We start from the raw sequence: 72,089 nt of genomic DNA on the forward strand, positions 1-72,089 counted from the left end.
ACCACCAACACAACCGTTGGCATTACCACACCAATCCCAAAACCCATATTCGGTCATAACCCTACCACCACCGAACCACAACAACCTTTCGTAACCAACACCACATCCACCACGATACCATTATTCGGTCATACTATTTCCCACCCTTGTCCCGTGACACCACCATCTCACATCACCTTCTCCACCACCACACTACCCTCAACAGGTACAAACCAACAAAATAGCCGACTACCAATACACATTACTTCACCCCCTTATACAACTTCAACTACACCACCAATCATCATTGAAAACCTCACTCACCACCCAACTACAACTCCCTTATTTTTCCATGATTCAGGTAACCCAAACCTAGGCAGCCACATACCACAAATCAACCATCAATTCCACAACCCACATTCAGCCATACCCGAACAATACATACCACAAATCAACCAACTACAACTACAACCACAAATCACAAATCAACCAACTACAACTCCCTTATTTTTCCATGATTCAGGTAACCCAAACCTAGGCTACAACCCGGATTCTATAGGCACCCCTAGTTTCCCTATACATAATATTCAAATCCCATCTATAGCCACCACCCAAATAACCCTACCCCAATATCACCAACATGTTCCTGGTTCCCTCCCAATCTTTTGGTGTCAAACACCATCACCAACACAACAAACCTCTCCTTATTATTCCATATCCCCAACACTTCTACCACAAAATTTTGAATCTTCTCATCAAGTTGAAACTCAGTTATCAACACACCCAAGTAATCGAAACCCAGAATTTAGTGAAGGAAAAGAAGAACAAAAAGAAATTATCAAAACCCATCAAAACCAAGAAGAAGAACAACAAGAGAAACACCCATTAGTCACTACACACACTAAGTTTGATGATGTGAATGATCAGTCTTTAGTATTCGGTGGAGGGATTCATGATGGATTTTCGGATTCATGTGACTGGGATATGTCAAATATTGTTAAATTTGATGATTTGATAGTTCCATCTGGTTCAAATCAGGCTTTGCCACCTTATGATGGTTCTTCTTCATCTTCTTCCTACCATATTCGCATGGAAGTGCCTACTTATGATGGTTCGAATCATAAAATTTTTCTGAATCAATTATGTCGCACATCGCCGCTTTCTCTATCAAATCTCTTCCTACAAAATTTTCTTCAAACAATTAAGAAAAAGAGGATCAATTTCCCAATTCTTACAATGAACCTATACTCAATGGTCAAAGATCACATACCAATTGAACAACTTCCATCTAGGTTTCACATATCAATTGAAGAAAACAAACAGTGGGCTCCAGGTATTGATCACAGTAGAGTTCATAAACTTCATGAAGATGAACGTGGAAAAGTCAATTTTGCGTGGCATATCTACACTACATGGTTCCATATCGATCACTTAGTTAGCGATGGTTATGCTTATACTTTGGCTATTGATGAAGTATTTTGGAAATTTGTTACAATTACTCTTACTTCACACTTGCTCATAGTACTTCACACTTTCTTGAAGATTAAGTGGTTGAGCCTACCGTGGGAAGATGGCGAGATGAACATTATTTATTCACTAAGGTTAATTTTGCGAGAATCATTGGCATATGAGTTTGGGTACGAGGTTGACGATTACTTGCACATTAGTATCCTTCCATTCCAGTGCAAACTTCGTTCGAAGTGGGAATTACGGATCGCCATGACAAGGTTCATCGTCTGCGGGTGCATCAACTTGTTTTCTTCATCGAAATCGGTTCGGGACGAACCTTCTGGGGAACAGGGTGCTGATGCAGGTGCATAAGCGTGTGGGCCCACGTCCACGCGTGCCCACACCCTATTAAGTCATAATAGTAGTTTATTTAGTAGAAGAGAAGTTACTTTAATTTGATATTTCTTTATTTTAAAGTTTCTATGTTTGAGTAGTTTATTATTTTAGGAATCCTAGTTTGAGTCTATCTAGGAAGGTTTATTATCTTATAAAAGGGGATCTAGTCTATGTTATTATTCACCTTGAAGAGAAAATCAATTGAAGTTATTAAGAATTTAAGTTTAGTTTATCGTTTTCTTTAATTGTTCTTAGTTTATTTTATTGTTCTTTAATTATTCCGCTGCATCTACATCAAATGTCCAAGTATCATTTTTAGTCACTCGCCCAAACCATTCAAACGAGTAATATATGAATTCAAAAGCCGCAGTTTTGGGACATAAAGAAAAGTCCTTGGGGAATAAAGACTTAGCCAATTCAGATTGACCTAAGGGACATATTTTTTCTTTTAGTTCTCATTCTCCCACTCTCCCTCGTGTTCTCTCACTCTCCCTCGTGTTCCCTCACTCTCGATGTTTCACTGTTTCTCTTTACCTTTTATCTCTCCCCCTTTCTCGCACACAATTCGGAAAGGAAGTAACAGAGGGGGTTTCTTTTCATGTTCAGTTCTTTTATGTGATCTGTAGCAAGAAAAATTAATACTAGATGAGAGATGTGAGATTACAGTAAGTCATAAATGTCATTTCAGATATTGATTCATGGGTATTTTTACTTGTAGATAAGCTTTGTTCTTATTCCAAAAAAACTCCTAGTTATAAAATCCAATCGTCAATTTCCCCAATTTAATCATGTCTCTTCTCCTTAATTCACCAAATCAAAGACTTGATCATAAAACCCATGTTTGTATTGTTCAGATCTTGATCATTCTGAATGGAAAAGATAAGAAAGATTTTTGGGTTGACAATTTTTTTTTATCATGTCATCTTCCTTCTTGGTTTTCTCTTTTATGGCAAATACCCTTACCAATTTGAAGGTACTTTGTTTTATCTTTTTCTATCAAAAATCCCATGATTGAAGAACTGAGATACAATGGTAGGGAGAGAGAACAACATGAGAGAAGGAGATGAAGATAGGGGTACAGTTCAATAACGCAACTTTTTGTTATCTAAAAAAGAAATATGGCCCCTTAGTCCTTCTTAATTGACTAGGTCCTTATGCCCTGAAGAATTTCCCTTATGCCCCAAAACGGCGGCCATTAAAAAATGCCACTTTTAGTATCTCCAATATTTAAATGTGTCATGAGTCCCAAAATTAGACTATGAATATGTGAAAACTCCTCACCAAATTCAAATGGAGGACATATCCAAAATTAGGTTTATGGCGATGAACGTCAAATTTAGATAACAAAAAGACAGGTCTCGGGGACCAAAAGTAGGAAAAAACGTCTGGTTTATAATATGTTTGTGTTAAGTACCAAATCTTTACAATGTGGGATGTACAAAATACATCGTACCTCTGTATTTTGTGAAATATAGTATACCAATTTGTCTTTTTGGAATCAGTCAAGGGGTTGAGAGTTGAGATCACTATGTTGAATGTCGCAAACATTAGACAGGCTTCTACTCCTCCATATTTCAGGATTGATGTGTCGGCTCCACTTACGCGGATTCCCTAGTCTTTTACTAAATCTTAGGAGACCTGGTTGTATTTGAGCCAAGGCAGGGTTTAGGTGCCTAAAACGATCATACCACCCACTGTTCTGAGATTGAGTGCAAGACTTCTTTTGTATTCAACCTCACTGTTAACTTGACTTGTCAGGATTTCGGTCTTTTTGAGTTATTGACCTCAGTCAACTGATTACCAGTTTTTGTATCATCAACTAGAGCCTCGTCAATTTGGTTTGACCTTGGCTTGAGCATTTTGAGACTGCTCAAATCTAACAAACTGGTTTTATATGATAAATTAGTATAAAATGATATTTTTTTTATTAGTTGAAACTATTTTACTTCATTTTAAAAATTTACCATCCTTGGCACATTTTAATATTATATCATTTTTGTAACGATAATATCTTTTGGGACAAGAGTATTAAATAAACAATTTGTGAAATTTATTTATGCATCTATGAATTTTAAGAAAAATATTAATATTTTTAGATACAAAATATCGTCAATTGGTTCGACCAACCAAACTGGGCTGGACCGATCTAAACCAAGCTAGACTGAATTTAATTACAACTAGGGTATATCCCGTGCCCTAGGGCACGAACACTTGTATCAATCAAATGTTACGAAATTTATTGTTATATTTTATTGAGAGAGAGAGATTTTTATTAGTTATTATTTTTTTGTTTCTTTTCTCTTAAATTAGTTATTATTTTATTGAGAGAGAGAGATTTCAGTTTCTTTTTTATTAGTTATTTTTTTTGTATTATTAGTTTCTTTTCTCTTAAGTTAGTTATTATTTTATTGAGAGAGAGAGATTTTAATTTCTTTTTTTAACCATTGAAATTTATTTTGTTTTTTTTCTTAAATTAGTTATTTTATTTCTAAGAAGGAAATGAGTTTTGTTTTTTAAATAGGTAATTTTATTTCTACGAAGGACTATCTATTATATAAAACAGAAGGGAAAACGATGACTGGGACAAACATCCTTATTTAATTATGCATATTGTCTGGAAGCCCTTTTCAAAATTTAAGATATAGTCCTTCGTAGAAATAAAGTTACCTATTTAAAAAACAATAATCCTTTCTTTCTGAAGGGAAAACGATGACTGGGACAAACATCTTTTTTTAATAAAGCATATTGTTTAGAAGCCCTTCTCAAAATTTAAGATATAGTCCTTCGTAGAAATAAAGTTACCTATTTAAAAAACAACAATAATTTCTTTCTTAGAAATAAAACAACTAATCTAAGAAAAAAAGAAACAAAATAAATTTCAAGGGTTAAAAAAAGAAATTAAAATCTCTCTCTCTCTCTCTCAATAAAATAATAACTAATTTAAGAGAAAAGAAACAAAAAAAATACAAAAAAAAGAATAACTAATAAAAATCTCTCTCCCTCTCAATAAAATATAACAATAAATATACCCTAGTATTTTAAATTTTGAGAAGGGCTTCTAAACAATATCCTTTATTAAAAAAAGATGTTTGTCCCCGTCATCGTTTTCCCTTCTGTTTTATTATATAGATGGTTGATTGTTTCCTATGTTAATTCTTTGGCTTTGGTTGAGCCGAAAATGATCGATTAGTTGGGTCTCACCTTTATTCAACTCTCTCAAATGATGATACCACTTCTAGTAATCTAATTAATATTTCGTAGTTATTAATTAATATAATTAGTTTCTCAACAAATGTTCTTAGGGCAACAATCAGAAAAATCCTGTAACTAATTTGAAAAATCCTATTGATAATAAATAAGATTTACATCTAAATATACATTGATTAGTAAATAAGATTTACATCTTTGTATATGGATAGTAAGAAAATCAAATAAAAATCAAATAGATTTAGCAAAAAGTTGGTAATTTTTTGACATATTAACCAAATAGAAGTTCCCTTTTTGTATCTTTTAGTTGGCAAGAATGTATTTAAATATCCATCTCATGACCTCTATCTCTACTCACATCTAAAGGAGAATCACTTTGATTCTTGAAACAATATATATTTCCTCTTTTCCAAAATATTCTTCAAAGGTGAGCAAAAATATCAGGTTTGAGATATCAAAGGATTGAAATAAAGAAAATACAAATGATGGTGCTCGTCAGTTTACTTTCTCGCAACGCCGAACGTGATTTCTCGACGGAACTTTGTACTTTAACCAGTGATGGTATTGCAATCAGTATTATCTCTTGCCCAAAACTTTTTCTTTGAGCCTTTTTTATGTAAAATTCATCATTAGCTGTTACCTTTAGAGAAATTCCAGTCCTTAAAATTTGAGTATTGTCTATTCAGATGACGAACACAATAACTTCAAAGAAAATTTAGGACGACCGTATTGGAATACAGTGAACCAGAGTTACAAGAAAGGTAAAACTTGATGAAGAATTTTACCAAAGGATGCCCAAAATGGTTTTCTATCAAGAGATAATACAATGATTGCATTAATGTCCGTTAAAGTTCAAAGTTCACTCGCTTGCTTGAATAATCTAGCTCGTATGTTTCGAGAAAGTCACCTGACGGGCATCTTCTTTTGTTGTTGTTTTTATTTCAATATTTTGAATTCCTATACTTGGTTTCTTTGTTCTCACCGTGAAGAAAAAAGTTCTAAGGGATGACGTAACAACGGAAAAATCTATTGTTTCGAGAATGGAAGTGACTTTTGCAACCTAGTAGATTCAGAGATGATAAAATATTTAGGGTTAATTATATTTTGACCCCCAATTTGTTACCAACTAGTCATTTGACTCCAATTGTATTTGATATTTCGTTTTGCCTTTCGTGATTTGACATCTATTTTTTGTCAAATTTACCAGTTTTGCGCTTATAAAATTTATGTAAGTACTTCTTTTTTCCATTTTTCTTTTCTTCCTCCTTTTTATTTACTTTTTATATTCTCTTATAAATCATTTCTCTCTATTACTCATTTCTCCTATAATATTTCTCTCTCAAATTCATCTCCACAAAGAAGTCCACGAGAAGATGTCATCAACCATGGGTCGGTTTATTTTCTCTTCTTCTCTTCCCTCCTCATCGATCTTCTCTCCTTCTCTGTTACAGTTAAAGGGAAGGCCTCCTTTCCAGAACCCTTAGTCTAAAACGGGAGTTCCATAATCAGACGAAAGTTGTTTCATCTAGTTTGTACTAGACGACACTTTGTCAACATCAAGGGCAGGAAGGCTTTACCTTTCGGACCCGGACGTTCTAGGGCGGGCTTCGGGCTAAATTCCACCCTTGTCTACTCTCATTCACTAAACAATTAACACATTAGTGATAAATTTGCGCATTTGGACAAAACACACATATTAAAAAGAAATAGAGTTTTTACCTATTTTATATTAATTTTGGGACTTAAATCCAATATATATATTTTTTTATTTTGGATTAATGGGCCAAAAGATCCTTAAGGGCCTGTTATTCGTTTAAACCTTTTTACTAGATTTTTTTTGTTATGGATTTCCAAAGATCTCATAACTTCTAAGTGTTCTGGTACATAAATGTTCAAAACTTTAAAGGTTCAGAAACTTTAAAGTTTGAAACTTTTAAAGGTCGAGACATTAAAGTTTTTAATCATTAAGTTCGGAAATCTTTTTATTAAAAACTTTGGAAATCAGGATTTTTTTTGTTAAAATCAAATTACATTATTTCAAATCTTAGCCGTCCAAACTAATGTTTGATATTACAATGAACATTATATTATTTTAAGAGCTAAACTTTGAAATATTATTTTAGAATGAAAGCTCAGGGCGTTCCTATATTACTGGCCATAATAATAAATAAAATTTAATTTCTATGTATAAAGTATTATTTTAGAATTTAAGAAGAAAATAAAAAAGTAGGCTCCCAAAATAAATACTAAACACATAGACTTCTTCGACTCGCGTAAAAAGAATTAAAAGTAAAAAAAAAATCAATTGTTTATATGAAAATAAGTTTTTTATTTTTTTATAAGAGGTGGATGCTATGGAGACGGACAAATTATATTAGGAGTTCGAGGAAAAAAAAGAGAGATTTCAGATAAGGAGAAATCAACAACATTGAAGAGATAAGAAAAAAAAAAAAAAAAAATTTTAGATACACCCAAAGTAGGAATTCAAAGATCCACCTGTTTAGGTGGATCTTTGAATTTGACTAATTTATGAGTAAATTTGTCTTGAAAAGTCCTTGGGCCAGATCTTTAATTAAAAGTTCTTAATTTTTCATAAAAAATGAATAACGGGTTCTTTTAAAATTCTTAAAAAAAGATCTGAACCAATAACACGAAACTTTAAAGTTCTTAAATAAAGGTCTGAACCAATAACACAAAACTTCGAAGCTCTTAAAAAAAGGTCGAAACCAATAACGCTAAACTTTGAAGGTCTTAAGAACTTTGAAGATCTGATTAAAGGTCTGAATGTAAATTTTTTTTTTTTTTTTTTTTTTTTTTTTTTTTTTTTTTTTTCATATTTTGCACTGTCAAAACAGAGAAGGGGGCATCTAGTTAAAACGACTAGGGGGCGTTTCTACAAAATTCCCCAAATTTCCCTCTCATCATAGCGCAGTGACCCAACTCAGAAGTAGGACGATTCGACTGTGGCCGATCACGAGAGGACAAGGTAATAAAGACCAAATCTAGAGAGAGAAATGGAAGAAGGAGATGACTACTCGCTCACAGCTCACTAAGCAATCATCTTCAATGATTTATGTTTAGATTTATTGAACAAATTTTCTGATTTCTCGAGGGTTTTGATGCATTGAGGAGGCAATTTAGGGTTTTTGCTTTTGTAGCCATGGCAGCTGCTTCACCATCTGTTCGTTACGGTCCTCTTCCTGCTACTTCAACCGTTAGTGGTTGTAGTGGCGATGGTCTCAGTCGTATCCTCACTGACCTCTGCACCAGAGGCAACCCTAAGGTTTTCTTCTCTTCTTCTTCTTCTTCTTCTTCTTATTTGCTTCAGATCTTTAGGGGTCACAAATGCTGTATATATTTTGAGTAATTAGCTGTTTGGACTTGCTAGGTTAAGTTAGATGCATGCTTAGTACTCGGTTAATTGATGGTTTTATAAGTTGCAAACATATTTCTTAGGTCCTCTGATTCTTCTTCCTGTGATTTTCTTTTTGATATAAATGTTGACAAGTAATGGCGCATAAAACCAGTAGGTTAGGGCTGACATTTTTTTGGCGTTCAAATTAAGTTGTCAAATTCACTTAAGAATTACTACTTAATGATAATATTAGTTACTAGTTCGCAATCTGGAGGCAGATATTATGATTAAACCGAAATAAACTGGTAACATTTCGTTGTGGTTGGTATTCTGATATTCATTCTTTGTGTTTATATCATCAGAAGTCCTGTACTACTATGAACTAGTGAAGAGTGAGATGTTCTTTTTTTTTGAAAGTAGTGAAGAGTGAAATGTTCTAAGTCAATCTTCTGGCATCAATATTTACTTTGATCCTTCCCATTGTCTTCTGTACACTAAAAATTACACAATTATCGCTTCTGGGGACTGGGGAGTATATGCCATTGATTCCCTGGATGCTGACCATGATATAAAGAAGAAATGAAGCAAGGAATTACTTTGGGGGTAACATTTTCCTATAACTCGGATATGGCATCTCCGGGTCATCAGCTACTATGGCACTTTTATGACCGAATACACTGATACAAATATACAAGCTTATTGGAAAACATTACCTAAAGACCAAAGAAAATTAAATAGTAATGGTTGTTCTAGGGTCAGCATCCTGAATAAGAGACGTAAATTGGTATTTTGAAGCTTTAATCGATTCACTCATTTGGCACAAACTAATCTACAATGGATTGAGTGATCTCCTTAAACTGGGCAACTCTTATCCCGTCTTACATTCTTGTCCGTGTAAAGCGAACTCTGTTTTACTCGTGATTTCCCAGGTGTAGACTCCAAATACTTACTAATGACTACAGTCGAATAAATGTATGTATATTAGATAGCTTAGTCAATTAGCACTATTATCCAGGATAATGAAGATGAAACTGCCAGGAAAATAGAATTCCCTCTCTCTTGCTCTAAATGAAGTGGGAGCTAAAGTTTATCTCAAATAATATTATATAGCTAAGGGGCTTGTTTTTCAAGCACCCCACAGATGTCTTACAATTAAATTCTGGCTTACCCCTTACTGCGCACATGGTTTTCTTTAATGATGGTGTCACTCAAATTTTGTTAATCATCATTACAGGAAGGTGCTGTGTTAGCTTTACGAAAACATGTTGAAGAAGAAGCTCGTAATCTCAGCGGAGAAGCGTTTTCTCGTTTCATGGATCAGTTGTATGATCGTTTTTCGAGCCTCTTAGAAAGTAATGATGTGACTGAAAATTTGGGTGCACTAAGAGCCATTGATGAGTTGATAGACGTGGCTCTGGGGGAGAGTGCTTCCAAGGTTTCAAAGTTCTCTAATTATATGCGCACAATATTTGAGGTAAAGCGTGATCCAGAAGTTCTAATACTTGCGAGTCGGGTGCTAGGCCATCTAGCTAGAGCTGGTGGAGCAATGACTGCAGATGAAGTGGAGCGCCAGGTTTGTATCTATGGTTATTAGCTGGTTGTGGACTTGTTCTATCGTGGTTTCTCGTGCTTTGACATGACACAAGCCATATTTTTTCTCAGGTTAAAACTGCATTGGATTGGCTCCATGGTGACAGAGTAGAATATCGTCGTTTTGCAGCTGTCTTGATTCTAAAAGTAAGAGTTGTCTTTATGTTCATCACTGTAGTTTGCTTGTTTCTCGTTTCCACGTTTCACCCCATGCTATAGGCTGCACAATTGTCTACTTGAAGTTTTCAACCTCATTGACTTAGAATATTTGCTCAAAAAAAGAGCAAATATTCTAATGGCCCTGTCTTAGAATATTTGCTAAAAAACAATCACCTGTCTCGACTTCAAACTAAACTGGTTTCTGAGCTATCTGTGCTGCCGCCTAAGGTCAGAGCAAGTTACTTGCTTAGGGTGGTCTTAAGGCTTCTTAGGATTCCATCTTCATTTTTATCAATTAAAACTTAACCTTGGATAAGTCATCAGTCTAGACATGCTTGTGGTTTTTCTAATTACTATTCTGTTGTGAGCTACAAAATGGCCAATAAATCATCAGTGTCTTGCTATTAATTTTAATTTCCACATAATGATAGCTCTCTTGATTATACGTAGTTAATTGTTCGAGTCAACGTTTGTAAAGTGCCACAAAAAGTTTTTATTCGCCCGTATATCTGAGATATTCTTCCCATGGCAGGAAATGGCAGAAAATGCATCAACAGTTTTCAATGTCCATGTATCAGAGTTTGTGGATGCAATATGGGTTGCACTTAGGGATCCTACGCTGGCTGTTCGTGAGCGGGCTGTTGACGCATTGCGTGCTTGCCTTCGAGTAATTGAGAAACGTGAGACACGTTGGCGTGTTCAATGGTACATGAGAACCTTCTAAGAAATAGTGAAATCATTATAAGATTTGGACCATTTATCTCCTGTTGACCAGCTCTAGAGAAAGGATTGAACAAGTTCAATGATTTCACAAGTCTTCACTGCTTTCTCTTGAAGATGGCGTTATTTTCTCCTTCCGAATTCCCCACACAAGCGCATGTGGGATTAAGCTCCATATTTGCTTGCTCTTCGTATTTGTCAATGATGAAACATTTTCACTGTTTTTTTCTCTCCTAGGTATTATCGCATGTTTGAGGCTACACAAGATGGGTTGGGGAGAAATGCTCCTGTTCATAGCATACATGGATCGTTGCTTGCAGTAGGGGAGCTTTTAAGGTAAGTGGCACTGTTAAATTTTGCTTGCATGGCATGCTGTTAACCGACATTTATAACGGTGCATCGAGCATAGGTTCATTCCTAATCCATGAATTTATGTGAAACTGGATGAGCAAGCAACCAACCTAATCTCTTCGACATTTTTTAGTAACACAGACTTCAGAGGTTTAGAGAACAAGTCTACTGTACTACTGTTTCGCTTGCTTACTGTACTCAATACTAAATACTAAATTACTAAAAGCTATATCAAATATGGTGTGCTAATGTTACTAACCAACTTACTTTCTAATGTAGAAGTGGAAGGGCTTTTCTTTCGCCCGTTGAGCATCTGTTCTTGCATATGAGCGCTCCTACTTACTTTGACCTGACACCTTCCTGTGACTCTCTCTCTCTCCCCCCCCCCCCCCCTCTCTCTTTTATTTCTCTCTCATCTCTCTCGAGAGTGTACAACACAACTTATCACTTATTACTCATGTGAAATGTCAGTCAGAGAAGTGCTTTTTAATACAAGAATTTATTAGTCATAAGTGATATACAGCTAGCTAGCAATATCTCCTTCACCTGAAGTTTGAAAACCAACTTTCGAAAGGGAAAGTGAAGCGTTGCCGAGTCGACGTTCAACTGACCAAGTCGCGGGCAAGGCCTTCGCCGACTCGCCTCGACTCTCTACTAATACAACACTGCTTCTAACACTAAGAATAAGAGATGCAACATAAACTCGTTTTCAATTATAAAATAGTATTGTTCCCCCTCTTCCGAACTCATTGCGAGCACATAGATCTATTTTCACAAGATGTTCTTCAAGCTCATCTCGTCTTAGGTTGATTAACCATTTCTTTTTCTTTTTAGTGAAAATTTGAATTAATATGTTAAACAGCAGAACTGTACAATAAAACAACTACAAGTTATGTTTTTATGTTACGACATTACACCCTCCAAATTGAAAACAAATCATTGAAAGATACTGTCTTCACCCATTTTATATTCCTGCTCCAAGTGAATAGAAGTCCTTTAGCATCCTCAGCAACTAGATTTCTCTCATGTTGATTCTATTTGAAAATCTTGTTATTCTTATCTTTCCATATACACCATGTGATGGCTTCTGGAACCAAATTTCCAAATATCTTTTCCTCTTTTCGGGTTATTTGCCGTCTCCTGTTGCTCTATGGCTTGATAAATGAATTTTGGAAGGCACCAACTAATCTTACCAGAGTTTATAAAGTAATTCCATAAATCTGATGCAATTCTGCAGTGTGTTTCCTCTGCCTCTTTGCACATGATACATCTGTTAATGAGCTGAAGGCAAGCTGCCCAAATTAAGCTGACTCTTGGAGGGATTTGTTTTTTTTTTCCAGACTGTATTGTTCTCGGAAAACTCAGTGTGTTAGACACCTTGAATTGTTTTTTTGTTAAAGTTTGTTACTGAGAATTGATCGCCCCCCTTCTTCCAATGACTTCGTCTTATTGGCCGTGTGTCCTTCTACTCTGTAAGATCCGCCAAGATAGGAACCTCCCTATCATTAAGTTCCTTCTAAGCGTGAATCCGAACTATTCTGGATAAGGATTGAAAATTTGGCTGACTTGTGGATCTTTAGAGTTGGAGAGGATAGAAATTTTAGGGCTCACAAACATGTTGATAGTAGTTTAACTAAAAACTTTTAGCAGAAAGAGTCCGAGAGAGAAAGGAGCAGTTCAAAGAGAGAGATGAAGCAGTTTCGGGGCAGAAAGAGTTATAAGTGGAAGAGTGAGAGAGCAAGTTGGGGGGTGAGAATCGAGAGTTTGCAATTGGTTTTCACATGTATGGGGTGGTGAAAATTTCACACTTTTTACCACGAGACATCGATTGCCACACCTTTTCGTCCAACTAAACAGTACCAAACGAGGCCTGAAAAAGGCTGAAGGAATGGGAGTTTTTGTGTGTAAAATATGGATTAGGTATTGAACGTCAAATGAGGGTTATGCGTTTGTAAGGGTCAAGCCGTTTTTTAAGAACATTGAAAGAATGCTACCTCGTAATATTATGTGTCCAGCTCCAGCATGTGATCCATAAATACGAGTTCTTTAAATAGATGTTTAGGCAAGTTTTCATTTCAGATCCAGTCTTAAACACACATACCCAACTTGCATTACTGTAACTGTTGAACTATCTCTACTCTTTTACGACCAGCAAGCACATTGTAAAAGTCTGACGTTAGACCACCATGAGGTGAGACTAATAGAATATAAGTGTTAAAATTACATTTTTCAGGAATACTGGTGAGTTTATGATGTCGAGGTATAGAGAAGTGGCAGAAATTGTTCTTCGATATCTGGAGCACCGGGATAGACTAGTTCGTCTGAGCATAACATCCCTGCTACCTCGCATAGCTCACTTCTTGCGTGATCGCTTTGTGACCAACTACTTGAGGGTTGGTGTGCTATCTTTTACCCTGTTTATATCAGGATGTAGTTATTGATTTGATGGAAGACACGCATGATGTTATAACATGCTATAGTTGATTATTATGTTATTATGTTCTCAGTAATTGCAATTTCTTGCGCAGATTTGCATGGATCATATTCTTGCTGTTTTAAAACTACCAGCTGAACGTGCCAGTGGGTTCATCGCTCTTGGGGAGATGGCTGGTGCTTTGGATGGAGAACTTGTACACTATTTGCCGACAATAATTTTCCACTTGCGAGATGCAGTATGCAATCAGTTTCTTGTCTAGTTTAGTCTTCCATAATCTCATTTTGTCTGAGTCCGTTGTTTCATAGTTGACAAGTATTTTTGCATTTTGTATAATTTTCAGATCGCCCCTCGTAGAGGTAGACCGTCACTTGAAGCTTTGGCTTGTGTTGGGAGCTTTGCACAAGCAATGGGGCCTATTATGGAGTCTCATGTCCTAGGTCTTTTAGATGCTATGTTCTCTGCTGGTCTTTCTTCCACTCTAGTTGAAGCTCTTGAGCAAATAACTATTAGGTACACAAAAGAATCAAAATTTTTTGCTGCATTTGATTTTTGGTTATATTCCTCGGATTAAGGAATCTTATGTTTATTTCATCTTTCAAAATTTCAGTATTCCATCTTTATTGCCTACCATTCAAGAGCGATTGCTTGACTGCATTTCAATAGCTCTTTCAAAGAAACTTTACTCTCATTCGAGGACAGGTGCTCCAGTTGCTCGTGGAATTATGGCGAATAATCCTCAACAAGTGTCAGAGCTTAGTGGTCCTACCCTTGTGCAACTGGCATTGCGAACTCTTGCTCGTTTCAATTTCAAGGTTGCTTCAGCTATTTATTTGTTTGTGACTTTGTGTTCTATACTGTAGTCTTCACTGTGTGTGACGGTGAATTTATTTGCATAGGGCGTTGTTTTTTTTTTTTTTTTTTTCATTTCTTCTTCAAGATGATGGTGGAAAACTACCTACGGAATGCTACCCTATGTTAAGTTATATGTTCTGTTTCTTTTTCTGTTTATATGACATTGGTTGGTTTTTAGCTGCATTTCATTGTGAAAGTATCTTTTTTGTAGGGCTATGAACTTCTCGAGTTTGCAAGAGAATCTGTTGTTGTTTATCTCGAAGATGAGGATCGTGCTACTCGCAGAGATGCTGCCCTATGTTGTTGCAGATTAGTTGCGAACTACTTTACTGCATGTACACAGTTTAGTTCAAGTAGATCCAACCGAACAGGAGGAAAGCGACGTCGTCTTGTTGAGGAGGTCCTCTACATATATGTTCATTGCTTTAACCTTGCTTTGCGCATTTCTTTCGGTTACTATTTGTGTGAGTATATGTGGTACGGCGGGATGTCAACCACCAATCTTGATCTTGTTGTAGATTATGGAGAAACTTCTCATAACAGCAGTTGCAGATGGTGATGTTAATGTTAGGCTCTCAGTCTTCTCCTCTCTGCATGGAAATGGAGGATTTGATGAATTTTTGGCACAGGCTGATAGTCTGAGTGCTGTATTCGTTGCTTTGAATGATGAGGTTAGTTCCAAGATCAGTTTTAGTTATGTTCAAAAAGAAAAGTTAGTTTTCATTTGGGTTGTGAAAATCAGTATCAGTTGTTGTTCTATGTAATGCAGGAGAAGGACTTCACATATTGTTTCCATTTTTCTGTTTAACAAATGGAAACCTATAGTCCTGCAAAGCTCATGTCTGAATCATCTCCTGACAAATATTTTCTTGATTAGGAGTCTGTTAACTTTTCTACTCGGCAATTTCGTAGTTGTTTGGTCTGATTGAGTTATATCGGATATTCCAATGTACAAAATCCCATGACTTGAATTTAAGAGAACTATTACTATTATGCAAGGAATGAAATTTCGCGACATTTGACCTAAATTTCGCGAAATATTTCCTAAATTTAGATTACTGCACGAACTCACACTTACAACTATTCCTGCATAGTTTCTACCGACATGAGGGAAATTTCGACCGAAATTGTTAGAGATTTCGAAATTTCCACCGACGTGAAGAAATTTCGACCTACATAATGGAAATGCAGAAAAAAAAATTAGAGAAACTAAAACTAAAAGCGTATCTCTTCCTTCATCTTTTTCATCTTCTTTTCTCGTAGATATCTCTTGATTTTTATGTTATGTTTTTAATGTTTTTTAAATCTATTTTTATGTTACCCTCTGACTTAACTGCCTAAATTGATTTTATCTTAGTAAAACCCCTAATATAACTATGTAATTGGCGCCTTCTCAAACTAACGAAGTCTGTTAACTATTAACTACTATCAGTAAGAATGTTATCTCTCGGGTGTTGTTGTCAAGAAGTTATTCAATTTACCCCCGGGCGTAAGTGTGTAATTGTTAATACCCCCTCGAACTAAGAGATTTTGTTAATTTGTTAAATACATAATCTTGTAAATTTCCACACTAACCGAAATATTTCTACGAAATATATCCATTTCGGGACAATATACTGCCATTCATCAGCAAACATCAAGGATTTGGATATTAGAGTTACAGTAAGGTAATGTACTTCATTTGCATCACGAGTCACCTATTATTTTCTGAAAATATACATAGAAGAAAATGGGACAAAAGAAAACTTGATTCGAGGAAACGAAAACCGAAGTAATGGGTTGGTTGGTGTACAATATATAAATAGCGAGTCACCTATCGAGATCTTAATTTTTCTTTGTTTGCTTCGTTGTTGGGTGTTCTTGATTGGTCCTAGCATGTTAGGTTACTGTCAGGATGTTCTTTCTTTAACTCTAGTTGATCTAGCACATTTTTCTTATTTTACTGACATTGTCATTTCCCAATATGTTATGGCGAAGCAATATTTGTTTCTTATTGGGCTTCTCTTTCATCTTTTACTTGTATAGGATTTTGTTGTTCGAGAGTATGCAATCTCACTGGCTGGGAGGTTATCTGAAAAGAATCCAGCCTATGTTCTTCCAGCGCTTCGTCGCCATCTCATACAACTATTAACATATCTCGAGCAAAGGTTATATGGCTAATTCTAGTTTCTAAGTAATCCCGAGTAGAGAAAAAGGACTATCACTGTTTCCAGTTATTATGGTTGTATTTATACAAGCTTATCTTTCTTAATTCATATTTTAACCATCAAATCTTCATTCATTGACATATCTTATTTCTTGGCAGTGCGGATAGCAAATGTAGAGAAGAAAGTGCCAAATTGTTGGGTTGCCTAATTCGAAGTTGCGAACGACTTATACTTCCATATATTGCGCCAGTGCACAAGGTATTATTGGTGCTGGTTACCTTGTTCCAGACTAAGTGGACTGTCTAATACTGCTTTTTGTTGACCTCAGGCCCTTGTTTCAAAGTTATGCGAAGGCACTGGTGTGAATGCTAATAATGGTGTTGTAAATGGAGTTCTTGTTACTGTTGGGGAGCTTGCTAGAGTGGTGTGTAAACATTTATCTCGTACATCACATTTTTATATGCTTGCTTGTAAGGTTTCTCTGTTGTGGGTAGTTCGAACTAATGTTCTGAAACATGGATTGGCTAAACAGCTGAGAGTCTAGATTCTAGAACCATCAGTTAGTCCCACAATCAGGCGAAATCAACCGCTTATAGTACTCATAAAAACACACTTTCGTTTTTCTCTTCTCCTGACTTGTCAGTTCATTCCCATCTGCTTAAATTGGATTACTTGATTTCAAGTTAACCTGCTTTTGTTGTATCAGTCAGTGACATGCTATTTTTATACCTGACGCCCTAAGAGTAGCCACCTTAAAATGTTAATGTGCTGAACTAAATTTATTTGCATTTCTTATGAGTCTTGAAACGAGAATAGTATGTACCGGAAGGCAAAGATAAAAGTGTTAAATAGCACAAATTATTGATCCTCTTCTGAAATGCTTCAACTCTCTTAAAGGAAACACCTTTTATAGATTGTCAAGAAGAGATGTGACAGTGCTCTTGTTTTTGAGGTGTTGCGAACTACATTCATCATGCTGACACGTGTTAAGCCAGAAATATCTTAAAGTGCCATAATGTTGTATGGAGCCATGGGGGTGTTCTCCTGTTCATTTATCAAAGAAAAAGATGCAGGATAATCTTATCAGTGAATTCAGGAGAGGTGGGATCTCTGCTTGAAGATTTACCAATGATATCAGCAGATACTAAACATACACTAGAATGTTGAACATCAAAATTTTTTACATTTCGGTAAATGAATTACTGCATCTTTTGGACATTTTAGGTTTTCAGGGACATTATAGCAAAAGAGTTTGAGGTATATACAGTGATTTGCCTGGTGTCTGAATAAAGTGACCCCACACTTACCTAGAGAGTCAAGGCTCTAGAATTCTGTCCTGGTCCAGTGCTGCTATAAATTGATCCTTTTAGCGATATTGGGCCATCTTATCTATATCTTAGATCGAGCTTGTTCACGTCTCATTATTTATGTCTTAGGAATAATGTTGATCATACGATTGTGTTGTTATATTTTAAATCAGGTGTTTAGAAAGGTTTTGCTAGCTAAATTGGATAAAGATAGCAAGTCTGCTTACTCTTAAGAATTGACTTACATTATTATTGGGCTTTCTGATGCAGGGTGGGTTCGCAATGAGGCAGTATCTTCCTGAACTAATGCCATTAATTGTTGAAGCCCTCATTGATGGATCATCTGTTACTAAGCGTGAAGTTGCTGTAGCGACCCTTGGTCAAGTTGTACAGAGCACAGGGTACCTTATTTCTTGTGCTATTTTTTGTTGAACATTGAGGTTCTCTTTTCTGTTGCTTAAATTGCCAGTGTCATATTCGATGCATCTTTTTGTGAAAGAACAGACTTCACAAAAGAGAGTAGATTTCCACTGCTGATAAGACTCTTAGGGAAGAAATCATGCGGTCATTTTTATGATTTTATTTCCCCCCAATCATTCAGACGCATATTATCCTGCTTTTCCCGATTTTTAATTTAATCATTTTGACCTACTAAGCTCATTATGGCTACACCTGGTGTTAAGTCTTATAGTTTAGAAGCAGTGATCCTCAACCTAGATTGTCTATTCATGTTCACAGAAGAAAGGAAAAAAAACCTCAATCATCTGTCTTGTACTTCTTTTGATGGACTCACTTTTAGTACAAAGCCTTCAGTTTTAGTTGATAGCGAGTTATTATAGACTTTTTGCCTTTTGTGGGTATGGAGTCCCCAGCTGATATTTTCTTTGTCTTAGCTATTCTTTGATTCTGTTTTTGGTTTTCTTGGAGTGCTGCTTGTGACTTTCCCTTAGTCTCCTCATCCCTGGGGGATTTTATAGCATCTGTTAATTTCTTTTATAATCATTTGCCTGTTTGATTTATAGATCTCTCTCTCTCTCGCTCTCTCTCTCTCTCTCTCTCTCTCTCTCTCTCTCTCTCTATATATATATATATATATATATATATATATATATATATATATATATTATCGTTGAATCCTGTGTTGAATACTTCACTGTATTATAGTGATGCTTTCCGTTTGCATAAATAGAGGTAGAATCTAATATCATGAATATTTTTGAAAAGAAAAAGAAAATACATCCAGCTAGTGAGCAAATAAATCTGATTGCTTAGGTGAGGTATCACTGTTTTGCCTCGCATAGCGAACAACATACATTTCGACTTAGGTTTAGGTCATCCACTGATGCGGTTCTTTTACATTACATATTACATATTATGGTCTTATTTTTTCCCATTTTCAAATCAGTTTCTTCTTCTACTCAAAATTTATCATTTAGCCATTCACTGACGTGTGACGGTTTCTGACTCCACACATTATGTTATTTTTCTTAGTTGAGAGCTAATGTTTGTCTTCCTTGACAGCTATGTCATTGCTCCTTATAATGAGTATCCCCTATTACTTGGTTTACTATTGAAGCTATTGAATGGTGAACTGGCTTGGTCGACCAGAAGAGAAGTATTAAAGGTATGTATCTTTCAGTTGATATACTGTTTGTATATCACACTACTTGTTTTAATTATTATCATTTTTCACCAGGTGTTAGGGATTATGGGTGCTTTGGATCCCCATGTGCATAAGCACAATCAGCAGAGTTTGCCAGGGTCACATGGAGAAGTTATCCGTGCAGCTAGTGATTCAGGCCAGCACATTCGGTCAATGGATGAGTTACCTACAGACCTTTGGCCATCTTTTGCTACATCAGAGGATTATTATCCTACGGTAAATAATGCATAGAAAATTGCTGGCCTCTTTCCTATTTTCGTTCTGTTTTAATTTTGGGTCATGGTGACTAGGTTGCAATAAATTCCCTCATGCGAATTCTACGGGATCCCTCTCTTTCAAGCTATCATCAAAAGGTGGTTGGCTCTCTTATGTTTATCTTCAAGGTATGGTACACCGTCTCTGTTGTTAAATATGTATAATTTCTCTTTTGCTGTTTAGGATATTTGCTAGCTTTCTAAGCTCTTACTAATTTTACTTCTATTTTTTTCTTGTGAGGTTAGTCTATGGGCCTTGGCTGCGTACCATATTTACCAAAGGTGAGTTCAGATATATTCTCATCTTAGTTTGAGGTGGTATCTGTCATATCTTAGTTATTTCAGTTTCACTTTACGTCAAGTTTTTTTTTGAACAATTTAATTGAATTAAGGAGGAAAGAGAAAGAACATACAAGGTGATCAGGGTCCTACAAAGGGCATACCCTGATTATGCAGACCAACTGACCAAGTCTGTCCAAAAAGCCCTACAAATTACAATGTTTGGATTATAGCCTCCCAACAAATGGTAAAGTTTAAGAACAAAAGGTTTTTGGCCCAAGTGAGTTGCCTGCTCCAATGGAAGACAGTAACCTGTATGTTTAGGATGGTATCTTTGGTATCACATCCTGTCTCTGAATGTAATTCCATTTTGATCCATCCATATCCCTGATATAATGGCATGTGGAAGAATATTCCACAACGCTCTCCCTTTCTTTGGGAGTTTCAGCCCTCTCCACCATGTTATGCATCGATCTAGGTCCCCTGGCATAACTCATCTAATATTCATCGAGTCGGCAAAAAATCCCGGATTTCTTTAGCCGTGTAATAATGCAGAAGGTGTGGAATTTTTTCTCCCTCTTGCTTGCATTTAGCACACCAGTGGGGACCTACTGCGCTTTTTCTCGTGAGGATGTCTGCTTACCGCTATGTTTTTGATACCCAGGCCCCCTTCCTCCAGCTCCTTACAAATTATACCCCAGGCAACCCAATGGAGCCTCTTCGAGTCTTCTTTATCATTCCAAAGGAAATCACACATCTTTTTGTCAATAACTTTAAGAACTAAGCATGGGATGCTAAGAGGGACAAGAAATATAAAGGAAGGGCTGAAAGTACCGAATGAATGAGAGTTAACTTGCCTCCCCTCGAAAGAGTCTTGGCTTTCCAAGCAGAAAGCTTTCTGTTGACTTTCTTCACCACTGGATCCTATAAAGATTTGCATTTATAAGATTGGCCTAAAGGAAGACCCAGGTAACTGGTTGGGAGCTTACCTATCGAGCACCCTATAACTTCAGTGCTAGCATGAATGCCCTCATCATTAAGAACTGGAAGTATCACTGATTTAGAGTAATTCACCTTCAATCCAGAAGCTAACTCAAACCAAATAAGAATGTCTTTAAGCTTACCCATTTGCTGAGAGGAGTCATCAAGGAAACATAAGGTATCATCAGCAAATTGAAGGTGATTCACTGCCATACCATTGTCCGGAACCTTAAAACCTTGAACCCACCTCTTTTCTTCTGCTACCGCAAGGCAGTGACTAAGAGATTCAGCACTAAGAGAAAGAGCAGAGGGGATAGGGGATCCCCTTGCCTTATACCTCTTGAGCTCTGAAAAGGCCTAGTGGGATTCCCATTAACCATAATAGAAAAAGAGGCCGAGCTCACACATCCATAGATCCAGGAGCTCCATTTATAACCAAAGCCCATTCTCTCCAAGCCTTTGCTTTCGAAATGGCTTTGGAGGTTAGCCAAGGAAAAGACTGCTCTTTGGAGGAATATTATAGTAGAAAAATTTGACATAGTTCAAGGAGGTTGGGCTCTAAAACCAATCAGGTCTTCTTTTGGGTGTGGGATCTGGAAAGGCATAGCTGCGGTTGCAAAGGAGTTCGAGAAAATAACAAAATGGAAGCTAGGGAACGGAAAGAACATCAGATTCTGGTATGATGTTTGGTGCCATCAACTTCCCCTGAAAGATAGATTCTCAGCCATTTACTTTATTGCCGTGTCTAGAGAGGCTTCAGTTCAAAGTACCTTTGATTGGGATCAAGCAACTAGAGTGATCAGGACCAGAAGAAACCTCAATGATTGGGAAATCCAGGTCTTTTCCAATCTGTTGAGTTTACTAGATCAGTTCAAACCTCATGATGAATCAGAAGACACAAGAATTTGGATTTCAGGGGGGAAGGATTGTCTCTCACTGAAGAATTGCTACTCCAGAATTAAAGTTCAAGACTCGGAAGCCAATAGATTTTTCGACTTTAAAAGTCTGTGGTCCTAGAATCCCTCCAAGAGTGAGTTTTGTGCTTTGGGCGCAATTCTGGGTAAACTCCAGTGGATAATCTTCCAAGACGCGGAATGCAGTTGACTAACTGGTGTGCCAGATGTAAGCTTCATGGGGAATCAATCGATCACCTTTCATTCACTGTAGGGAGGCTTAGAAATGTTGGAATTTCTTCATTCATTCTGCTGGGTATCAACGGTGCTCACCCAGATCGGTGCCCCATCTGTTGGACCGATGGAAGAGAGTGTCTGACAAAAGAATCAAGAGGAGTTGTTGGTGTTAATCCCTTTTGCCATCTGCTGGTCCATTTGGAAAGCCAGAAATGATGGAATCTTCAATGATTCAGTACATAGTTTTATAATAGAAGTGGAAGATGTTCTAGGTCTCCTTTTCCACTGGAGTAGGAATGTTGGCTGGGCTCATAACTTCATATTTTGATTTCATTTCTAGTTGGGGTTGGGGAGGATATCATGAAGTAACATCTTCATTCTGTGATTCCACCAATTCTTTCGTACATTCTTTCTCTTTCTAATTAATTCAAACTTAAAAAAAAAAAATGTCTGCTTACCGCTGCTAGAAGTGAAGGATGTTTAGTGGGGATAAGTTTATCCAGGCATCTTTTACTCTATAGTCAGGGTTGACCTGATATCCAATAATATACTTGTAAGTCGTATCATTGGTTCACATTGATAGAGGTCATTATCCATCCAAACTGTGATCCTGTGAATTTGTAATTGTTTTTGTCTCTAAGATGTTTATAAGGTTCGTGCATTCTTCGAGTTTCCAATTTTTCAATCCTGTTCTCAAGTGTGGGTTCCGGTTGATGGTTCCATTTTCAGTCATGCACACTTGACCTACTTATACCTCTTTGGCTGCGGAGATTCTATAGAGGGTGGGATGGGTATCGTGAGAGATTCCATAGCCAATCCCCCTTCCTTGTAAATATATAGTTTTTCTTCTAATATATTCATTCCAAGTTTCAAAAAAAGAAGTTCTATACAGGGTGGGTAAGAGATTCTTCAGTGGTTAATTCAAGCACCATCTATCTCCCAAAAGATTGTGCGCTCTCCATTACCGACTCTTCTTTTGGCGATTGGTGGTCCAAATATCACACTGATTCATAATACGCCTCCGCGCTGAGTAGTTGCAGGGATTCTTGCAGGTTTTGGTTATTCTCCCATTCTCTTGGGGCCCGGACTTCTTTGCTACAATTTTCCTCCACAGATGGTCCGTTTCAGATTCAAAATTTCAAATCCCCACATCCATTTTGTAAGGAGAGCTTGATTAATGGCTTTCAAATTTCTAATGCCCAACCCTTCATCTTTGTCTGGTTTGTAAACCTGATCCTAGGCTACCCAGTTGATCCTCTTCTTATTTTCATCGTCATCATCTCAGAAGAAGTTCATCAAATTTCTCTCTATAAAGTTAAGGATGCACACGTGTATTGAGAAGAGAGAAAGATAATAGAACGGCATAGTTGGGAGGGGTGCTTTGATGAGCACTAGGTTTCCTCCTCCCGTAAGGCAGTTAGACTTCCAGGAACAAAGTTTCTTGTCATTTCTTTCCAGGATGGGATCCTCGAGAGACTTATTCCGGTATCCTTGACCCAACGAAAGGTCAAGATATATTTTCGGGAGTTGGCCCATTCCTCACCCAAATATATCAGGGCGGGAGTCGAAGTTATTTCATTATTTGTTTCCCCTATCCCATAGACATAACTTTTTTGGTAGTTAACTTTCAATCTGAACCAATTCAAACCACATTATATGGCTTCGATTTTCCTTACTATATTCTGGAAATGGGAGGTGTGTGATTGAAGTAGCTTCTTCTTTAACTCTGAAACCTGAAATCTAGCCTAATTTCCGGTCTTGATATGGCTTAGCTAAGAACCTTACCAGTCATCAAGAAAAGCAAAGGAGGAACTGGGTCACCTTAACGAAGACCTCTTGAGCTACAAAAAACCTCAGTTGTTGACTAGGGCCGAGAAGGAAACTGAAGATATGCATCCATGGATCCAAGGTCTCCAAATATATCTAAAACCCATTTTCTCCATGACCTAATTTCTATTTTAGGTTGTCCCATTTTAGTGTCCTATTTCTAAAAATAAAGAAAAGAACTTTTCACTCTTTCCAATAGTACCCATTAATATATATTTAATGACAACTTTATTTATAAGTAAGTTCAACTTTTTCATTGTAAATTAAAAAAGTTAATGAGGATACAATTGGAAAAACTATGTTAGTTTTGAAAGTCAAACACTAATTAATGATGTTCCCTTAAAAAGTTGGGTTTTCAAAATAGGTCTTTCATTTTGGGACTGAGGGAGTAATAGTTATATCCTGCACAAGGTGCTCAAACTAACTTTCAAATTGAAAACAAAGTCTGTATCGTAGCCCAGTTACAAACTCTACTCCAGTATGATGAAGTCCTTTTGATCATGACTATGACGTTCTTTATCGACGTCTTCTTCTCTTCGAAAATTCTATTATTACAATCCTCCCAGGTCCGCACGTGATAGCTGCTGGCAGTAGCTTCCAAGTTTTGAATCCTGACTTTTGGCAGTCTCATCTCATTGCTCAATACAATCTCGAGCTGCACTTGTTAAAATTAGAAAAATTTCAGAAAAATGGATCTAAAATATTTTTGTTGCCAGTTTTGTGAACCATCATGTTCTCATCCATATGTGGGCAAAATATTGTATTGAGTACTAACATTTTATGAGAGGAGAGTATGGTTCTATCTACTGAACCCCAGTCACTTATTTCTTTTACGAGGTATCATTCTCGTGCTCTTCTTGTACTCTTCCATCTACTCATACCAACTATCAAGGGTGAACTGCATTAGAACGCTTTCTCCCGAAATGGCTTATAACATGTTCATGTCAAGTTGCTCGATTAAGCTAGAAATGTCAAAAGCTTAATAATATTCTGTAACTTTCCGTTTATGGGCTCCAGATTCATCTATGGTTGGTTGGCAGTTGGCTGGCTAAACTTCTACTGAACAGCAAGACCTATCCCTCTATTTAATGTAGGCATGAGCATCAAAGTTCTTAACAACAATTAACTCTTTTGGCGTAGGTTTTGCCCGATCTATTCCACATTGTCCGTACATGTGAAGATGGACTGAAGGAGTTCATAACTTGGAAGCTTGGAACATTGGTCTCTATTGTGCGCCAGGTAAATTGCTTTGTCAGTTTTCGTGTATAGTATCACCATGAGGCATTTTAAGAGAACACTAATTTGGCAACGAATTTTGTTCAGCACGTACGTAAATATTTACCTGAGTTGCTGTCTCTTATATCGGAGTTATGGTGTTCCTTCAGTTTGCCAGCATCTAACCGTCCTGTGCATGGTTCACCAGTAAGTGTGGTACCTTTATTGTATTTGATACCTCTATGCCATATTGCATTTCATATGAATTTGCTTGCTTACCATTTTTATCGCACTGGGCACATTGTTTATGTTAGGTTCTCCATCTAGTAGAACAGCTTTGCTTGGCCCTGAACGACGAATTTCGGACGTATCTTGCTGTTATTCTTCCTTGTTGTATTCAAGTACTAACTGATGCTGAACGTTGTAATGACTACACATATGTTCTTGATATACTGCACACTCTTGAAGTATTTGGTGGTACGTTCGGGTTCAACTTTCTTGTTCTCGAATCTCTATTATGTTCCTACTTCCTGTGCATATTTGTTGTTTCATTCTTCGACAATCCCCACCAATTTGGACGTGTGATACGTATTTGTGTTGCAGGGACTCTGGACGAGCATATGCATCTTCTTCTTCCTGCACTCATTAGACTATTTAAAGTGGATGCTTCAGTGGATATAAGACGTGCTGCTATTAAGACTCTTACAAGATTGATCCCTTGTGTGCAGGTAGTATGCTACTTCGATTTTTTAGGCCTGGCTTTCAGTTCTCATTATTATTATTATTACCCCCCGCCCCCTTCACAATTTTAAATCTATAATTGTTTTGTCCAAGGTTACGGGTCATGTGTCAGGTTTGGTGCATCATTTGAAGCTAGTTTTGGATGGGTCAGTATTCTCCTTTGTATAATCTCTCTGTTTTTAGATGTTTTATCTATTTAAAATAAACTTTAGTTTGGGTGAATATGATGAATCAGACACAAGCTATGTCTCTTTAGGATTTACTGCGAATTGGATTCTATTGTTTGCAATCGTACTTGGCAAAGTACTTAGTTTGTGACTCAGTCTGTGACTCAAAGTTGATGTGGTACAATCCTGACGACAAACTTGCATCAACTACTTTTTGAAAATCTCAATGATTTAAAGTAGTTTTGCCACATCAACTTCGAGTCACAAATTGAGCCATAAATCAGGTACATGTAGAATCCTCCTTTTGTAATAGCACAATCTGTTGAGCGTTTGTTTGACTTTTTGGGCCCTTTCTTCTGGGTACTCGTACAATTTTGTTAATTAATGGATATTCTTTTTCTTGGTCCATGAAATTAATTTAATTAGAGGCGCTGGTGTTAGTCCTCGTATGTGTTACAACTTACAAGCTATTTATTACTTCAGTTGTTTATGTTTTTCTTTTTGATCGAGAAAAAAGTTCACAATTTTCGTTTTATGATTTGATCTATTTTCATGCTTCCATTCACAGAAAGAATGACGAGCTTAGGAAGGACTCTGTTGATGCCCTTTGCTGTTTGGCTCATGCTCTTGGGGAGGACTTCAACATTTTTGTACCATCAATTCATAAGCTTTTGCTGAAACACCGCCTGAGGGTCTTCTTTTAGCTTATCCTTGATAACTTACTTCAGTTTTAATTTTATATGGTGAATTTCCGTTTCATCGTTGAGATTTGACACATGAAAATCTCCTTTATTTTCAGCATAAGGAATTTGATGAAATTGAAGGTCGTTTTCAGAGACATGAGCCATTGATACTAGGATCTTCTGCCCAAAGATTGGCTCGACGACATCCTGTTGATGTTATTAGTGACCCTTTGAATGATGTGGAGAACGAACCTTTTGAGGAAGGCTCTGAAATGCAGAAGCAACCAAGAAGCCATCAAGTAAATTCTTTCTAGAATAATGCTTTGCTTGCTAGTTAATTTTTCACATTTTATTTATTTGTATGCTTGGGTCTGTTACATAACTTTCAGATTGTATCCAAACTTGGTGAAAAAACACTTATCCCTGGTTGATTATGTGTCATAAGACAAGTGATAATTGTGTTGCTTTGCTCGTTCTTCTCAACATTCAAGCTTCATTTTACATGAACAAGTATACTTGAATCGTTTTTCTTGCCACAAGTTGGTTCACATTACTAGCTGATGCTTTAATGTTGGAAGAATCAGTCACTTAATCACATTTAAAGTTTTTTTTTGTTCGTGGTGCAAAGAAAGTGCTAAACGAAAAAAGAGAACACCGAAATTGACCTGACATAGTCTCCTCTTTGTATTACTTCATAAACGATAGCAAGATCTTGTTCACTTCTCCTTCTGGATTCAACTTGAGTGGAGTTTGACGGTTTCTTCAAGTTACTTTTTTTCATCCTCTTGGAATTCCTTGCAAATTATGATATTTTTATTAGAGTAGCATATAAAGGCTGAATTTGATCGACCCGAAAAGGTAGAATAGTTAAACCTGTCTTACAATGAGTTGGAATCATGTTCTTTTTTATGATATTATTTTAGTTCGGAAATGGGAATGTAAAATATTATCTGTACTCTTTGAGCACTAAGATGGTATTTAAGTTGACATGCACTTCAAGCTTCTGTAAGGACTTTGGAGCTAGTCCAGAGCTGTTGTCACAATCATTTCTTGTCTTGATCTTGTGATTCCTCCGCAGCTTTTATGTAGTTAGCCACCGTTTATGAATTGTATATTAGTATCTAAAGTAAGCATCGCCCAGAGTGATTTCTTACCCTTTTTATGTTTTGTGTTATACCTTAAGACCGTGCTGTACATCTCCTCCCCACATATTTCTCTAAATTAAAAATTACTTTCTTACAGGTTAATGATGGTCGACTAAGAATGGCTGGTGAGGCTTCTCAGAGGAGTACGAAGGAAGATTGGGCAGAGTGGATGAGACATTTTAGTATTGAACTTCTCAAAGAATCTCCTTCCCCCGCTTTGCGGACCTGTGCAAGGCTTGCACAATTGCAGGTGAAGGACAAATTGTCGTACTCTTATTCTCCATTAAATTAAGGTTTAGTTTCTGACTTCAGAAATTGCAGCCTTTTGTTGGAAGGGAGTTGTTTGCAGCTGGTTTTGTGAGTTGCTGGTCGCAACTGAATGATAACTCTCAGCAACAGTTAGTTCGGAGTTTAGAAATGGCATTTTCGTCTCCAAATATTCCTCCCGAAATTCTGGCAACTCTCCTGAACTTGGTAAGCAACTTTTGGAATGACTTGCTGTCATTCACAATGATGCAATATTTAGATGTAACTATTATGCGTCATTCACTTGTAAGAATAATAAATCATTTCAGTTATGTATAAGGTTTGGTACTGGTACGACTATACTCAAAGATGAGCATTATCATTGCATGATCTACTGTTAACCGTGGCGTTATAGGTTGACTTTAGCAACAAAATAGATATCATGACAAGTATGCATTCGTCGAAGAAATTGTCTGGCCTTATTCTCCAAACGGACCAATAGTAATAAAGGATAGGCCAGAAATTATATCAATGTATACAGACTGAATTTTGTGATGTTTAGCACTAAACTGGCTTGCAACTTGGAAACTATTTATTTGGATTGATTGGTGGCATGTTTTGTGAATTGGATTAAGGCAGGGTTGTAGTAACCCGATAGTGTTTTGGACATTTGGTTACAAAAATTTGGTCCGAAATTCTAAACCGTGATTGTTGCAGGCGGAGTTTATGGAACATGACGAGAAACCACTCCCTATAGATATCCGACTCCTTGGTGCTCTTGCCGAGAAGGTAAATTTACATTTTCCATAGAAATGTTATGGGTTTGGTGACGCTACATTTCTCCTACTCTTCAGATTTATTGCTTGATATTACCTGTCTTTTACTGAGGAGTACTTTTCATCAGTGTCGCGCATTTGCAAAGGCTCTCCATTATAAGGAGATGGAGTTTGAAGGTGCAAGATCGAAAAAGATGGATGCCAGTCAAGTTGCCGTCGTTGAGGCTCTCATACATATAAATAATCAGTTGCACCAGCATGAGGTATCTATTGTGTCTTTATCAAGAGATTGTGCCTCAATGTGAGCTTATAATCTAGCATGGTGTTTGCCGAATCCTCCTACCGCCTTATGTCAGTTTACTAATCAAGGTTTGCTTCACTTCTCCAGGCTGCAGTCGGGATCTTGACCTACGCTCAACAAAATTTGGATGTCCAATTAAAAGAATCCTGGTATATTTGTGTACTCCTTGTATATTTGGAGATGCAATTGTTGGCTGTTTAGCTTGATAAACTTAATTTTACTCACTTAATGCTTTTCATGGTCCTTCACTCCATTGTCAAAATGCATTTCCTATATTTATCAAGATCTTTTTCGTTTTTTTTTTTGGTGAGCTTTTAGGTATGAAAAACTGCAGCGGTGGGATGACGCTCTGAAGGCATACACTGCCAAAGCATCTCAAGCATCGAATCCCAATATGGAAGCTACATTAGGTTGGTCATCTATTCATCTAACTTTTGAAGCTTGCTTTTTCTGTTAAACTAGAGAAAGAATTCATATTAAAAATTGTAGAGAAGGTATAAGTGCCACGTTTGGCCCAGAAGACCAGATGTAGATCCATTATTACAACATTCTAAAAATCAAAACTAGCCTCCGAGTTAGTTGTTAGATAATGCAATTGTCTATTTTTCTCTTAGGCCAACGGAAGACTACGGTGTGTCATAAATTTTTATTATAAGATTGAACAAGTACATTGCAGGCCGGAAACAGCCATTTGGGTTATTTACTGCTAATTTTCTTGATATGTGGTTGGGGGTGGGGGCGGGGATGGAGGTTTTTGTCAGTAGCAACTAGCAATACTACTTTACTTATTTTTAAATTGCATGGAGGTTCTAAATTTGGAGGGAGGCGAGGGAGTCTGAGGTCTCATGCCAACATGTTAATTCAGTAACATTTATAGCAAAACTAGGACATGCTACACCTGATACAATTTTCAATAATAAGGTGGAACATATGAACAATGATTTTTTGGATCTTTTAATCCATACTCTAGTGTGCTATTTGCTAGCTTCAACTTTCAAGTACACTCAACTCGTAGGATTTTTTTTTTGAATCATTTGAATTAATATTGAAAAACACCCTTAGGGGATACAATTGGTGGTAGATTGTGTTACATAATGCTATTCTCCCAATTGAAAACAAAATCATAAAATGAGATTATCATTACAGATTTTGTTCTCCTACTGCAGAGCTAAAGCATGCATTTAACCTCATCCTCGATGGAGCATTCTAACGGCCTGTCTTTGAACATTTTGTTGTTCCTCTCTTTCCATTTGTGATGTAATAGTCTTGAAACATAACCTATCGAGATTGTCAAAATGCAGGTAGGAGTAGGTCAGGCACACTGATATGCTTGATCTTCTACCTGAGGTCTCAAATCATACCAACTAAACATTTGATGAACAATATTATGTTCCAGCTGAAATTTGTAGATAGAGTAAGAAAAGTTAAATTTGTTTCGTGCAACCTGAAAATTACAGGGAAAACAATAAAATATAATGGGAACTGCCCATAAACTATTGAACCATAAATTAGATATATGGGCAATGAAAATCCGTAGAAAGAAAAAGACACTCATTGTGAATTTTTTTTTCTTTGGAACAAAATGTATGTGATGTGTTCTTTCTTTTTCAATGTCTCTTTTAGGCGAGTAAGTAGCATATTAATGATTGATTTACATCTAGTATAGATTGTCCGTGGTTCTTGGCATAGTTTATTTATTTTTATAGATGGTAAGATGAAAACCTTGGTATCTCTAGTGGAAGACATACATGTTACCAGCCAACCAAGCAGACTGATTTCACCCTCAGACTAAAAAGAGTAAAGAACAGCATCCTTTGTTTTGTTTAACACAAAAGCACAACATATGCTTAATATTGCACATTGTTGATGCTTGCATGTGGTGCCCTCATAAAATGATATCAAAAATGATTTTTTTAGGAGGATGATTTGTCTTCCTAAGTAGTCTATGCTAGCATTTCAGCTAAAATTAGAGTTAATGTCAGCCTTAAAAGATCATAGTCACAGTTTATACTGTATAGTATATACTGAAATCACTCTCTAATGAGTAATGCCTAGAATCAACTATTATATAACTTTGACTATATAGAGGAGAAACCAACACAAACTGAATTATAACCATAGTACTTCCTGGTTTCTCTATTATATTTTATGTATAATTTCCCCTATCTGGTGGAGAGAGTTGTTAGATAAGATTTTTTAGTTAAAAGAAAAACTAATTTTGAAGTTTATAGAAGGTTTCAGTGCTTATCCATAAAAAGCATTGAGAAAAACCTTGCACTTGCTTTTATTTACAAGTATGCCACTGCGATGGTGTTCACATGGTATGTAATACTTGATGTACCGTACACCATTTAAACTTTTAGCACATGTTCTTAAGCCTTAATGACACACTAATTGGGATTAACATAATCTGGACTTAGAAAATTAAATGTGATTTGTTGTTAAGAACATTTTAAAGCTAATAGTTCATCGTAACTAGTAAATGAGAAATATTTCCATCTTTTACATCTATAATTTTTCCCAAGGAAGATTAACCAAATGTTTTGACATATTTTTCTTTTTCCAACAAAATCGATATCAAAATCTAATGCCTTGTTTTTGGATATTAGATATTCTAATATTGTGCCAATGTGTCATTCACTATATATATTCGTCTAGATAGTTTCAATTTTTAAACTAAAAGCGATTGTCCGATGTTATCTAGTCTGTAGATCATATATTTTGGTATATGGCTTTTTGTTTCTATGTCTATAACAAGTTGGGGCTAAGTCTTCTGTTTCTCTACTTATTGTAGGGAGAATGCGATGCCTTGCTGCATTGGCTCGCTGGGAAGAGCTTAATAACCTCTGCAAGGAGTATTGGACCCCTGCAGAGCATTCAGCTCGACTTGAAATGGCGCCAATGGTTAGATCTCTTTCTAAATTCTTATTACCATGCCTGCTCTTTATGTTTACATATATGATATAGTATATGTCACAGGCTGCTAGTGCTGCTTGGAACATGGGAGAGTGGGATCAAATGGCAGAATATGTATCTCGCTTGGATGATGGAGATGAAACCAAGCTCAGGATTATGGGCAACACTGCTGCGACGGGTGACGGTAGTAGTAACGGTACTTTCTTTAGGGCTGTGTTATTGGTTCGTCGTGGAAAGGTATATATCTTCCTCATTATTATCTACATCTATTCCTGCTTTTATGTGTTTCTGTCTTGTAGCAATTTTTTTCTGAAGTGCTCTTCTCACCTTCCAGTATGATGAAGCACGCGAGTTTGTAGAGAGAGCACGGAGATGTTTAGCAACAGAACTTGCAGCATTGGTAATTGTGTTTGTTACCCTGTTTTACAGGCTGGTTATGAATCTTATGATGCATTTATCTTTAGCGCTAGGGTCTAGACATCTTGTGGATATTTCCCAAAGACTAAGGAGGTTCTTGTTTCCAAGTTGGGTCTTAGAATCTTAGTTGGTAATTCATTCTTGGTAAAAATCTTTTTGTCCAGTACAGGTTTTGTAGAAATAGGTTCCGAGTAAATCATTTTGCTAATTACTGCAATTGAAACTGTAGAAAGCTTAATGTGATTCTGTCTCAATATAGTAGGCACGTATCATAGAGTGATCCTTGTATCTTGAAGGAGATGCTTCGAAATAACTGGTGCTTCCATTTTAATGGTTTGAAATTCCCAAAGAACGACTTAGATTTATCTGAGCTATTTCTGCGGTATCTATTGTAGTTTCGCTTTAAGCGTGGTCTTGCAGTTGAACTTGCTTGGAGTCTCGTTACAACTTACAAGTCTTAAATTATAAATTTATTTTAACAAGAGGCATTATTGTATATTGATGAAATATATTACAAGGAGTGAAAAACGATCTGAAGAATGATCTAGGGCTTTGCTGAATCCTTTCTCCTTTTCAATATATGTTAATTCATAGTTCCAGAAAAAGAAAACGACCTGAAGAACATCCAAATAACCAACAACTAAAAACGAATTAAAGTGCTGCAGAAATAGCCTTCAATTTATTGTGAAGTCCTTGGTCCCTACATGAAACAAAATGTTTTCAGTTTTTCCTTTGTTGCGATAAAAAAGTAGCATAGGAGTTATCAATTTCAGCCCTTTCTCTTTTAAATATAGCTCTATTTCTTAATTTTCAAATACCCAAACTGCAGTATGTGAAATTAGGTTTCAGAGGTAAAGGCTTTTCTGATTGAAGTTCTACCTCATGAATAAATGAGGTCATAGCTCTTCTGTAGGGTGAGGACCACGTTACTTGCTCTGGTAAAAAAAAATTGTCGTACACTTGATTTATCAAGTAGTAGTATACTAGTATATACTTAGATTTTTGCTTGGACATAACTATTTTTCTTGCTTAATTGGGTCAAGTTAGTGCTTTATGAACTGTGCTAGAATCATTTTTTTCTTCATCATGTTACCTTTCTTGGACCTTGGAAGTGTTAACTATTATATCATGTTCCTCGGCTTAAGATGCTTATATGGATAATGGATTGCTGTGTTTATTTATTTTTGGACATTCAGTGGTGTGTCATGTCCTGTTTGTTTTCATGGATCTTCCTGTTAGAGTGTAATACTTCAGAAATTTCTATTTGGCCTTCATAGAAGAGTCAGCTTTCTGTTCCAGTTTCCTGGAAATTATGACACCGAGCGGTACCTCTTATTGCATAGGTTCTCGAGAGTTATGATCGTGCTTACAGCAATATGGTTCGGGTTCAACAGCTTTCAGAATTAGAGGAGGTACACTTCATTTGATTTCTATTTTCATTAATTTATTCGGCTTGATCTATGTTATTACGATGGACTTTTTTTTTTTGAAAAATTTGAATTAATTAAAAGGGAAAAACCTATGTGCAGAAGAGTGGGGGGAAGCTTTGGATTTACAATCTCACATTATCCAACCCTCCCAATTGAACTCTACATCCATGCTTAACCTTTGAGCATATGTATTGCAGGTGATTGATTACTATACTCTTCCAATGGTAAATCCTGTTGCTGAAGGGCGGCGAGCCCTGATCCGTAATATGTGGACCGAACGCATACAAGGAACAAAGCGGAATGTTGAGGTCGATATGCCTTTACATTTGATCTGTTTTATATCTACTAGTTATAACTTATAATTGCTATAGGTGTGAGATAGTGGTTTTCTCTGTGAGATGGATTTCAAGCTTCACTTATCTATTTTTATTGTGTGATCCCTAATGTATAATAAAAATATTGTGTTTTTATTATTTTAGATAACTTAGATGTCAGTAGCTGCTTTGCGAACCTTGTTGTTTGGCATGCATAAAGTTTTTCACTACTTGTTATGTGTGAAATTTACAGGTTTGGCAAGCACTTCTTGCTGTTCGTGCACTTGTGCTGCCCCCAACAGAAGACATAGACACTTGGCTCAAGTTCGCTTCTCTCTGCCGTAAGAGTGGTAGGATAAGTCAGGCTCGGTCCACTTTAGTCAAACTCTTATCGGTTAGTGTTACATCTCTTGAGGTGAATAGATTTTGCTTGTCATTGTTGTTGTTCCTACTTGATGCCAAACTATCCCTTTTCCTTTGTTAAATCCAGTATGATCCAGAAACTTCACTGGGAAATTTGCTTGATCATGGGCCTCCACAAGTGATTCTGGCATATTTGAAATATCAATGGTCCCTTGGGGAGGATGGTAAACGAAGGGAAGCATTTGCAAGGTTGCAGGTAGCAGGATCTCTTTTAATTCTTCTTCTACACCTATCATGTCTAGTTCAAGATGGAATTAATTAGTTGTATTATTGCTTGATCAACTGTTTGTCTTTTCCAGGATCTAGCTGTGGAGCTTTCCACTGCACTGCGTAGTTCACCTGGAACACCAACTGGTTTGGTTAGTTCTTCAAGTGCACATGTTCCTCTTATTGCCCGGGTCTATCTGAGACTTGGAGCTTGGAAGTGGGCACTGTCGCCTGTGTTGGATGATGATTCTATTCAAGGTTCTTAGTATTTTGTTATTTAATAGTTCAGGTTTCTCATGGTGATGCCTCCTATGCTGATTGACTACCTTGGTATGCAGAAATCCTTATCGCATTTAGGAATGCCACCCAATGTGCAACTGATAGGGCGAAAGCATGGCACAAATGGGCGCTGTTCAATACTGCAGTGATGTCACATTACACCTTGAGAGGTTTTCCTGATTATGCGGGACAATATGTTGTTGCAGCAGTTACTGGGTATTTTCATTCAATTGCATGTGCAGCAACTGCTAAAGGAGTGGATGATAGTCTACAAGTATGTATCTTCTCTGTTGCTCATCCTAGCGTTCTCATCCTCGGGTAGTTGAATTTGCATTTGGATACCGTAATAACTATAGTAGGTATAATGTGAGGTTTTGTATACGTCTTGTGGGACCTTCCTTACAAAATTGTGTTAGGACCATAAAATCCTATTCTAGATTGGCGTCTTTTTCTGTATAGTACTATAATTAACGGTGGTTGGTCCAAAACTTAAAATAGATGTGTACCGTCCTCTCCTGTCTCTGTAGTTGCCTTTGTCTTCACGTATCTGTATTAGATAACAATACCTCTTACTAGTGTCCACTATATATAGGACCACGACTAAGAAAAATGGAGTATCCTGATTGTGTATTTCTTATCCGAGACTGATTTTGGTGAGGTAATATTTAAGACTGTTTTAACTTGGATTTGATCAAGTTTTGGGTGTGCATGATTACAATTTTGTAGAAATGGTGAAATGATTACCCGAAGCCTTTGGGGATTATCTACCCAAGAAGAAGTCCATCTTGAATTATACTCCGTACCATGTTATATGTGGGCCCAAATGTAATTGTAAACAAAGTGTAAACATAAATAGCGAGGTTTTTTCTTTTTCGTATTATACAAGAACATAGGTATTATTTTTTTTTTGTTTGGATGGTAATCATGGGAGTTGTATATAATATGCGAAAAGATAAACTAGGACCAGACGTTGTGATTTAATTAAAGTGTGCAACTGTTTTTCTGGTCATATGCCAAAAATACTTGAGGATAATCTGTAGGTACATCAATTATTTATGTGCTCGCAGTACTAAAGAAGTTAAATTGTCTACTTGTTTTTTCTCCTATCTGTCTCTATGTTTATTTTAGAGTTCAATCTCGGTTTGACGTTGAAAATTATAGTTGTCTAATATTTTTCTAAAAAAAGATATTCGTATGCTGTTTTTTTCAGGATATTCTTCGTCTTCTCACCTTGTGGTTTAACCACGGAGCTACAGCAGAGGTTCAAATGGCACTCCAGAAGGGATTTGCATATGTTAATATAGACACTTGGCTGGTGGTTTTACCTCAAATAATAGCTAGAATACATTCAAATAATCATGCTGTGAGAGAACTCATACAGTCACTACTCGTGCGAATAGGACGAGGGCATCCACAGGTTTGTTTTAACTGAATTTCTGGTGCTTGTCTTTCTTACTATGTTTATGCTTTCAGGAATAATATATAAAAATCACTAGAACAGGACATACTATGTGAAGAGCAGAAAACCAGTTTCATCAGCTCTGTTCCTTGAGTAAAAAGATCTCGGGCAAAGAGGGAAGGAAAAATAATCAAGTAAAAGAGCTGTTTTTTTAAAAGTTTCAGAATTATATTAGGAATCTTCAAGCATAAAAAAGTACATAATATCTACCCAATTACTTCGCAAAGTTTGTAATCCCATTTTGCCCACAATAATCGAATGTATGTATGACCTTTTGGGCAATCATCAACTCATATTCACTATTGCATCCTTGAAAACCTGTAACCTCAGCCCTACCAGGCCTTTGATTGGGGAGGCTAAAAATACATTTCACATTTATGAGACGGAGAGGCCGAAAAGCTATCAATAACATCAACACCAATTTCACATGGGTCAGTGCTCAAACACTCAAGTTCCAAAAACTCCACGACTCACCTACCATTAAATAGTTTCAGCTCTGGCGAAGTAGATGAACAGGTGTTATACTGTTGTGTAATGAATTTTACTCAAATTTTGCTCGCGCTGTTTATTTCATACTGCTTTTTCTTCTTTTGAGGATTCCTTACAGTATTTGTGCTATTATTTTATGTTTACTACTCGTTTTTAATAATTGACAAAAGTGATTCCCTTTGTGACTGTGTCTATTTTCTTGTCCATTAATAAAATGTAATTATGTCACTCTGAGTCTCTGGCAGGCCCTTATGTACCCTCTTCTGGTCGCCTGTAAATCAATAAGCAATTTGCGCAAAGCCGCTGCCCAAGAAGTGGTTGAACGAGTCAGGCAGCATAGCGGTGTACTTGTGGATCAGGTCAACGATTATTTATCTGATTTATTATATTCTTCAATTTACATGCTGGTATTTATCATCTTATATGAGGTAGTCTTCTGTAGGCACAACTTGTGTCGAAGGAATTGATCAGAGTTGCGATACTTTGGCATGAAATGTGGCATGAAGCACTTGAAGAAGCTAGCAGGTTGTACTTTGGGGAGCATAACATTGAAGGCATGTTAAAGGTTCTGGAACCACTACATGAAATGCTTGAGGAAGGAGCTCACACCCTGAAGGAACAGACTTTCATTCAGGTTGTTTTCTTAGTCCTTGTAGTGTCACAGTTATTGTCTTCCTTAACTAATGCTAAGGTAAAGTTTGTTTTTCTGAAGTCTGAGATGATGTATCTTTCTTGTATGCATCTGATTGAGCGAGATTGTAATAGAGGTCTCATCTGAAAAGCACAAGTTTTCAGCTGTAAAATATGTTAAAATTGGAAACAGAGATTGTTTTAAGACCGATTTCAGAATGTGCATCAACTGTTATATGATAAGTTTTTATCGTTTTCGGAGTCAGTTTTTGTTTTTTGAAAGACAAACACCACCTAAGTGTTTCTGACATGCAGTCGCCGACATCACTAGCCATTTGGTTTAAATTGAGGCTGGGGTCATCTAGGTGCCCGTCAACTCATAAAGTGTAGAGCACAATCTTCAGCATCTAAACCTTTCCATGAATCCAGGGGTCACACTTAGTATGGATCTTTTAATCTTCAGATCGTAGTTTTAGACTAACCTTTTCTGTTCATTGGTTAACCTTAATCTCTTAATTTGTTGTGGATTAGGCATATGGCCGCGAGCTATTGGAGGCATACGAATGCTGCATGAAGTATAAGAAAACTGGGAAAGATGCTGAACTCACTCAGGTATTAAAAAGTTTTAGTTGAAGAATTTCCAATGCTGGTTTTCTATCTTTCAAACTGGCCTAAACTTATTACCTAGTTCATGAAAGAATAGGATGCCGCCTATTTAGTTTCTATTGACGGATCATTGTTTATACAACTATGAAGGTGCCTTGAGACACTATATGGTGTTTTTTTCCTCTGTGATGTGGTTTCCATCGTTCATAAGAAACCACTACTGTGTTAATGTCCATCCTTGTTGTCATTGATTGGGAGACATGCTCCATTCTCCGCTACCCTGTCAAATTTATCTTGCTTTAACTGTTAATCAGTATGTTCCATTAACACTATAATTGATATAATTGATTGATGGACTATTTTTTACCAGGCTTGGGATCTCTATTATCATGTATTCAGACGAATCGACAAGCAGCTTCCCAGTCTTACAACACTAGACTTGCAGGCAAGGAGCAAACACACACACACACACACACACACGAACACACACACACAGACACGAACACACTTAGTGATCTCAATATTAACTTCCCGTGGACTTTTTAAACTGCAGTCTGTTTCCCCAGAGTTACTGAACTGCCGGAACTTGGAGCTTGCTGTGCCTGGAACATATCGTGCAGGTCCACAGACATAGATTACTGCTGCAGATCTAGTGGTATTGGACCTTACTAACTCTATGCCGATCTGAATTTTGCATCTACTTCTGTTTCAGGTTCACCTGTGGTTACTATCGCCTCGTTTGCACCACAGCTTGTTGTGATAACATCCAAACAGCGTCCCCGGAAATTGACAATTCATGGGAGTGATGGAGAAGATTATGCATTTTTGCTCAAGGGGCATGAAGATTTGCGTCAAGATGAGCGTGTAATGCAGGTAATGCTGCTATTTAATCAGAAACACCTCACTTCTACTGTTCTACATCAATGCCTACGCATATGCTCCCTCCCCCACGATGAAAGGACAGATAAATTTTGGTTCCCTCATTTCTTATTTAGTGCCTTCTCAGGTGGCAGATAGAAAACTTAGGTGTTTGGTCGTGCAAATAAGTATATATATAATTATATATATAATATTTATATTTACATACTACTATATTATTTATCTGTCAATTTAATTAATTAATTAATGATTTAATTTATACTATCTATCAAAGTGTCAGATAGCCATATTATACAATATGAGGTGTAATAACTATACTACACAATATGAGAGCCAATCCCTGTAATGCTACTCCTCTCCCCGCCATTCCCAGGCCCTCTAGTTTCATACTCCATCCACACCTATCATCCCTAACATAAGTACCTAACGGAGTATAAATTCAAAGCTGTGCCATGTGGGCGTGTTATCTGGTTGTACTATAAATGCATATTACTTTTCTCAAGAGAATACGGAACTACTATATGTTCGAATACTATTCGTAATTTCTTTCTGTAAAACACAAGCAGTACTGACATTCTTCTGTTTAGCTCTTTGGTCTGGTGAACACTCTACTGGAGAACTCAATAGAGACTGCAGAGAAGGATCTGTCTATTCAACGTTATGCTGTAATCCCATTGTCTCCTAACAGTGGGCTCATTGGATGGGTTCCGTACTGTGATACTTTGCACCATTTGATTAGGGAGTACAGGGATGCCAGAAAGGTTAATCTGAGTATTAAGTATTAGTTTTTCTATTATGATCGTAGAAACACTACTCTTATCATTGACCTTTCCGTACAGATTACCTTGAATCAAGAGCACAAACTTATGCTAGCTTTTGCTCCTGATTATGATCACTTGCCACTCATAGCTAAAGTTGAAGTGTTTGAGCATGCTTTGCAGAACACTGAAGGCAATGATTTATCAAGGGTATATACTACCTCCCATACTTGATATATAATGCTTTTGGAATCGAGAATCCATTATCTCAGTTCTTTACACTTCCTATTTTGTTTGTTCCACATATTTGCTCTCTCATTTAATCTTATGCATCAACAATTGTAGGTTCTGTGGTTAAAAAGTCGTACTTCTGAGGTATGGCTAGACCGTAGGACAAATTACACGAGGAGCTTGGCTGTTATGAGCATGGTATGGATTCGTTGTGCATACCATAGGACCCCGTAACTTATCCTGATGTGAAGCTTAAAGTAAATTACAATTTTCTGGTGCAGGTTGGGTATTTGCTTGGGTTGGGAGATAGGCATCCGAGTAATCTTATGCTACATCGCTATAGGTGCCCTAAGACATGCCGTTATCTCCTTTTTTATTTTTTGAAAGATTTAATTATTATAATAGAAGCGAGTACAAAAGACCATAGGTGGTTACCCATATGGACATGGGAAATTAAACAAAGACAAAATTGGTGAAGCTAATAAAGAAACTTCCCCAGGGGCCCTTCCTCAGCGGCCCTCTAAAACTATCCCGGCTATCTCTCCCATCCGAGGTAGACTAGCCCTTGACTAACTACCGGCCAACAAGTTATGCGGCCTTACAAAACTATGGCTCAGGAGAACTACTCTGATAACCAAAGATGCCACCCCCTAGGGGACCCTATCCATCCTGCCTCCCTCTGACTAAAGACCTCAAAATTACAAACTATTACCCTCGACAATATCAACCCCTTAGAACGTAAGTGGTTGAAATTGCATATTTAAATATTAATTATATATTTTTGCAGTGGGAAGATCTTACATATTGATTTTGGTGATTGCTTTGAAGCTTCCATGAATAGGGAGAAGTTCCCTGAAAAGGTAGTATATCCAAATATAGTTATAATATAATAAATGCTTTTTCATGGTTTTTAGGGTTTTTTCAATATGTTAATGTGTAAAGTAATTAGTCTTAATATAATGAGACAGGTTCCGTTCCGTTTGACTAGAATGCTTGTGAAAGCTATGGAAGTTAGCGGCATTGAGGGAAACTTCAGATCGACGTGTCAAAATGTTATGCAAGTCCTGCGCACAAATAGGGATAGTGTCATGGCTATGATGGAGGTATAGAGATGTCTTGTTCTTTCCTTTTTTCCAGCTTCCTACTAGGAGGTAATATGAACAAGGTTTAAATCTCACGTTGAAAGATGTTTCTATCAGGCAGTTTCTGCGACAGACAATTTGGAATATTCAATTTTTTAAGAGAAATCAGTAGATAGATTTATTACAAGGAAGAGTTTTTCATGGTTGTTATGTATCACTGCAACTAAATTAACATTCAAGATATAAGACACATAATATATAATCTACGGAAATTCCTTTTTTTGCTTTTCTTATATACAAGTAAGCATCTGAATTTCGTTTAGTTACATATTAGATCTCATAGTTTAATCTTTGATGTTACTGGTACTATCTTGGTTAACTTATTTGCTACCTTCTCAGGCTTTTGTACATGACCCTCTTATAAACTGGCGGCTTTTCAATTTCAATGAAGTTCCTCAAACTTCAAACTTTGCAAGCACTCATGTTCAACCAGTTGTGAGTAGTGATGAATCTGCTCCAAATAGGGAGCTTGCCCAACCTCAACGGGGTGCTAGAGAGAGAGAACTTCTTCAGGTATTCTTATTCTTACTGCTCAAATATTTCGTTTGTAAAGATTTCAATGTTCAAATCCAATTGATTCATGCTTAATTGATTCCTTGTAGGCTGTAAATCAACTAGGCGATGCTAATGAGGTATTGAACGAGCGTGCTGTAGTTGTTATGGCACGAATGAGTAATAAACTTACAGGACGTGATTTTTCAACCGGAGCGTCATCTTCTAGCGTAACCAGCTCCATACAGTATGCAGTAGATCATAGTGCATTGATTTCTGGAGATTCTCGCGAAGTCGAGCACGGGTTATCGGTAAAACTTCAAGTTCAGAAGTTGATTATACAAGCTACTTCACCTGAGAATTTATGTCAAAACTACGTCGGGTATGTTTTCATCTGTTTTGGTTATTTAGATCCAGATATTGCTGAGTTGGATGAGTTTGTAAACTCTGCTGGCCCTTGCCCCCTTAATTTGTTCCCTTATTTCTTACCTATGGTTAAGCCTTTCAAAGAAAGAAGGATGTAACCAAAATATGCCTACGAAAGGGAACTAGGCCCAAATAGGACACCTGAGGGCTGGTACATAAATAAAAGTATATATTATATAAACTCTCTCCTCTAGTTATTCCAGCTTGACTCCCTTGGGCTCTGTCTAAAATACTTCCAGTTGCCAAGAACGAGCGGACTTCCTTGCGGACAATGCAATTGTCTAGAATGCCTTTTGAATCTTCAACCAAAATAGGACTTCGATTCGATTTGATACCTTTTTCCCATGTTAGTAAAACAAAAGTTCGTGTTAATAATAGTGTTGGAAATTTTGTAACATAACTTGGTTCTATTTAGCTACAGAATGGTGGAGATTTTTAAATCTTATTCTACTTCACTTACTCTTTAGAACTCTTTCCTTTAACCTACTTCTAGTTTTTCATCTTACTTAACTATGCATTGTTTCAGGTGGTGTCCATTCTGGTAGATCAGGGAGACAATCCATCTGCTTCATATGTAAAAGGTAGTGTACATAGAAATAGTAGTTGTTTTAGAATCTGTTGTGAAAGTATTGTTTGTTGTAGTAACAATGTAAAATGTAAATATTTATATAAAATTAATGGAAGATTGGACTGAGTTACTTTTCTAAGTTCTTTTTTAGGAGAGACAATCAATATAATATTCTAGCATTAAAGTACATTTGTGACGAGGGGATTTAGCTATTTGGGAAAGATGTGATCCGAAATGAGAAATTTGGTCGAAACTCCATATAAAGTTTTTGTTTCGGTGAAAAAGGATCATCTATTTTTTGTTTTTGTCTCCAACTCCTTAGGTATTTCCGTAGTTCGCAATAACTTGCAAAATGTTTCCAACAATTTGGAAATGGTTTGAAACAATTTTGCAGCAGCTTGCAGCAAGTTTGTAGTAGTTTGCAACAACTTGCTGTAGTCTTGCAATAGCTAAGCATCAGTTTGCATTAGCTAAGCAACAAGTTTGCAGCCGTTTTGCAACAACTTGGGAAATGCAAGAGACATTGGACGCTTAACTAACCCTAATATAAATTTTGCATTTTTAACCAAACAAAGTGCAAAATTTAATAAAAGTAATATAACTTGTCTTTTTAACTTAAAAAATGGGTTTTCCTGGCGTGGAAAACTTAAAAATTAATGAAAACCATTTTATAATTATTGTTACGGTCAATATTTTTAAGGCTAAATACTTTTTAATGTAATTTATCTCTTTGAACTTTTTACTAAATTTGGTTTGGGCATGCAAATTGAGTTCGTAAATCTTACAAATTAACTCTGCAATTACGAATTGTTCCTTCCCACAAATACTGTTTCTAGATACAAATTGTATTTGTTGCAAACACATTTAGTTGCAAGTAGACTTAAGACCAGATCCATAAACACGCAATGAAGTCTTTAAACTCTTTGTAATCCCAAAGAAAACATGACCATTATATCTACACTCTCTAAATCCCCAGAGGAAACATCGAAGTCCTAGGATTTTTTTTTTGCTAATACTCTCTAAAAGAAACGAATCCTAAAATGTGTAGGAATTATTAAAAGAAAGGGAACTTGAAATCTCTCGTTATTTTCTAGAGAGAAAATGACTTCGATTGGTCGGGAATATTTTTGGAATGTAGAAAATAGAAAATGACTTGATTGACATTACATATATTATTTCATACATTAGTAAGAACTGCACATAAAGAAAAAAGACACTTATTATTTTGACATGGACTACAAGAATCATTATAAAAAAAATAAATATATCATCAAGGGACAATATGAATATCCATGAAGATTAATGAATTGTGTCTTTAAGACATCGTGAGCCTTTAAAGGTTATCCTAAGGGGCCAAAAGTCTTTAAAGGTTACATATATTATTTCATACATTTTCTTTTCTGCTTATTATGTCTAGACCCAAAGAATTATTATTTAAGATAAACTAATTAATTTATGATAAAATTTGTATAGACCACATTTTGTTATAGGATTTTTCAAGTCAGACTCGAAGGAAGAGCAGTGCTTAGTATAGGACTCGAGGGATACATCTCATTTGTTTCCAGAATATTCCAAAATCAATTGGGATAAAATAATCGACTCCTCCCCCAAAACTTTACATAGTTAAAAAGAGATGAAATCCTGTAGACCTTGGCCTAGAAGGACAAAATAAATCAACTAATTAAGCATGATGTAACTCCGAAAATATATAAACGACGTTTGTACAAACAAGTTTCGGTTTAACTTAAATTTACATGAATGAAAATAGTGAAAATTTTCAACCAGAACAACTAAAAATGTAAATAAATTTCGTCCACATCAAATAACATATGGTGTATTTTTCGTAATGAATGGTTGACAAAATAAAACAATTTCATCTGCTTTGTTCAAAATTTGCGATCTTTTTCATTCTAGCCAATTGAAAATCCTTTACGGGCTTGAAACATTCTAAACCCTAATTTTTTTCAACTATAGAGAAAGACAAATAAGATTGTTTATTTACCTGAGCCATATTATCTTCATTATGTATGCAATTTCGTGAACACTGGAAGACTTCAAATATAACCCAATTTCGATCGATCTCTTACTTCGTACCTATGTCTCTCGAATATCGGAAATGCATAAGAATCAACCAACCACCTTCCCATAAACTCTATTTTACATTTTAGCATGTCTTCGTTTTAGGCGATGCCTTCGTTTAAGTCGATGTCTTCATTTAAGTCGAAGGACTCTTCTTTCTTGATGTTGGTTGCCTCATTCATTAATGGTGGTTCCTCATTCATGAAATCTTGAAGCATCATTAAGAGCTTGTAATCCAAGACAATAATAATAGCAAACTTCTGTAGTTTGTAGTTTTTGTTATGTTAAAGGTGATGCTGATAGTAGTGACAGATATTAAGGTTGAGTTGTTTATGTTAGAAAAAACTACAAAAAAGAATAAAGAATTAAATTTGTTCTTACTTCTTACTCAAGTGCTTATATTTTAGAGTTATTTATTAAATGATCATTATAACGCTATTGTGGATGGGTAGAAAGTCACACGGTTTGAGAGTTCCTTGGGTGGGCACCAACAACTAGGCTTTAGGCCTTCAAGTAGACGGGTAAACTGGCAGAAGGTCGGTCCTGGTAGTCGGGTAGCTGGGTAGGCAAACGTCTGGGTAGGAAACTGGTACGGGTAGACCAACGTCTGGGTAGGAAACGGGTACCGGTAGACCTGCACAAGAGAAATAGGACCGTGAAGTCTAGAGACAACGGGATGGTGCCAGCCAAGGAACCTAACTGGAGGTATCAAGTAGTAACTCGGTAAAACTGAAATCGATCCACAGGGATAGCTCAAACGTAACTTAGAGATCAAATGTTAATTTTGTCACTAAAATAATAAAGAAACTATACCTAAACACCTAAGTAATTTAACAATCAAAGAGAAAGGGGTTTGTAGATTAGGCACGGACCAAAAGAAACTAAAGTGAAATTACTAAACTTAAATTAACTAAGGGCTCAATCGGAGGCTTAGGATATTATTCTAAGTATGAGAAATATCGGGGATTCGAGAATCCATCGAGATATACTTATATAAATGTTTGTTTAGGTCAACTCTTGAGTTTGAGTCTTCTCGACTCTAAATTAGATGCTTTAAGTGCTAGATATACCTAGTGGTCATAACTAGTCAAAAGGTCATCAAATTCCATTAACGTCGAGTCTAAAATTGTAAAGATCGATTAACAAGTAACTACGACATATGCTTGACATAAGACATGAAACAAGATTAAACGATTAACCGAATATGGGAGAGCCATCAAACATACTCATCGAACCAATACAAACACATATATAAGAATATCAAGATTTCATCTTAATCCTCAACAAAAGGCCTAGGTAGACATAGAGAGGTTATTGCATTTAAGCCCAAATGAGAGTGTAATTAAGATCATAAATGTCATGGAACAGTTAATCATACTCTCTTGATTTCTAATTTCTCTTTACATAGGATTTATTTAGCAAAACAAGTAGTAATTAACTCTAGATTGATTTTTGTTAACTTTGAATAAAGTATGAGAGTAGTTATTCACAAACATAATAAAATCTAAGCATGATAACCTAAATCACTCGTAAAAAAATACTTTCTCTCTCTAGAATTTATCACAAACAAGTCTAAGTAGCCAAATACAAACCTAAGAATAGCTTGAAAACCTTAGAAACCTAAAGGGAAAGAAGATACAAACAAAAAAACACCAAGAGGACCAATTTTCTGGCCTAGCCAAGCCTTGTAAAGGGGTGGCTCGGCCTTGCAAGCTGTTGTCCGGTCAGATCTGGCCATGAGGGAGCCAACCCATGCTACATATATATTTTTTTTTCGTAAATTATGGTAGTATTAAGGATGATTTCAGGCTTATATGCAATTTGAGTTATGTAATCTTTAATGGTTATAACATCAGTGTTGATATTTGTTTTATCTATTAGAAGAAACATGATCAAGTGATTATATGTCATAAAATCAATTTCGGGTATTTGTTTATTTTTTTGGTTGTATTATGATTATGGGATCTTATGCTTTTTATGCCACAACTTAGATGTTCATTGTATTTACTGTGAAACTGAGTCAATAAGTCCCCAAAGTGACGAATTGACAAAGTTTTATGGTTGATGCAGATAAACATGTCTAGCCTATGTGGAGTGATCGACCCAAACGTAGGTCACTTTGAGCGGGAAAAGGGATAACCTTTAAATGACTATCTTGGCGATGCATATATGATATTTTAGGTGTCATGCGAGTGTTATGTCTGTTGAAAGAAAGGCATGAAACTTAACAGGTCTTGTATTAATGTCGGTGTGCTAGTAAAGAGGATCATTAGAAGGTTGTTATCTCTGTCCAAAGACTTGATAGTAATGCTACACTTGATCTCTTAAAATGGGCCCACAAATTGCAATATTTGTTTAATTGGTACTTTTTTATGCACAATTATATCCAGCTCTAATTTGAGCATGGATATTTTATTGTCTTCTATCTTTAAAACAAGTGTTTCTGCCAATATTAACAACATTCCAATGCTTAACGACGCTAATTTTAAGAAATTGAAGTAACACGTGATGATTGTGCTTGGCTGCATGAATCTTGACGTTGTTCTTAGAGTTGATCGCTCAATGCCTCTCTCTAGCTCAAGTACTCTTTAACAGAAGACTGTTGAGGAAAATGGGAGAGATATGATCGAGTGAGTATGGGATTATGCAGAACAACCTTGCAGTGGAATCAACATGTGTTTTTTTTTTATTTAAAGTTCAACTATGTACTGGTTATTATTTAAAGGGTTATTTCCCAAATGGACCCCTAGTTTTATGAGTAACTTCCCAGCCCCATAGTTTATCAAAAATACCCTGATGACCCCCTTTTTGTCGTTACCGTCAATTGACCTTTAAAGCAAGATTTTTTCTTCCAAAGTTAATTCTTCCACATTAGTTCTCTTTTTTTTTTTTTTTTTTTTTGCATTGATGAGCTGGGAAGAAAGGGCCCGGACCCGAGACAAAAAACAAGCTAAAAAGCAAAAAACATCGAAACAAACACTACACAAGCACTACCACCCTTTCCTAAGAAGAATTCTACCATTCCTATCATCCTTAATGGTAATAGCCAGCTCTTCAGGTAACTGAGTAGCATCGAGCTCTATAACCCCATTCGGCCTGAGCTGAGCAAGGAAATCCGCAGCCTGGTTACGCTCACGAACCACATGGTGGATGCTACAATGTTGGAAACCAGCCCAAAGTCTCTCAAGTATCCTACACACTCCAAGGAGGAAGCCTGTTGAAGTCAGCTAGAAGAGAGAGGACAGTCATCGAATATGTTGCTATGGTAACCTTATTACACTGATGCTTTATAGCAAGCTGCAACCCAAGTTCAACTCCTTGAAGCTCATGAAGGAGGACAAAACCCATGTTGCTAGACCCTGCACCTAAGGCAATGACAACCCCATTGGCACTCCTGAGGATAGCACCAAACCCAGGAGAAGAACTATCTAAGGACCCATCAGTGCTGATCAAAACATGACCTGGAGCTGGAGGGGCCCATCTGTAACCTTTAATAATTGGCCTAGTGAGATGCACATTCAAGTTCCAATTCTCCACAAAAACAGAGTTTAGAATACTATGTTCAACCCTGCCTTTCCAAGCTGCTGATTTGATCTTAATCTCATCAACAATGATATGGACAAGGCCAGTAGTAGTGCAAGAGACATTTATGAAGACTCTAGCATTTCTTTCAAGACAAATGTGATACACAAAAGCATTTAACACCAAGCAACCAACTCTAGCCAAAACAGAAAAGTGAGTGCTACACCATCTAAACTCCTCCTCTATAGAAGAGAAACAATCTCTATAGAACCCTAGGAGCTCCAGCAGATTCCTCCACACTTCTTTAGAAAACTCACACTTAAAACGAAGATGGCATATTGTCTCCACCCTATGAGAACAGACGCCACAACATCTAGGCACAGGCAGACCCCAATGATGCAATCTTTCTCTGGTTTTAAGGCCATCATGAAGAGCCACCCAAGTAATGAAGCAATGCTTGGGAATACAATTAGGAAACCAAACTAAATATAATGATGCCAGAAAATCACAGGAGCCCTGGGCCTAAGAGCCTCATAAGTGTCTTTGAGGTTGAACTCCCCTCTAGAGTTGACCTTCCAAACCTTCCTATCCTCAACACCAGCAGAAATAGGGACCTCAGGCAAACAATTAAAGACATCAGGGAGCTGAGAATGAAGAAACCCATGAACCTGCCACTGACCATCTCTGATGAAGGTATCAACCTTGATATTCAAGTGCAAGAAAGAGCTATATCTAAAAGAGGTAGAAAATCTACGGTAAAGACTACCCAAAGGGTGTCAGGGATCAACCCAAAAGAGAGTACCAGAACCATCCCCAATGATGTGCAGGATAAGATTGTAAGCTTTGTCACACCCAAGGATTTGCCTCCAACACCAAGAGCAATCATTAGGGGTCTTCATGAGCCAGAACAGCTGATCCTTGATCAGATTGTGTTGAACCCATCTAACCCAAAGGTGTCTTTGCCTGAAACCACATCCCATATATGTCTCGTATTAAAGGCCATATTGAGAGTGTCTAGGCTTCTAATGCCTAGACTACCTTCATTCTTAGGCAAACAAACAGTAGCCCATTTTACAGCTGCTTTCCTAGGACCAAGAACAACACAAGACCACAAGAACCTATTGAATAGGTTGTTGATATCTTTATAAGCTCTCTTAGGCAAAACAAAGACAGGCATCCAATAAATCAGCATACTATTAAGAACAACATTGATCAAAAGCATTCTCCCAGCAAATGTTAGACACCTAACCTTCCAAGATTGAACTCTCTTCTGAACCCTCTGAATCAAAGGAAGACAGTCAAAATAAGTCAACCTGGTTGATAAAAGAGGCAAGCCAAGGTATCTCATAGGAACCCAAGATATGCATGATGCTATCCTTCATAACCACACTTAGGCCAGCAAAGAAGATAGAACTTTTGGAGTTGTTAGCCTCAAGACCTGTGCAAATAAATAACATATCAAGGATCCTCCTCAGAGCAATAGTAGAGTCCATATCCCCTTTCATAAAAACCATGAGATCATCAGTAAAACATAAGTGAGTGACAATGGGGTTATGACACCTAAAGTGAAGGTGAAAATCTCCAGCAACATGCTCTTCCTTGAGAGCAGCAAAAACCTCCATAACCATAACAAATAAGTATGGGGAGATGGGGCACCCCTGTCTCAAACCTCTCTTACTCTCAAAGTAACCATTGCCTGCTCCATTGACCACCACAAAGAACTTAGGAGTAGTAACACAAGCTTGAATACAATGGATAAATCTATCAGGGAGGTGGAACTTCTTGAGAATTTTAAGAAGAGAGGACCACCTGACAGTATCATAAGCCTTCTTTAAATCAATCTTCACTGTGCATCTAGCAGGACCATCCTTTCTAGCATAGCCTCTAACAAGCTCATGGGCAAGCATTATGTTGTCTTGGATAGATCTCCCTGAGATGAAAGCAGACTGGTTCTCTCCAACCATGGCCTTCACAACCCTTTTAAGCCTAATGGTCAGGATCTTAGTTATGGTTTTGTACACCACATTACAGCAGGCAATGGGTCTAAAATCCCCCATAGAATTCACATTAGACACCTTAGGAATCAAGGTAAGCAATGTTGCATTAACCTCCCCAAACAACTTTCCTGACTTGAAGAAGCTAAGGACAACTCTAGTAAAGTCATCCCCCATAATGGACCAACACCTTTTGAAAAAATAAGAGGAGAACCCATCAAGCCCTGGGGCTTTATCAGACCCAATTGTGGAGAGAGCAAAGACCACCTCCCCCTAGTCACTGGGTCCAGTAACACCTCCACATCATCATTAGGAAGAGTATTAACAAAATTAGAGGAATCAATACCAGCATCTTCACCTGCCACAGCCTCATCAAGGCCAAAAAAAGCTTTATAATGACCAACACACTCATCAACAATATCTTGCTGCTCATTGAGAATTTCACCATTGGGCCTAGTAAGGCAATTAATATTGTTCCTGGCCATCCTTTCCTTAATGGTATTGTGGAAGAACTTGGTGTTGCTGTCCATTTCATTGAGCCACTGCACTCTAGCTTTCTCTCTGAGCATGAAACTCTCAGCCTGAGCAAGATGAGTATAGGAACTCAAAACTTGCCTTTCATGTCTTCTCAGATCAGCATTCTGAGGGTGATCATGTAAGGCAGCCTGAACCACCTCAACCTCTCTTTTAGCTTCACTAACTTGATTAGAGAAGTCAGAAAACTTGACCACTTTCCATTGAGTAAGAATAGACTTCACATTTTCAGCTTTGTCACAAGTTGGAACATGGGTGTACCCTGCACCTCACAATCCCAAACCCCTTGGACCATCTCCATGAACTCAGGTTCATCACACCAACAGTTAAAGAACTTGAAAGGTTTCCTGCCAATGCACTTGACCTCACAAAGAGAGAAAATGACAGGAGAGTGGTCCATTACACCAGGGAAAAGGAACTGAGCTCTGGAATCAGGTAAGAGATGCAACCAATCAATGGTAATGAGGACCCTATCAAGCTTAGAAAAAATACTATCAGCCCCCTCCTGTTTATTATTCCAAGTGTAGAAACAGCAACTGTGAGGACAATCCATAAGGCCAGCCTCTTGCACACAATCAGAGAAGTCCTTGTAGTGACAAGGCCTCACTATATCACCACCTAACTTCTCATCAGGATTAAGAATTGAATTGAAGTCACCTAAAAAAGCCCATGGAGCTTCAAAGCTCCTGACTAAAGTGATTATATCATGCCATAACTCCTTTCTGAGTTGAATGGTATTATAACCATAAACAATAGCCAGCATGAAGGATTTAGCATCACAGGACTTGCACAACAACCAACTGATCAGAAGAGAAAACATGCCTTACTGAAAGTTGATTAGGATCCCAAGTAAGCCATATTCTACCGCCACTACTAGCATCATAGTTATCAAGATAAAACCAAAAAGGATTGAGGGTCCTTTGCACCCCACACTTATTCTCAAGAGAAACTCTGGTTTCAACAAGACCACACATACTCAACTTATTAAGTCTAATTAGGTCCCTGACCTCTTTTATTGTGGAGAGACTGCTCAAGCCTCTCACATTCCAAGCACCCAAGCTAATCATCTAAGGGATGTGAGAGTCCTTAATAGACATGCTCAAGGAGGAGCTCACAGGGGCTATTGACTTGCTCTTTTCTTGCTCAGCAAATAGAGCAATGACTCTGGCCACATTCTCCCTTAGATCAGAACTATTAGTCATGGTTAGGTCTCCCTGAGGTAACTCAGAACCCACCCCATTATCAAACAAGTTTGACTCCTCTATGCCTTCCATAGCATGATGCCCATCTCCAGAGAGACACACCCTTTTGGAAGTAAATTTGCCTTGCTCCTCAGCAGTAGCAACTGACTTAGAACCTTTCATAATATGTTTAGTTTTCCTTTTAACCACAGGGGTCCAATCTCCATCATCCAAAGGATTAAAACCACTCATGTGAAGCACTGGTTTACTACTGGTAGCAACAGGCAATTGGGGAGACATAGTAACCTGCTCAGAGGGACCAGCATCAAGAATAGAGAACCTACACCCCTGACCAGTGGCCTTATTCAACTCATGTTGAAAATCATCTGGCTGAATCTTCTTCTTAGTTATAGTACCCTTATCACCAGTGGGAGGCTTCCCCCTAAGAACCTTAGTCCCACCATCCTTTGTGCTCCCTTGATCCCCCTTAGTAACAACTGGAGGGTTAGAAGCTGAAGGCATTGTCCCTTTAGCAGTCTCTTTAGCAATTTGTCGAGCAGGTAGACCACCACTCTTACCCTGTTGTGAGTTAGGCCTCCTAGGAACTGCCTTGTCTTTCTCGTAGCCTGGTCCAAAAGGACAGCGACCAGAGAAGTGCCCAAATTCACCACAACTAGGCACAAAGCAGGCTTCCAAGCATAATCAACTCTAACCTTATTAACTCGCACTTCATCAGTGACAAGGGACAATGAATGAGGATACTTACAACTTTTATCCACTTCCACACAAACTCTAGCAAAAGCCATACGAGACCTTGATTCAGTGGGACTATCCAACATAATTGCCTTGCCAATGAGACTAGCAATTCGAGCTATACCCTTAGGATTCCAGTAAAGAGATGGAACATCCCAGAGGGTAATCCATACTGGAACAGTGGCTAGGAGGTGCAAATCTTCCTTAATAAAGGGAGACCATGGTCGAACAACAAATAAATGATTCAAAATGAACAGAGGCTCATGCTCCAGAGCAAGCTGACGATCCATTTCAAGTGAGAGCTTAATCATATAAGCAGAGGTACCATGGAGAGTTAAGGTAAACTCACCTTTTGGTTGCCAGGTCTTCTCCAGAGCTGAATACACATTAGGGAAAGGCATACGTCTCCCAACAAAGGAACCCACTAACCAGTCTTCACACTCTCTCTGTTCTTCAACAAATTCAGCGACTGAGAACAGAGCAACTGGTTCTTCATTAATAACCATTGGTTTAGTGTACTCCAATGGAGTCTTGCTCACTTCCTTCGTGTTATTGAGGAAGAGAGAAGCCCAGTCCGTCACTCGAGAGGTTCTCTCATTCGACTTCCAAGGACACCCCTGATCAGAAGAATGCAATTCATCACCCGATTTCCCCTTCCCAGTGGTACTCTGTTTTGAAGCTTCTTCATTCCCCAAAGGTTCAGAGGAAGCTTCGCCAGAGGATGGGAGGAGAAGCTGTGTCTCCCCTGCCACCGGCATACCCTTCCACAGAAGTGTAACCAGTACTAGAGAGACTATCGGGAACAACAAAAGGAATCAGACAAACCACCGTGAATCCCACAAAAGCGGAGGAGCCGTCGCAAAAAATGAGGAGCAGCACAAAACCCTAGAAATTGCCCACCCTAGAGCCTCTCTCTCCTACTTTTTAGGCTTTCTCTTTCTTTCTCTAAACCTTTTTTTCTATCTCATCATCTCTTTCTTGCTTTATCCTCCCCCATTTGTTTCTCCATCTAAAATTTTCTCTTTGATTTTTTTGTCATATTAATCTAAATTTCAGTTCTTGGTGATGATGATAGTATATTTCTCTTCTTTCATTTTTTATCTTCATCATCTCCTTCTTCTTCTCTTTGTCTCTCTAACATGACCTCCATTGATGGACGTATTTACTTTTTTTTTTTTTATCAAAGTTTGGAAAGACAAAAATTTCAAAAATTTTGCTGCAACTTGTGTAACCCAACCGGGCCACCACTACGATATGTATACTTCACCACTTCTGATCTTGGGATTGGTTCTGATCTGAGTGAACCATAGATTTTTTTGTGTTAAACTAGGTTCATTGGCATCACTAATTTCACCATAGCTACTGATGCACCCGAAAAGGTTACACACCCAAGCGGAGGTATCAAGTAGTAATCCGGCAAAGCCGGGATCGATCCAAGGATAGGAAGGTAGTTTGGATATCGAAGGGTCTTGTCCCTCGGTTTAGATATTTCAAGCTAACTTAGACTAAAAAGGAAAGGAAACAAAGATAAATGGGGGTTTGATCGAATAAGGTGATAAGAGAATAAAGCAAACAAGTAAAATGAACTAAACTAAACAATAAAAGTGAACGGGCGAGAGAGATTCGAGAGAAGAGTCGAAGGAACAAGAGTCGGGAGACGGTAAGACTCGATTCGGGCAACAAATAAGTGAGAGAGGTGTCGAAGTTCGGGAATCCATAATGACAAATCTATGACTATGTGTAGTTCGATCTAATGTTTCAAAGTATAATCGATGTTCGACTCCTAAAGTAGATGTCTCTAAGTACTATGTATATCCGGAGATCATACTTAGTCAAACAAATGTCTAAATCGGTTAATCCCGAGTCATCGAAAGTGTCGTCTAGTCGCCTAACTATGTGAAGTGCATGACAAGACACATGAAATCATTACTTAGACTACGATCGATATCGAATACTTCGTTTCGTCTATTAACTATGCGAAGTGCTTGAAAAGACACATGAAAATACGATCAAAACGATAATCGAAATAAATGAACATCAATTTATAATCAAAACATCAAATCACATTAAACATAATCACGACTTCATCACATTTCATCTCATATAATCGACACACTAAAGTTAGATAAACATGGTGATTAAATAAGAAATGGAAAGAAGATGATGAGAGAATCCCCCTTTTTCGATGTAGTTCGAGGCTAAGATCGTCGGAAAATATGAGTCTTTAAGGTGCAGCCGATCTCCCCTTAGCAAATTTTGGGTTCCCCATAGCGACCACCATCATCTTCTCCATTTATCACAAACCTCCATTAAAGCTAAACCCTAGTTTTCTCTCTCTAGCAATTTCCAACCCAAAATCAAATCAAACCACATGGGTAGCTAGCCAAGGACATGAGAAGTTAAAGCCCCATGATTTCGGATCAAGAAGGTTGCCGGAACACCATAAAAATTCCGGCCAAAGAGTTGATGAAATCCGGCCAAATCCATGATTTCCGGCCAAATACCTTAGATCCGGGCCAAAGGAGGTGCTGCCGAGCTGCAGGCGCGTCCATGGAAGCTTCCCGTGCCGCGGATGTGTCCCGTGAAAGCTGGAGCTGCTGTCCGAGCTGCAGATCTTCCCGTGGAAGCTGCTGGAGCTGCTGTCCGAGCATCTATCGTGCGGCCTGGTTGATGCTGCTGTTGTGCGTCTGGTTCGTGCTCCGGGCAGCAGCAGCTCCCGTTGTTCGTGCTGCAGCTTCCCGTGGATGTTGTCCCATACCCGAGCTGCTGCTTCGGCCAAGCTTTGGCCGGCCTTAGTGCTGGCCGGCCTAGCTTGGCCGGTCTCCCTTCACCTTCTCTCTTTCTAGCCCTCAACCCTAGAAGAAAGCCCTAGGTTTTTGTTGAAGAACACCAAGAACCCTAGCCTCTCTCTCCTTTGTTCTTTCCCAAGCTTGAAGATGATGAATAGTATATCCAACTTGTGTTTACTACTCAAACCCTAGGTCAAGACTTAGTCAATTTCTTTAGACTTTGTTGACTTGGATCCATAAAGAGAGGGTGCCCATATAATTCTTCCTTGGCCTCTTGGGCTTTGATTTAGAAACCAAGAGAGTGCCTCCATCCTTGTCTCTACATCTTCAAATTCTCACAAAGGACTAGAATACCCTCGGACTTCTTTCTTTCATATCTTCCCGTCCGAACTCCGATTTGAATACCGTTTTCACCGTCGGACTCGTCATTGACTATACTTGTAATTTGATTTGTTTGAAGTCTTTTTCTCTCATTTTCGGCACATGAAATGATAGTGATAATTCACTCCTTTTATTCCGAATCACACGCTTAACTCCAAAATAAGTACCTAACATGAAAAACACATAAAATATTATTGATAACACTCGAAAAGGACTAATTAGTCTAAGTTAGGCTCTCCAAATGTGACATTTTCATGTCACATCAGCTGTTACAACACCAAGACCTGTAACTCCATTTTCAGAATTTTTTGGAGATTTGGTTGGATTCGAGGTTTCATTTGAAGAAAATGATTCAACGAAATTGATAAAGAGACAGATCGATTGATTGTTGGTACCTTAATCCTCTGATGATGGATCAGACATGTTCATCTTTGTTTTGCTCAGAGGTTCGGTGTATGATTCTTGATTTACTCTTTTCTTGCTCAGCAACCAAAGATTAATAAGATGAGAAGTAATCCAAATTGGGAAAAATGATAATGTGGGTTTTTTAAAGTGAGAAACTAATTAAATGACAAAGATCCAAATTGGGAAGAATGATAATGTGGGGTTTCTAGGGTGAGAAACTAATTAAATCATAGCTTGGTTGATTTCTCTGAATTTGCCTTTCTTCATTATGCAAGGTATTTGGTTGATGATGGTGAAACAGCAGTGATGGGCGGTGATTTAGTCTGAGCTGCTCTTGGTGATGATGATGGTATGTGTGGTAATGCCGATCCAATAAAAAACTCAAAATCAGATCTGGTTAGAGAAATAGGGTTTCAGATCTGGTGAGAAATCATCTCCAGTGCCACCGTCAGATCCGGTGGGAAATCATTATTTGTTCACCAAACCAACGTCAGGAGTCCATTGATGAGAAGGGGCTGGGGAAAGCTTGAACCCAATTCCCACAGTGAAAAATATAAGCGCAATTGAAATTCCTGGGAAGTTGGTCATAAATTTGGAGGCATTTGGGAAATAACCCTTACTTAAATTTTGAAGAAACTGTTGATGTATCGTCATTTGGACAGATCTAAATTTTTGTTTTAGGCAATTTTTTTTTAATTTTTATTAATAGATAATTTAGTACTTCCCTAAATTCTAATACTATGAATACTGTGAATTCTAATACTTAAATTCATCAAGAATATAATCAAACACCATAAAGACAAATGTGGAGTCAGTCACATATATTTATGGGTCATTTTCTTAGATGTCGTGGAATGACCAATGTTAATTTGACTGTTTTAAATATGACTGGTTTTGGCATAAATCAAATCGATTTTTTTTTCAAAGAAGAAGAAGAAAAAGAACAGCCTTAAAAATTTCTTGATTTTTTTAGAGAGGAAATGAGTTTTAATGTGCGAGAGTAGTTTGGGATGAGAAAAAATAGAAAAATTACCTAATTTCCAATTGCCTATATTATTTTATGGGTTAACTTCGTTTTGACCTCCATAAGTGTCTAATAGTTCGTTTTGGACTCCAAGGGCAAATAAATTTCAACTCTTAATTTCCGGAAATACCCTTAGGGGCCTAAAAGAAATTAATTCTCAAAATAGTTAAAATCAAGGGTCCCTAAAATCAATTAAGTCTACCTCATCTCTTATTTTCGCCTCCATTTTATCATCTTTTCCTTCACTTCACTCTCCTTCTCGCCACCTCGTCATCTTCTCCGATGAAGGTCGCTGGTCTGCAAAATCTTCAGGTCAAAATTATCTTCTTTTTCTCTCTTATTTTTCTTCCCTTTTTTTTCACTTAATCTTTTTTCTTCTCTTCTTTTTTCCTTCTTTTGTCTTCTCTTTCTGTACACTCTCATTCGCTGTTTACTCTCGTTGTCCGATAAAAGGGGGGAGCCCCTTCACCGAACGTTTGGTTCACGGTCTGATAACCACATCCAGAAGGTTTGGAAAGCAGATAAAAAAAATTGAAAACCAGATTCAGACGTCCGACGAAGGGGTTCTCTCCTTCAGCGGACTGTGAGAGTAGATATACAGAGAGCGTAGAGAAATGGAAGAGAAGAAAGAGGAAGAAGAACAGGAAATAAAATAATTTTTGAAGGTCTATAGAAAATTTAGCCGCTTGGCGACTCTCATTGAAAAAGATGATGGGGTGGCGAGATGAAGAAATAAAGTAAAGGAAAGAGATGATGAAATTGAGGAGAGAGAGAGTGAGAGATGTGGTGGATTTAAATGTTTTTTTTTTATTTTCTTTGAGATTAATTCCATTTTGGTTCCTAAGATAATTGAATTTATTTTGACATTTGGGGACCCAAACGAAATATCGGACACTCGTGTGGGCCAAAACGATGAGTTAGTTACAAATTGGGGGCCAAAGAGAATTAACTTTTCTTTTAAACTTTTTTTTGAGTTATTATTTTAAACTTGTAAATAATGACCCATAATACTTTAATGGGTTTTTTCAGTTTACCCCCTCAACACCAATTAGTAATTGAGTTTGCCCCCTTCAGTATTTGGTAATTGGACTAACCCCCTTGAAATTAGAATTTTTGTCAAACCTACTATGGACATGTTTGACATGCGATAATAAAATCATAAATTACATAATACATAAACAAAATCAATCTTTACTAATAATATTCCCGAACAATCAAACAATAAAGTAAGGTGGAATAACTACTACAGATCATATTGAAGGATAATAGCTCTTGGTAGTCATATCTATTTCACGTACGCCAAACACAACCTATGTTTTTTGTCAAAAATAGTAAATCTAAGGGGTAAACTCAATTACTCATTATGGAGAGGGGTAAAGTATTACTCATCAGTGACAACGGAGTAAACTCAAAAAGTCTTATTTTGAATTTTGATTCACCCACTAGTCGGGGGAATGCGTGTGCTTTAGTTGGCACGTGTTACCAAATGGTGGTTGTTTTTTTTTTTTTTTTTTTTTTTTTTTTTTGGAATCCCAAAAGGTGGTTGTTGATGGACCGTTACATTAAAAAAAACACAATTACATCCCACCCGCCAAAATGTTGAAATTAGGGTTTTCTTTCCGTTTTCCCCAAATCATCTTAACATTTCAAAATTTCTCCTCGTTTTCTCAAATGAAAAGTAGGCGGAGATTTCAAGAACTAATACGCCAAAATCTTCTCTGTCACCTTTAACTTGTACTCTTAAAGTACCACTGAGAGAAATCTCACTGTTTTCCATCTTCAATTTCTTCAGCATTTCATAAAGAAAGGAAGACTGTTGAATCCATGGCTGTTCTAAGCAACCCTTTCTTCATTTCCACCCAGTTTCAGTTAAAGAATCAGTTTTATGGTGTTTCTCCCAAACCTTGCGGTAATGTTATGGTCAGAGTTGGAAATGGAGTTGGATCGACATTGCAGGTGAATTTGGAGGAAATGAAAGTTACTGACTCTTCTTCTTCATCGTTTCCTGCTGGGTTTTTGGGTTTAGATGTTGTATCGGAAGGAGAATTGAGGGAGAAAGGGTTTTTGGGAATGAGAAAGACTAAACTTGTATGCACTATTGGTCCAGCTTGTAACTCTCTAGAGGATTTGGAAAGTAATAAATTTAAAGAAGACACAAAGAGATATGATTATCAAAGGTGATTTCATTGATAGACTTGGGTACATATTTATAGAGATTACAATAGGGTTTGTAGAGAAATAATAAATAAGGAAATATTACAAAGAGGAAACAATTAAAATTACAATTGCTATATTATGTATTTCTTTCTATCTTGGGGAGATATCTTCTAGATATCTTCCTTTTCTTCAATATACTTCAATACCCCCCCGCAAGTTGGAGCAGGGGAAGGAATCTGAATCAAGCCCAACTTGGAGAGTAACCGATGAAATGGATCTGAACCAAGTGGTTTCGTAAAGATGTCAGCTATCTGATCGGCAGAGCGAAGGTGAGTCGTCTTAATAAGACCAGATTCAATTTTCTCCCGAACGAAATGGCAATCGATCTCGATATGCTTTGTTCGTTCGTGAAAGACAGGATTGGCGGCAATGTGCATAGCCGCCCTATTGTCACAGAAGACCTGAAAGGGTTCTGGAATTGAGACACGAAGGTCTTGAAACAAATATTTCAGCCACTGCAGTTCCGCAGTGAGTGTAGCTAGAGCCCGATATTCTGCCTCAGCCGAGGATCGGGAAACAGTCGGTTGTTTCTTGGACTTCCAAGACAACGGACTAGAACCAAGCATAGTGAAGTAGCCGGTGGTCGAGCGACGGGTGATGGGACAACTAGCCCAATCAGAGTCGGTAAAACCAGAAATAGTTAGAGTGCTGGACGAAGATAGAAGGAGGCCATGATTCATGGTGCCTTTCAAATAACGAACAACCCGAGTAGCCGCCTCCATATGATTGGAGTGGGGATTTTGCATGAATTGACTAAGGTAATTCACAGAAAATGAAATGTCAGGACGAGTCACCGTGACATATAAAAGTCGACCAATAAGACGCCGAAACGAAGTTGGATCGTCTAATGGCGTACCATCAGTAGGTAATAACTTTAAGTGTTGTTCCATAGGAAAAAGACTTGGTTTAGCTCCGAGGAGACCCAAGTCGCGAAGAATGTCCAACGTGTATTTGCGTTGACAAAGGAAAATGCCTTTTGGGGAACGAGATACTTCGATTCCAAGAAAGTATTGAAGTCGTCCAAGGTTTTTAAGAGAAAAACGTTTCTCGAGACGTAATTGAAGAGATGAAATTTCCGAGGCATTATTGCCTGTGATAATGATGTCATCTACGTAAACTAAGACGTAAATGGCAGTCGGACCATCAAAAAAACAAAACAGTGAATGATCAGAAGATGACTATTTAAAACCTTCAGCTTGTAAGCCGGTAGAAAATTTGGCAAACCACTGTCGAGAAGCTTGTTTTAATCCGTAAAGGGATTTGTGCAAGCGACATACTTTGTGGTCACCAGTCCTGGAAAACCCAGGTGGAATAGTCATGTAGACTTCTTCATCCAAGTCACCTTGGAGAAAAGCATTATTCACATCCAACTGGTGGAGGGGCCAATCTTTAATGGCAGCAACGGAAAGAAGTGCACGAACAGTGACCAATTTGGCGACTGGGGCGAAAGTATCATGATAATCGATGCCTTCTACTTGGGTATAACCCTTGGCAACGAGTCGCGCTTTATGACGTTCAATTGATCCGTCAGAGCGGTATTTGATTTTGTACACCCATTTACAACCACTTGGTTTCTTTCCCGGGGGTAAGGGAGTTAATGACCAAGTTTGATTTTGTTCAAGAGCTTGAATTTCCTTATCCATTGCAGCACGCCATTCTGGAAAAGCCTTGGCGGCGGAATAGGATGTGGGTTCTTCCGTATTGACAACGGAAGTAAGAAATGCCCGATGGGAAGGGGTGAATTTTTCAAAACTGACATAGTCAGTTAAGGGATATTTGGTGGAAGTCGTAGGTGCAGTAGTACAAGAACAAAGATAGTCAGCCAGATGGGCAGGACGTCTCGTTGTACGGACTGGTCGAGAAGAAGGTAAAGGTTCTTCGGTAGAAGTAGCTGAAACCGGGGTGGTGTCAGAATTCGAAGGTGAAGATTCTTTCGAAGGAGAAGCACCTTGCAGAGGGGAAATACCTTGCGAGGGAATAACAGAGTCAGAAGGAAGCTCGGGAGATTCCTCCGAGGAAGAAGCAGCGGAAGAGGAGGAGTCTAACACAATAGGTGGGATGGGGGTCGCGTCAGTGGAAGAGTGTGAATGGACGTCGACCAAAGACGGGAGAGTATACAAGTCCGGATGAGGCGAGTGGGTATCGTCGATGGGACTGAAGTAATAGGCGTCCGAGGAAAGCGGAGTGAAGGAGGTAGGTTCAGAGAATGTCGATTGACGTTCAGCGAAAGGGAACTTATCCTCAAAAAAACGCACGTTCCGGGAATCATAGAGATTGTGTGTCTCTAAATCGTAAATGGTGTATCCTTTCTTCCCAGGCGGATAACCAACAAATATTCCAGGTTTAGCTCGATGATCGAACTTATTTTGGATGTTGGTATTGGTTGCAAAACATAAACAACCGAAAACTCGGAGAGCTAAGTAGTCCGGTGGAGAATCATATAACATTTCATAAGGAGATTTGTATGAAAGTATTGGAGTCGGCATTCTATTGACTAAATAGGTTGCCGTTTTTAAACATTCCCCCCAAAATTTTAAAGGGAGATGTGCTTGAAAACGCAAAGCGCGAGCAACATCGAGTAAATGACGATGTTTACGTTCGACGACACCATTTTGTTCGGGTGTAGAGACGCAACTGCGTTGATGGAGAATTCCATGAGAATGGAACCAAGTTTGGAGATCATTGGATAAGAACTCGGCTCCGTTATCAGAACGAAATGTTTCAATCGGGTTTGAAAGTGTATTTTCAGGACTCGAGGATATAGATTTAATCTTCTTATGATATTGTTTAGAAACAAACTGAAAAAAGAAGTTTAAATGTGTTTTAGTCTCAGACTTGGTTTGCATAAGGAATGTCCAAGTAAATCTGGAGAAGTCATCAACAAGTGTGAGGAAATAACGCTTGTTGGTTAAAGATGGAACCGGAAAGGGTCCCCAAATATCAGCATGAATAAGTTGAAAAGCAAAAGTACTAAAACTACTACTTTTATTAAAAACCAACTTAGATTGTTTTGCCATAGGGCATACAACGCATTCATGCGACTTATTAAAGGAAATAAACGGGAAACGTTCTGATAAAGTACGTAAACGGCCTAAATTAGGATGTCCAAGTCGACGGTGCCAGACGTCGATTGACTTATTCAAAGCAAGTGCAGTAAAATTCCTACGGAGAATGTAGAGTCCATCAATAGCATCAGCCCGACCAATCTCCTGATGATTTGAGATCGTCTGAAAAAGGCAATGAGTTGAATCAAAATAAATACCAGATTTCAAAGATTTACAAGTCTGATTTACAGACATCAAATTAAATTTGAAATTAGGAATGTAATAAACTTGGTCAATAGAGAGAGAGTCGGAAAAGACGACTCTGCCAATGTATTTGACTAAGTAAGTTGCTCCATCAGGAATTTGAACATAACAAGATGGTGGTGCTAAAGCATAAGAGCTAAAAGCATCTAGAGAGAAGCAAACATGGTTTGAAGCACCACTATCAACAATCCAAACAGAAGGGTGAGATAGAGAAGTACCTGACATCATAGCAGAACTGGAAGGAGTTTGTGCATTGATAACTGCCATAATGCGGTCATAGTCTTCTCTGGTAAGAGTTGGAGCTGGAGAAGAGCTGGAACCCTGAGAAGTGCTACGGGCACCACCTGGACGAGGGGGGCGACCATGAAGAAGATAACATCGTTCAACGGGGTGACCGAGACGTTTGCAATGAGTGCACATTACATCTCTGTTACAAGTGTCAGCAGTGTGTCCATGAAGGTTGCACTTAGTACAATAAGGACGAATTCGCTTATTTCTCGGGGGAGGTAAATCACTTTCTTTCAGCTTGTTAGCGGCCGTGATCTTGGCGTTGAAAGCGTGAAAGTCAAAGGGAGCATTGATCTTGTTTTTCTGCTCTTCTTGAATGACCAAATTATATACCTTAGCCAGAGAAGGTAACGGTTCCATTAGAAGGATGTTATTGCAAGTTGCAGAATAACGTGCATGAAGACCCATGAGAAACTCAATTGTACGCGAGGTAAGATGATATTCAATGGTTGTTTTGCCAACAGGGCAAGCACATGAGGTGGGTGGAATGATAGCATCCAATTCGTCCCAATAAGACTTCAACTGAGAGTAATAAGCTGAAACAGTCTGGTGCTCCTGAGTAAGGGCAGAAATCTTTTTCTTCAGTTGATAAATGTAGGTAGCGTTAGACGTAGCAAAACGCTCCTTCAAATTCTTCCAAAGATCAAAAGCAGAAGCCGAACGTCTCGTGCTACGTCGGATTTCCTCGCTGACAGAATTGGATATCCAAGCAGCCACCATGGTGTCACAACGGATCCATGCATGAAGTTGCGCAGGATCCGTCGGTTTAGGGAGCGACCCATCGATAAAACCTTGCTTATTTTTGATGATAAGAGCATCATGCATACTGTGAGCCCATTCAGCATAGTCTGGCCCGGTAAGCACAGGGTTAACACCAACAGAAGTTGCATTGTCCGAAGGATGCACATAATAAGCCTCACATATTTGTTGGAGAGGAGTTGAGTCTGTCATCGGTGGACTGTCATCGGAATTCGAGTTCAGATCACTTACGTTGGCAGATTGTCCAGAAGTCATTGTTCTGTAAAGAATAGAAGAAATAATCTATTTTAAAATCAACGTCACAATATTATGTTGAAGTGACGGTGCAGAATGCAGCGTCACAATTATAAGTGACAATCCAGATTGTCACAACTAATAGAAGTGTTGGCTAGGAATAAAGGGGACAGTATGCTGTCTCAAAAACAATAGTCCAAACGGAAGTGTTGGGAGTAAAAAGGACAGTATACTGTCACAAATAGTCCAAACAGTTGTGTACTGTTGGAAAAAAAAGAAAGCGTCACAAACGTGAGATGTCACAAAAAAAAGTCAAATATCTGGGTCGGTCAAAGTCAGAAGTCTGGGTCAATACGAATTGACCTGGTCAGAGTCAAAGTTCGGTGGAAAAATCCGGTCAAGACGGGAGTCAATTAGAGTTGACTCCGTCACCTGACTCGGGATGATTGCCGCCGGCTAAGTAGGGTTCCGGTAGGTTGTTGAACCGGCCAAAATTAGGGTTTCTTTGAAACCAATAGGTATGTCGTAATTAACCTAAGGAAAAAACTAGTCGGAGGCACGGGGTTGTAATAGGACTATCGCGGCCAAGGACAGAGGTCGAATGGCGTCGGATTGTTAGAGAGAGAAAGAGATTCTTTAAAAATCGATGGAACCTTAAAAAATAATCAAACCAACAATCTATGATGCAATAAGAGTGGATTATGGGTCAGAACTGACCAGGGTAGGTCTGTTCGGCAAAATACTAGTCTGTCCGGCGAGAATTTTGGAACCCTAGAGGTTCACTCGTCGGAGAAGATGACGGAAAAGTCGGGAACCAAAAAGAAATTTTTGGTTCCGGGTCTGTGACGGGTTGAGATTATATCAATTCCGTTTTATGTTTGTCTCGGTTCTAGTCTAAGTGTTCCGGTTTTATATCTATTCCGGGCTTATTCTGTTCCGATTTGTGGACAGAGTTAGTTCCGGATTATGTTTATTCTGGTGCGTGAATTAGAACCAGAACGAAATAGTATTGGTTACTGACCTAAAAAAATTCGAAAAAAATACGAAAAAAAATTCGAAAATTTTGGAAAAAAAACAGGAAAATAGATTGATAACTGACCTTTGAAGATATTGTGGGGATGATGAAAAATAATAAGAATCCGTTGAGCAAGAAAGCCGAAGAAACCAATAATCTTTGTCAAATAAAATCCCAGAAATATTAATTGTGCTCTAATACCATAATAAATTTAAAGAAGACACAAAGAGATATGATTATCAAAGGTGATTTCATTGATAGACTTGGGTACATATTTATAGAGATTACAATAGGGTTTGTAGAGAAATAATAAATAAGGAAATATTACAAAGAGGAAACAATTAAAATTACAATTGCTATATTATGTATTTCTTTCTATCTTGGGGAGATATCTTCTAGATATCTTCCTTTTCTTCAATATACTTCAATAGAAAGATTGGGTTTGGGTGGGATGAATATTGCTAGACTTAACATGTGCCATAACACGATCGAGTGGCATCGCGATGTTATTGAGAAAATTAAGAAATTGAATGAGGAAAAAGGGTTTTGTATTTCTCTGATGATTGATACTGAAGGTAGTCAGATGCATATGGTTGATCTTGGAGGCGTTTCTTCTGTCAAAGCAGAGGTATTATAATTCCTCCTCTTTGTATTTGAGTTAGGTTGTTAAGTTTGTGGTCATCCAACTCAAAACAGATGGGCAATGAGTCGAGAGGACCTAGACATTATACGTTGGTTGCTAGATCACCCTTCTCCAATGTGGGATTATTCTCACATACGTCTATATGAAATGAAGTTTTATGTTTACAGGATTCTTTAGTATGTGTTTGATGGATTTGATATAGATTGAGCTATCTCTTTAGAGCAACTTCGGCTTTGTCTGTTTTAAGAGCAATTTGTGTGCCAAATTTCTCTAGTAGTTCATGTTTCAGTAAATTTAACACTATGAGATACTTGCATGGGGTTTCTGTTTGGTTAATTTAATGTTTTAACATAGTTTTATTATGTTCCAATGATAGGATGGCTCGATCTGGCTATTTACTACTCAAAAGTTCGATGGTTTTCGTCCATTTACGGTTCAAGCTAGTTATGAAGGGTTTTCTGAAGGTATGGAATCTAGTTCATGTGATAACTAGTTCCCGTGGGAAAAGGAGTAGGAACAATATTGTTTTTCTTTTAAGTTTGTTCTTAATGAATATGTTCCAGGTATTACTGTGGGTGATGAACTCGTAATTGATGGAGGAATGGCAAGTTTCGAAGTTATTGAGAAGCTTGGGAACGATTTGCGTTGTAAATGTATAGACCCAGGTCTACTACTACCACGAGCCAAGTTGAGCTTCTGGAGAGATGGGGAACTTGTACAGAAGAACATTGGCCAACCTACAATATCAACAAAGGTGAAACTATATGTCTTGATATGGAACCATGCTCTGTTGGATTATTATTTGGTTACTAATCTTACAGTGTGTTGATTGAAAAGCACTGATAACACTTGGAATCAGTAACTAGTTTGTCGGACGGATCACAACTTCTTAATTGCTTGTTGTTACAGATTTTATATTTGTTTTACTTTCAGTGTTAAATTCAGGCCCACTATTGAATGTCATTTGCATCATGATCAATAGGACTGGGCTGACATTGACTTTGGGGTTTCTGAAGGAGTTGATTTCATTGCTGTATCATTCGTAAAAGAGGCTAATGATATCAAGACTCTTAAGAACTATCTCTCCACAAGATCACCAAGGTACGAAAGATGAAATGCTCCTCTAAACTCCCAAGAATAAATTTTAATAGGTTTTTAACGAGTAATTTCTTTCTGGAACTCGTAAGGAGTATGATTTGGACATGGAAATCTTTATTGAAGATCACTTATTCTTTCACAGCACCATACGTGTATTAGCGAAGATTGAGAGCGTGGAGTCTCTTGGAAATTTAGAAGATATAGTAGAGGCTTCTGATGGAATCATGGTTGCTCGTGGTGATCTTGGTGTTCAAATTCCATTTGAACAGATTCCAGCGGTTCAGAAGGCTGTTGTTAATCTTTGTAGGCAACTAAACAAGCCAGTTATTGTAGCTTCTCAGCTTCTTGAGTCAATGGTGGAATATCCTACTCCTACGCGTGCCGAGGTATGAATTCCATAATTAAATGAGTTGTCTAAAGAAACAGGTATCACATTCATATATGAAGTTCCCTTTTGCGTCAGTGTTGTTTTTTTCCTCCTGGAGATGTAGTTAAGTATTTTATCAGAGACAATGAAACGTATATGGTTAGCATATTCTTTAATATAGCTGAGTTCTTCTCCCTTCCTTCTTCCAAAAAACATGCTTAACTAGTTTGTTTTTCCCATTTCGAACTAATGTGGTTATATTTTCTGTTGTAATAATAAGGTTGCAGATGTTTCTGAGGTTGTTCGGCAATATGCTGATGCCTTAATGTTATCTGGCGAGTCAGCGGTTGGCCCAAACGCCGAGAAGGCTCTCTCTGTTTTGCGAATGGCAAGTAGCAGAATGGAACTATGGACCCGTGAGGAAAGTCGTCACTGTCTTTTATCCAACCGTCGACTTGGTGTAGCTTTGTCCGATATAATTGCCGAGCAGATTTGCGACTGTGCTGTGGAAATGGGTATTGTTTTCCCTTTCTTACATACTTATAAGTGTTATATGAAGTATGTGTATTTAAACGATTGAATATCTTGCTTTTCTGATTTCTCTTTTGAAAAGTACAAATTTTTTATTGAGTGCGAATGTTATTTGCAGCTAACAATCTTGGTGTAGATGCTATCTTTGTGTACACAAGGCACGGTCATATGGCATCACTTGTATCACGCAATCGTCCAAACTCACCTATATTTGCATTTACAGACAGTAAAAGCACCAGGATGACTCTAAATTTGCAGTGGGGGATTACCCCTCTCTTGGTTGAGTTATCAGAAGACATAGACGAGAACATACTGAAGACATTTAATCTAATAAAGAAAAATGGGTTGGTGAAAGAAGGAGATGTTGTTTTGGTGATTGCAGATATTACACCTACCTGTGGAACACCTTCTGCATTCCAATCAATCATGGTAAAAACAGTAGTTTAGTTTTCTGTATATTGCTCTTCATCTCTACCTGTGCTTGTATTTAACAATCTAAACTTTAAAGTATCGTCCTAGAGCTATGTTAGATGTCATATTATCGCCTCAACCAGTGAAACACTTGCTATATAAATCTAAGACCTAAGTTGATATGCTTTTATTGCCGTATTCGTCACATCTTCTGCATTTTTTGGAAGACAAGATATCCTAGATATGCATCATAAAGAAACCTGAGGAGTGGGAACTGAAATTTGCCGAACAACAGATTATTATATTTCCTCTTTGTTACCAGAAGAAAAAAAACTTAGTATCCTGTATTGGGTTGGACGAATTTTTCTTAATGAGACATTGGGTTCCAAATACCTTTCTTTTCTTAAATACCTTCTTGATGTTTGCTTGATTCTATTTCTTGTGGTTGTTATCTATCCCCATCAGCCTAAGACCTCATTATCCCATTGTGCCTGAGATAATGTCACCCATATATTCTTGACATTCATATTACCGGCGTATGATGGCCCTCTACCTTCCTCTGATGGCTTCATGATTGAAGGCGCTCGGGCCGCGACATTTGCTTCACTCTTTCCTCGATACTTGTTCATCCGTCAATGGCCCTTGTTGAAACGTGGCGTCTTATTGCTCCAACTGTCGATAAGTCTCTCTAGAAATTTATCGGGCCGTGTGGGATTTTTTAGTTTTTCACCATGCCTTCTCTTGTTGTTCGAGTGGTCCCTCCCCAATCTGATCTTTGTGTTATCTTTCACCCGGTCCTCATAGGCCCCGAGTTGGTCCTTCACCATTTGCAGGTTGAAGGCGAAGGTACCGGGCTTATCAGAGTCTTTTGCTTCAACCATTTATCAGAGTAATCTCGATGTCTTTTGTGACGTCAAATCCTTGGATTGAAAGCAACATTACGTACAAATCATCCATAATGTTTTTGTGGAATCAAACCCAATTGGAGCGAACTCGTGATACTAATAGAGCGTTTTTCAGTCAAAGTGTTAAATTCGTCATCTCTTCATAACATATAGCTTATGTTAGTTCCAATTTGTTAAGGTGATATAAAATTCCAAATCAACTCGTTCACCCCGTAACACACAACAATGATTCTGAAATTCATAAATCAAACCCATAAGAAAACAACCACAAAAACATTGTAATCAATCTAAATTTGCCAACGATCGTTTCCATAGATTTTTTCAATTTTATAACTGTCGGAATTCCAAACCGTAATACATAGGGCTTTCACCCAAAAGTTCCCAAGTCATGAAGAACAAGAGTTCGTCAAAACTCAAATAGAAAGATGTCGTTTTGCCATTGTAATGCCCTAGAATTTATGATGAATTCATGAATTTTTACTATGTGAATCCATGATATCTAGTGATGATTCCCATTTACTAGGATCTCATGTCATTTGCTTGATTTATAAACATCTTATTGTATCCCCCAATGGCGATATCTCAAGAACTACATAATTTCGAACACGAAGGTTCAAGAAGGAGAGGATCTTAAAAGATCGGCTTTCTACGGATTTCTTTCAATTTTTGCTTGCTTCTTTCCAAATATGTTGGTACTCCATATAGATGATTTATTCTACAAATAAGATTTTCCAAATCACTAAACGGGGGATTCCCGCGAAGAGAAACCCTCCCTTCGTGGTAAACTTATTTGAGTCCTGATTCAATGAGCTTAAGCTCATATGGAGAGTTATGAGCTTGAGCTCGTTGGCCGTTAGATCTTATTAGATCAAACAAAGGATAAATAGTACAACTATAATTCTTGTAAGAAGGTAGAAGCCTTTTAAGTCCCATTCTCCATCTCCACTTAATTCTTCTCTCTAAAACAATAATTATGCTAGTAAGGAGGATGAGGAAGAAACAGAGCAAATCTGAGTATTACCATTATCATCAACACCAAGGAAAATGAGGAAGGAACCACTTTTTGAAATTAATTTGAGTTCAAATTTGAGAGTAATTGATGGATCATATTTTTCTTCACCAGTGGAGATTGATGTATAATTTGTTGATACATATCTCCTTTTAAATTTCTTCCGTCCAAATCAAACGAGACACAACAACAAATTCCAGATCCTAGGCTTTTAGCAATTTCTATAAAAACCAGATGTCATCTACTTGGTTCTCATCATTAGTTTCAAGTCGTAGAAAACATAATAAACAATCAAAATCATCATCAAAACAGAACCACCGACATCCTTGACGGTTTAGAGATCAAGGAATGCACCATCTTGTGAAGATGAAGATCATGAATCTCCATCAACGACAAGTTGTTATTTATCGGGAATCTTCATAGAATGGAGATAATCTGTTGGGGTCCCTCCTTATAATAAAAGGACTCCTAATTTTTTTTTTGTTGAGAGAAAGGACTGCTAGTTGAAATAGGATTTCCCTTATTCCTTATTTGGGGAAAAAATAGAAACTTCTATTTTTTCAAGCCTAAAAAGGAATTCCTATAAAAAGGAATGAAAGGGAAGAGATTATTCACAACTTTCAGAATAAAGAAAAGTCATTGAAAGAGAGAATTCTGAAGTGGTTCTTTCAAGAGAGATTGAAAGAGAAGAATATTGGTTTGAAGAAAAGAAGATTATTAATCTTGCGAAGCAATTTAGTTTGTGGGTATCTTCTTCAGCCTTTGGTAATCTAGATTTGTTCAAATCCTAAGGAGTAAGAGATTTCAATTTCTTTGTTTCTTTGTTCAGTTTATCCACCATAGTTTTGGTGAACAGTTGTTATCCAAGAATGTTTCTACACATCTTGAAGAGTTGGTTAATCCTCTATTTGTTTAGAGAATAACTGTTATCCAATAGTGTTTCTACACATCTTGAACAATTGGTTTATCCACCATAGGTTTGGTGAAGAATTGTAACCCATTATTTAATTATAGTGGAAGATTTTCTAGACTAGGTCCTGTGGTTTTTTAGCTTATATCTTGGAGGGGATTTTTGCCACGTTAAATAATCTTGGTGTCTCTGGTTTTACTTTCACATATGTTATCTACATATTCTTGAACAGGTTAATTAGGTTATTTTTCCTAACAAGTGGTATCAGAGCTCAAGTTGGATTTATTGTTCAAAAATATGGAAGTGAATACTAATTGCATGATTAGTTTAGATGGAGAAAACTATTTGATGTAGAAAGCAAAAATGGAAGATTTGTTATACTGCAAAGACCTAGCTACACCCATTGAAAATTACGGCAAAAAACCGATGAAGATGGATGAAGAAGACTGAAAGGTATTAGACGGAAAGGTTGTTGGATTTATTCGACAATGGGTAGAACCCAGTGTTTTTCATCATTTATCGACAGAGACTTCCGCTTTTAGTCTATGGAGGAAATTAGAAGAACTACATGATCAGAAGACAACTGCTAAAAAGGCTTACTTGTTCAGAAAGCTCAGAAAATTACAATATAAAGAAGGAACCTCAATTGCTCAACACTTGAATGAGATGAAAAGTCTAGTAAATCAGCTTTCTGCAATGAAGTTAGTTT

At 37.5% G+C, this 72,089-nt stretch overlaps 2 protein-coding genes across 3 annotated transcripts; both read left to right on the forward strand.

The window, feature by feature from the left end:
* The first annotated feature begins 7,846 nt into the window (after positions 1–7,846).
* TOR (target of rapamycin) lies at positions 7,847–43,162 on the forward strand. Its single transcript, XM_086641914.1, has 57 exons — positions 7,847–8,314; positions 9,621–9,959; positions 10,049–10,123; positions 10,668–10,840; positions 11,093–11,191; positions 13,440–13,599; positions 13,735–13,878; positions 13,984–14,153; positions 14,251–14,455; positions 14,707–14,895; positions 15,014–15,166; positions 16,521–16,642; positions 16,801–16,900; positions 16,971–17,066; positions 18,220–18,350; positions 19,471–19,573; positions 19,646–19,828; positions 19,903–19,995; positions 20,113–20,148; positions 25,224–25,322; positions 25,407–25,505; positions 25,613–25,775; positions 25,902–26,026; positions 26,133–26,185; positions 26,775–26,898; positions 27,006–27,188; positions 28,132–28,284; positions 28,356–28,508; positions 28,998–29,069; positions 29,185–29,319; positions 29,445–29,506; positions 29,676–29,767; positions 32,152–32,261; positions 32,337–32,510; positions 32,608–32,673; positions 34,034–34,102; positions 34,318–34,428; positions 34,688–34,828; positions 34,925–35,053; positions 35,157–35,322; positions 35,403–35,617; positions 36,554–36,760; positions 37,537–37,650; positions 37,734–37,925; positions 38,453–38,533; positions 38,898–38,972; positions 39,081–39,147; positions 39,240–39,400; positions 39,994–40,167; positions 40,246–40,374; positions 40,510–40,593; positions 40,677–40,738; positions 41,183–41,255; positions 41,364–41,498; positions 41,877–42,050; positions 42,140–42,411; positions 42,982–43,162. Exons 1-57 carry the CDS (start codon positions 8,192–8,194, stop codon positions 42,998–43,000), a joined length of 7,407 nt encoding a protein of 2,468 aa, XP_086498040.1. The 5' UTR covers positions 7,847–8,191; the 3' UTR covers positions 43,001–43,162.
* A 16,102-nt stretch (positions 43,163–59,264) lies between these two features.
* LOC147538118 (pyruvate kinase isozyme A, chloroplastic-like) lies at positions 59,265–68,744 on the forward strand. Of its 2 annotated transcripts, none has more exons than XM_086640987.1 (8): positions 59,265–59,819; positions 65,938–66,134; positions 66,526–66,613; positions 66,713–66,903; positions 67,132–67,250; positions 67,390–67,633; positions 67,895–68,129; positions 68,264–68,744. In XM_086640987.1, exons 1-8 carry the CDS (start codon positions 59,510–59,512, stop codon positions 68,590–68,592), a joined length of 1,713 nt encoding a protein of 570 aa, XP_086497113.1. In that variant the 5' UTR covers positions 59,265–59,509; the 3' UTR covers positions 68,593–68,744. The 2 variants fall into 2 exon arrangements, with proteins under 2 accessions (XP_086497113.1, XP_086497114.1); XM_086640988.1 differs by having other exon boundaries at positions 59,364–59,815; positions 65,937–66,134.
* Positions 68,745–72,089: the final 3,345 nt, after the last annotated feature.

Source organism: Eschscholzia californica, unplaced genomic scaffold (genome assembly GCF_041429995.1).
Source record: "Eschscholzia californica isolate CP2 unplaced genomic scaffold, dmEscCali1.0.p SCAF_5, whole genome shotgun sequence".
In the NCBI taxonomy this organism is placed as follows: domain Eukaryota; kingdom Viridiplantae; phylum Streptophyta; class Magnoliopsida; order Ranunculales; family Papaveraceae; genus Eschscholzia; species Eschscholzia californica.

Coding starts and splice junctions, on each gene's coding strand:
- LOC147538118 (XM_086640987.1), top strand. CDS start 59,510: ATGGCTGTTCTAAGCAACCCTTTCTTCATTTCCACCCAGTTTCAGTTA. Junction 67,251..67,389: donor CTCTCCACAAGATCACCAAG/GTACGAAAGATG, acceptor ATTCTTTCACAG/CACCATACGTGTATTAGCGA. Junction 67,634..67,894: donor CTACTCCTACGCGTGCCGAG/GTATGAATTCCA, acceptor TGTAATAATAAG/GTTGCAGATGTTTCTGAGGT.
- TOR (XM_086641914.1), top strand. CDS start 8,192: ATGGCAGCTGCTTCACCATCTGTTCGTTACGGTCCTCTTCCTGCTACT. Junction 28,509..28,997: donor TGGCAACTCTCCTGAACTTG/GTAAGCAACTTT, acceptor TGATTGTTGCAG/GCGGAGTTTATGGAACATGA. Junction 29,320..29,444: donor ATCAGTTGCACCAGCATGAG/GTATCTATTGTG, acceptor TCACTTCTCCAG/GCTGCAGTCGGGATCTTGAC.